Raw genomic sequence first — 72089 nt, forward strand, 5'->3', positions numbered from 1 at the left:
TGCTGTGTAAGAGCTTTAACCCCACTACTTTCTTTGATGGATAAACTTTGGGATCGGGCTATGTGCACTTGATGGTGCATGGCCTGGGCTACACTTGGGCAGTTCCGGGAGACCCCGCTGGACTCTGGATTTGCCAAGGCTCCCAGGGGTGACCTGTTTCTCTGCTTTCTTGTACCTTTAAAATAAAATTCCTGCTTTCTCTTTCCTGGTGTGTACAATTTCATTCTTGGACTCAGTATGACAAGGACCCATTTAAAAAAAACTCACTATAGTGTCTCTCCAAATAAAATGGAAAATTTATATTTTTCTTCTTTTTTGGGGGGGAGGGTCTAGGGATGGATCCTAGGGGCATTCAACCTCTGAGCTATGCCCCCTGCCCTATTTTTTATTCTTTATTTTGAAACAGGGTCTCACTAAGTTGCAGATGGCCTCACTAAGTAGCTGAGGCTGTCTGCAAACCGCAATCCTCCAGTCTCAGTCTCCTGAATGCTGGGATTACAAGCGTGTATCACTACGCCCGGCTTATATTTTTCAACTACACATGAAAAACAGCTGGGTTTCCATCTGGACCTCACCAAATGTAACATTGAAATTCAGCTGGGGAGTCACAAAGGAGGTAAACACCAGCTGAGGTATCAGAAAAAGCTGCTTTAATCAAACCTGGCCCATCGCGGATAATATCTCCGGACCATGGGGGAAGGAACTGATGAACCACACAGTCAGTAGAGTTGCTTGGTGGAGTGGAAGTACCGATGTTTAACGCGGGCGGTGGTGGTGGGGGTGCTAGCAGTGTGGGAATGCCGATTCTCTTGCGACATCCTTAATCTCGCCACCGCTGGAGTTTGCCTCGCGATGCCTGGAGTCTCGAGGCACCTGGATTCTCGCGATAGCTGGGCTTCTGGGGTTCTGCCTCCTGTCCCCGCTGCAGGGTCCCGTGGAGGAAGGGAGGGACCCGACCTATCACACATCTTCTAATAAAATCAGAAGCATAATATTTTATGTGAGCGCTCTCAGTCCACATTCTCAATGAGGTGACCCCCAAAGCCCAATCACACAACTTAGAGGAAGAAGGTTTATTTACTCCCAATTTTCTTTTTCGAGATTTTGGCATTCAGTCCATGCGAAGCTGGGTCTGCAGAGCTCAGGATGTGGTGGTGAGAAGCAGAGGGAGGAAGAGAGCAAGTGTGCTTCTCTCACATCATAGAGGCCAGAAGAAGAGCAAGCAATACAGGGGATTCAAGACAAAACACAGTCCCCAAGTCCACATCCCCAAGACCCACCTTCTCCAGCCACAGCCCACCAGCCTAGGTGACCACCCTAAAGAGTTCATGAATTACTGTTCAGATTTGACATAATTAAGTCATGAGGGTCGTAGTCTTCTCAGTGGATAAATATATTGTAATATCAAATCTGAACAGCAATTCATGAACTCTTTAGGGGATATTTTAATATCTAGCCATAGCATCAGCCTGAGGGAAACTTCTGGAATGTGAAGACAGATAAGGCCCAGATACAGCATTCAAAGGCTCAGGGCAGTCCAAGTGGATGTGTCCTGGTAATCAAATAAGTCTGGAGTGTTTAGGCAGGTATTAAATGCCAGAGAAGGGAGCATGTACTCTGGAGAGCAATAACTCCTAAACATTTCCTCTGAAAACAACTCTAGCTGGGCGTGGTGGCGCACGCTTGTAATCCCCACACTTGGGAGGCAGAGACAGGAGGATGGCGCAGGTTCAAAGCCAGCCGCACTGGCTTAAGAGACCCTGTTTCCAAATAAAAAAATATTTAAAAAAACAGGTGTCTGGGAGTGTAGCTTGGAGGTAGAAGGGTTTGCAGGAACCCCAGTACCACCTAAAAAAAAAAAAAAAAAAAAAAAAACCACTCAAGACAAACAAGCACATGGACGATAATTACAGAGGCACCAAAATCAAGGAGACCCCAGAAATGTACCAGGGAGACTTCACACATCTAATAGATGCAAAGCTGGCCACCAAGACAGGACTAATCAAGATCAGAATGTCAGAGTCATATAGGAACTTGGCAAAACCAGAGAAGATCCTGCCTGCTGGGATATCCCATCGATGTCTCTACTCTCTACTTGATTGCTATACTGCTTAAAATCCATGCAAATGAGAAATTCCCGTAACGGATGCAAAGGTGTATGGAAATGAAATGCTCACTTAACTGGCAGGGGAATCTTTTGTGTGTTTTTGGTACACTGTTCAGAAGTAAGTGTTGGAAAATGGATAGAGGGATAAATATGCATGCCCCTTTGAAGTGTGCTGAAGAATCTCATATATAAATCATGTACAAATAAAAATGAGAGACAGAGAGAGAGAGAGAGAGAGAATGTTAATTAGGGCCACCTGATCACTTTCTTGGATCAGTAAACCCTTGCACGATTCAGGTGGCCCTAGCCAGCTCTCTCTTTCCCTTTCTCTCTCTCTCTCTCTCTCTCAATCTCTCTCTCTCTCTCTCTCTCTCTCTCTCTCTCTCTCTCTCTTAATTGAAAGCCTGTCTTCAAATAAGAGGATCAATGTCAACTTTATTCCAGAGCTAACTAAAGACAGCAGCATGAAAATATTTTGTAACAAAAATTAAGAATGTTCCCAATATTTCAAAGGTCTATATAAAAATAATAAATGGATTCATTCTTTGAGTAGAAACTCAGCTTTACGCCTCACCCCTAACCAGCAGTGTAGATTCGAGCTTGACCATTTCTTTCCCTCCAACCAACATGTTACTTAAAACTCCAGGGTTCCCTGCAAGCATTACATTTGAATTAGTGGAATCAGGTCTCCCTGCCTTCCCTAAGCAGTACACCGGGAATGCAGGATACTGCACCAAACTCTTCAAACATTCAAAAAATTAAAAAAAGGATGGGGTCTCCTGCCTCGATTAGCTGTGCTCAGCCTTTCCATGTGCAGTAACAGCAACCCAGGCACATCTGCGGGCGTGTGCAATTGCGGCACCCTCCGTTGACATCCCTGCTGGGATTGAGCACCTACCTGCGCAGGTTCACCTACCTGCCTGCTCCTCTTCTTCCTCCTCTGCTCAGCCAACCCCGCACCATCTCTGCACCCTAATCTTCCACGTGGAGTCCACCCTTCCTCAATTCCTGGTAAATAATCATAAACCGACTGTTTGGAGCCGGGCGTGGTGGCGCATGCTTGTAATCCCCGTACTTGGGAGGCAGAGGCAGGAGGATCACACAGATTCGCAGTCAGCCTCACTGGCTTAGGAGACCCTGTTTCCAAATAAAATATAAAAAATAGGTCTGGGAGTGTAGCCCGGAGGTAGAAGGGTCCCATCCCCAGTACCACCAAAAATAAATAAATAAATAAATAAATAAATAAATAAATAAATAAATAAACTGTTTGGGCCAAAAATATGTCTATTTATTGCAAATCAAATCCCCACCCTGGGGTCTGCTGAGCCACATAGGGATAGAGATAAGATTGAAGGCAGAGACTGACTCATGACAACAAAATTAGTTTCAGTGGGACAGGGGGATGATTTGGTAACACTAGTCATGGTAACCTCTCCTGATAAGCTTGGAGGGGTCACATGTTTGCAAACTCCTAGTTAAAAACACAAAACAAACCAAAACCTATCAAGATCAGCCTGCAACCTCTGGACTTCAATTTCAAATTTTCTCCACTTGAAATTTGAAATTTTCTCTATTTCTCAACTTTTCTCACTTTCAAATTTTAAGACCACACATACTGGGGCACCTAGCATCACCCCTGTGACATCCCTTTGCTTAGTGTAGGCTCCTTTGTTTAAATGGATGGTTTCCTTAGGGCCAGAAGTGGTGGCGCACGCTTGTAATCCCAGCATTTGGGAGTCCCAGACTGGAGGATAGAGGTTCTCAGACAGCCTCAGCTACTTAGTGAGGCCCTTCGCAACTCAGCGAGACCCTGCTTCAAAAATAAAAAGACTAAAAAATAGGGCTGGGGGTGTAGCACGGAGGCACAGTACCCCTGGGTTGTATCCCCAGTACTATATATATATATATATATATATATATATATATATATATATATATATATGGTTTCCCTCAGTGCCCCTGGGTTCTATCCCCAGTCCTATCTCTCTCTCTCTCTCTCTCTCTCTCTCTCTCTCTCTCTCTCTCTCTCTCTCTATTTATCTATCTATATGGTTTCCCTCAGTGCCCCTGGGTTCTATCCCCAGTAAAATATGTATGTATGTATGTATGTATATATATATATATATATATGGTTTCCCTTCTCCACTGTTCACCCTCAGAGATTGCAAACCACATCCACTCCTTCCTCTCTACATCCCCAGCCACATCCGAGAGCTGTATATTATCCCGCTGGTGTTCCATCAATTCTTGGCCTCATACGGGAGCCTCTAACACCGCGTATAAATTTTCAAGTATACACAGATGAGATGGCAAGCCCCCCAGGTGCCTGTGTCCTGACAAGAAATCTAGGTCCCACAGTATCCTGCAACTGCTCAGCATGAAAACAGCTCCAGCGTCCTCGATCCCTCGGCTCCGAGTCTTTGATGCCATGATGATGGAGGGACACGGCACAGTTCATTTAATTATCCTGCCGTTTTCACTGGATGCTCTTTGACTTAATTTTATCTCACTGAGTATAAAGTGTCGGGAGACTCTCATAAGCATGGAGCTGCCCCTGACAGCTTCTGGGAAGGAGCCCCAAGGGGCAGGGGCTGGTGATTTGCACAACGCTAACAGTGCTCTGCAACGGCTTTGGCACCAGAAGTTTCTAGAGCTTAATTACTGCCTTTATAACTTAAGCCGGAGCTAGACAGTGAGCGGGACCCGCTAGAGGAAAAGGAGGGGGCATGACTGTATAGCTAACAAAAGACATCCTCTTACAAAGAGGATGTGGTGCTATTCTGTCTCTTAAGTTCCATAAAGACATCAACCTAAATAAGTCATTGTTCCCTCTCTGGCCAATTGAATCTGTCCTTCCGGTGCCTATATTTTCCACACGAAAACGTCTAACCTAGTATTCCATCCAGAGAATATGGCAAGAGTTACTTGCCCCTAAACATATCAGGTTTTCTTTCTTCTTTCCTTCCTTCCTTTTTTCTTTCCTTTCTTCCTTCCATTTCCTCCCCCACCCCTCTCTCTCTGTATTGTGAATGGAACACAGGGGCATTCTACCTCTGAGCAACACCCCAGCCCTATTTTTTTTCCTTTATTTTGAAACAGGTTCTCACTGAGTTGCAGAGGGCCTCACTAAGTAGCTGAGGCTGTCCTTGAATCGCGATCCTCCTGTCTCAGCCTCCCAAAAGCTGGGATTACAAGCGTGCGTCACCACGCCTAGTTTCTTTTCCTTCCTTCCTTCCTTCCTTCCTTCCTTCCTTCCTTCCTTCCTTCTTCCTTCCTTCATTCTTTTTCTTTCCTACTCCTTTTAGACCATTTCTGACCGAGGATATAAAAATTCTAGTAGTCTCAGAAATATGTTTGCACAGTTTTAAGTCTGTGAACCCTCTTATCTCTATACTTTGTTTAAAATAGGTTATATTTTTAGGGGAACTCAGAGCTGCTCCTAAACTGAAACACACAAACAGCTGCACAAAGAATGCGTATCTGCTGCCTGTTTTAAAAATAATGAGTTAGCCGGCGTGGTGGTGCTCATCTATAATCCCAGTACTTGGGAGGCTGAGAGGAGAGGATTGCAGGTTTAAGGCCAGCCTTGGCAATTTCGCGAGACCCTCAGTAACTTAGTGAGACCCTGTTTCAAAATATAGGGCAGGACAGGGGAGTTAACTCAGAGGTAGAACGCCCTTGGATTCAATCTTGCCCCCCACCCAACACACACACGGAAATCATAACTGAGAAGAAATCAAGGGAAGGGCAGATCCAGTATATCTTGAGAACCCACTTCCTGGTTCTTACTGGTGTTTTCTTACAGAATCTTTACCTGTTGGAAAGAGTAAAAGGGCTCTCCGGGGCCTCTTTTATAATTTAAAGCATGTCTCTGCTTCCTTTTCTTTGAAAGGAGAACTCACTTTTCATTAAGAGAAATTGAATAATACCCCCAAAGTCTTTCCTTTAATGGGAATAGGAGGCCTCCTTGTTCCCTTCTGTGCTTAGCTGATTGTACTTGAAGCCGGTTAACAGCTTGGAGCCCGAGGGCATTATTCAGAAATCCAGCCCTAGTCCATCGGACAGGAGAAAAACTTAAGTGAGCGGGTGCTGGGTTTCACAGTGATTTTGAAATCCCGAAGTTGACTTTCAGCAGCTGAGCTAAACATACTGCATGATCTCGGGCACCAAGACCTCTGTGAAATGTGGAGCCTAGTGGCAGTGTCGGATCGTCCCTTAGGACCCAGCTGGCCTCATTTCCCAAAACTCCCTGGGCCTCATCAGCCTCTGGCAATACTGGACTAAGTACAGCTCCTTGAGGTCGAGAGCAGCCTCCTGTCCTGATGCCAGTTGATACCACTCTCTGCAGACTCTGCTTCACTGTTGTATCGTTTGCTGCTGCTGTTGTTGTTGTTGTTGCAATGGTAGGGATTGGACACAGGGCCTTGTGCCTGCTAGGCAAGCATTCTACTTTTGAGCCACACTTCGGCCCTTGCAATTGTCTCAAACGTCACCTTCCATAGAAGAGTTCCCTGACTGCCCTTGGTGGCCATAGACTCTTCCTTTTCTTCTTCCTATGTTTCTTTTTTTCTTTTTCTTTTTCTAAGGATGGAACCCAGGGGCATTCTTCCTCTGAACTGCACCTTCAGCCCTATTTTTTATTTTTTATTTTGATACAGGGTCTAATTGAGTTGCAAAGGGCCTCACTAAGCAGCCGGGGCTGTCCATGAACCTTGATCCTCCTGTCTCAGCCTCCAAAATGCTGGGATTACAAGCGTGCACCATCACGCCGTCTTTGAGATTTTTTAGTATTGCTTTTTTCATTCCAAATCTATTCAGCTTCTCTCACAGTGGGTAACAAAGTCTAGACCATGGATGATGGCTTTGGGTTTCTACAGTACAACACAACACATGGTAGGTAGGTGTTCAACAAATACTCAGAATGTCTTAGTCCTTTGGGCGTCGATAGCAAAGTACCATCAATTGAGAGAGTTTTCAGCGATGGACACTTATTTTTCACAGTCCAAGATTTATTTTGACAATCCAAGATCAAGGCCCTGCAGATGTAGTGTGTGGTGAGGGCCCACTTCCTGGCTTACAGATGGTGTCTTCCTGCTGTTTTTTATATGGAGGGAGGGAAAAGAGAGCTCTCTGGGCCTCATTTAGAAGGATGTTGATGCTCTTTATGAAGACTCTGCTATCAACACTTCATCACCCTCAATCCCCTAGCAGTCCACCTCCTGGTACTGTTTCTTTGGCTTACAATATAGGCATTTGGGGAGAGCACAGTTTTTTTTCTTTGTGGTACTAGAGATTAAATCCAAGGGCATTCTACCTCTGAGCTGTACCTCCAACCCTCTTTTATTTTAATTTTGAAATAGAGTCTTACTAGCGGAGGCTGGCCATGCACCCACGATCCTCCTGTCTCAACCTCCCAAGTACTGAGATTATAAGCTTGTACCACCACACCTGGCCAAACACAAATATTTAGATCACAGCCCAAACAACAGAATTTTCAGTTGTAGAAGCTCTTTTATTCTTCACCTAATTTAGGCCACTTTTCTGCACATACAAAGTCAGGCGTCTGGTATTATAAACATAATACCCGCCCAAAAGTTTGCAGGCCATTTTAAAAGCATCTCCTTAGCGAGTGGATGGATGCTGACCTGAATTTTTTTTTTTTTAATCTTACCAGAAGAAAAAATGAAAAGTAATTGAATGTGACTTAAGAACAAAGTCATCTCTGTCCCTCAATGGTGTTAATATGACATGAGATTGATAATAGCAAAATAACAATGCGGTTGAAAAGCCATGGCCGAGGCCGGATCGTCTCTGAGAAGGGCTTTGAAAGGGGAGAAGAAAATCATTTAGCAGGACAGAATCACCCGCGCCACGAGCTTCTCCGGCAGATTAAGCGCAGAGGCGCACTGCCCTTCCCAAGCTCGCTGTGTATTATCCCGCCGCGTCCTTTGATCCTGGCGGCACGGTGTGTCAATTACATGCTCCAGGATTTATGTCAAACTTGCCAGGGGCTAGAAATTGTTCTGTGAAATTGTGAACCAGAAAAGTGAACTCCCAAGTCTAAACGGCAGAAGATGATATTTGCTTTTTACAATGTGTGTGTGTGTGTGTGTGTGTGTGTGTGTGTGTGTGTGTGTGTGTATGTGCAGGAACTGAACAAAATGGGTTTTTTTATAGCCTTGGTATCATTTTTTAAAATAAATTTGATTGTGATAGACTCAAAGGAAATCATGTAGATTACCTATCATTCCTTGGATTGGCTCTAGAACCCCCCAAGGAACCCCAAATCTGTGGATGCTCGTATATAAAATGGAATGATATCGGTATGTAACCTACTCACTGCATCATTTAAATCTTCTGTAGATTATTACTGCAATGTAAATGCTATGTAAATAGTTGTTACCCTTTATTGTTTGGGGAAGAATGACAAGGAAAACAGTCGGTGCATGTTCAGTACAAACATATGATTAAAATAATGTTTTTGATCCGTAGCTAGTTAAATACAAAGAGAAAGAGTACCACCTGTACACGTCTGAAAGCTATCTAGAAACACTGTGGAAAAGGGAAGAGGTCTCTGATTCAGCCAGACTGGGCCCCCATCTTAGTACCATCTCTGGTTGACGTTGAGAATGTTTTCTTACCTCTCTGGGCTTTAGTTCTTTTATCTGTAGAAAGAGGAGTTCAAACTAGATGAACCCAGCCAAGAGTGTTAGGTGCACGCCTGTAATCTCAGTACTTGGGAGGCTGAGACGGGAGGATCACAGGGTCAAGGCCAGTCTCACCACCGATTGAGTAGGTCAGCAACTTACCAAGACTCTGTTTCTAAATAAAAATAAAAATAAAGATTGGATTAGTACAGTTCAGAGGTAGAATGCCCCTGGGTTCAATCCAAACAACACACACACACACACACACACACCACAAACAAACAACGATTTTTTTCCATGGACTGACACTTCTGAAACCATGAGACATAAATAAATCTTTCCTTCCTTATGTGAGCTATTTTATCACTGTGACAAAAAGCTAACATAATAAAAGAATGTGCATCATTACAAAGAGAATTAATGGAGGTAGAGAAAGAGTGGGATTCTGACTATATAATTTAATCTTCTGTCCTAAAACCTAAAACCCCTGTGTCAAAATGGGGCTCATTACTCAAGGGGTCCTCATCTGGGTTAAAATGTTCCGCAGAGTGCAGATCTTGGGCTGTGCAGGAAGAAATTTTAGTTTAGTGGGGAAAGTAAATAATTGGAAGTGGGTATTTACAAACTTTTATGGTTCAGTGAGTAAACAGAAAGAATCAGTCTTTAGGGCTCTTATTAAAATCTCTAAGTTCAAGTATAATATAGCTATACTTCCAGAATTCTTTGAACTTTTCCTACCTAATATTTTCCTCTATGGATCTTTAACAATGATTCATTAGTTTAAGAGACCTTTGCTTTTATATGAACTACAGTTTAGAGGGTATAGAAAAATATCTTTATTCTCCAAAGCTGCTACTTCACTGGAAAAAATCTTTTTTTTTTTTATATATTCTGACCTTTAGAAAATGAGACAGAAGTTTCAGAGTTTTATTAGATATTCTCTGTAAAGCTATTACATTGTTTTTACTTCCTGATTTAGAAAGTGTTTTTACTTTGATAGATGGACCCTCACACCTTAAAAGGGAGATTAGACAGGCATGGAGCCTCACGCCTGTACTCCCAGTACTTGGGAGCCTGAGACAAGAGGGTCACAGATTTGAGGGTAGCCTCAACAACTTAGTGAGACGATTTATTATTATAAATAGCAAAAAAGGGCCGGGTGTGGTGGCGCACCCTTGTCATCCCTGCACTTGGGAGACGGAGACAGGAGGATCACGCAGGTTCGGAGCCAGCCTCGCTGGCTTAAAAGACCCTGTTTCCAAATAAAAACATAAAATAGGTCTGGGAGTGTAGCCTGGAGAAGGGTTCCATCCCTCCATCCCCAGTACCACACACACACACACAAAAAAAAAAAAAAAAAGCAAAAAGGACTGAAGTAGAATGCCTCTGTGTTCAATCTCTAGTACTAAAAAGGAAGATTAGTTATTAATAAACCCTAACAAATATTGATTTCAAGGGGATACACAATAAACCCCTACTACAATGTCATTGCACTAAGAAAGAGAAGCCTAAAAACACTAGACACAGAAAATCAGATGCTTTCCCTAATATGTGAGAGTTAGGGAGAAATGGGTCATAGGAGGAACTCTTGAAGGAGGAAATCCTATAGAGGAGCAAACAAGACAACCTAAAGGAGGAGAAAGGAGGGGGGAAGAGGAAAATCTCTAAAGCACACAATGTACCTAAACATATCGAAGTCAATCACTAAGCCAAGCAAGGGAGGGAGGGACGGGGAGGGAATGGGGTGGGAATTGGGTAGGGGTTAAATCAGCGATGAGTACATGTTTGTACACACAAGTTTTTTACCCCAATAAGTTGTATAAATATAATGCACCAATAAAAAAAAATTTTTAAAAAAGAAGATCTTTATTCCACAGGAGAGCTGGTGGCCAACCAGAGTGAGCTCTCATACATAGAAGGCCCTTTAAACATGGGGGTAAAGATCCTTGGATTCTAAAGGTCTCTCAGAATAATAGAATAGTATCCTCAAATGCCTACCTGCAGGATACATGTGTAAAGAAAGGGCTGGGACAGGTGTTGACATCGATGGCTGGATAGAAAAGAAAAAGAGATTGCATTAGCCAGCTTTCTGTTGCCATAACAAAGTATCTGAGATAATTCAATTTAAAATAAAAAAGGTTTCTGTTGGCTCATGGTTTTTGGAGAGGTCAGTCTATGGTCAGTTGGCTGCCTCTGGGTCTGTAGCACATCATGTTGTACGAACTCATAGCTCGTATGTAAAAGAGAGAGGAAGAGGAGGAACCAGAGTCCAAATATCCCAGCGACCAGAAGACCTCCTGCCTCTTCAAATATCTACCAACTCCCCATAGCAACAGCTGGGAACTGAGCCTTTATTTAACACACGGACTCTGGGGTACATTGCTGGTCCGCACCACCTAAGATGGGCATAGTAACTCTAGGAACGTTTTTGAGCCATGAGCACTTGGCAGTAACTAAGGACAAGTGGCACGTAGAGCGTCCCCATCTAGGAGAAGTCCCCACACGTCAGTTCCTTGGAGTTTTTCAACTCTTGGCTTCTGAAAGTTCCACGTTGAGTTGGCCGTTGCCCATGGGCTCCAGAACTTTAGATGAGGCAGCCAAGAGGAGAAATCTCTCTAGGCAGGGCAAGAGCCGGAGGGTGCATGCAGGTAAGAAGGTGCTCAGGGTACAGAGAAAGCATTTGTAACTCTATTTGCAGCAAATGTAGATGTAAAGCTAAGTGTGGTGGCTCAAGCCTGTAATCTCAGTACTTGGGAGGCTGAGACAGGGGATTGAAGGTTTGAGGACAGCCTCAGCAACTTAGTGAGGCTCTCAGCAACCTAGCAAGACCCTGTTTCAAAAATAAAAAATAAAAGGTTCTGCAACAAAATGCCCCTGGATTTAATTCCCAATATTAAAAACAATACAACAGAAAAAGTAAAAATTTATGTGAAAGAAAACCATCTTTTGACAATATTAATTATACAAATTTACATTATTGTTATGTTATTATTATTATTATTATTATTATTATTATTATTATTATGTACTGGAGGTTGAATCCAGGGGCATTCCACCTCCGAGATACCAACCAAGCTGATTTTATTTTTTATTTTGAAGCAGGGTTTGACTAGGTTGCTGACAATCTTGTCAAGTTGCTAAGGCTGTCCTCAAACCTGTAATCCTCCTATCCCACCCTCCCTAGTATTGGAATCACAGGTGCGCGCCACCATGCCCAGCACAAACTTACATTTGATTGACAGAGAGTCATGTGGAGGGACGGTTTCCAGTTACCTCTTGTGCCCAAGGGAAGAGCCGGGGTCCCAACAAGACCTGAACACTAGGGTCTGATATGGCTTCTTTGTGCTTGGGCAAGTGCTTTTAGCGAATCCCATGCACTTAAATAGTGTGTGCTTTGTGAGAACATAAAAGACTGTGGAGATCTTTTCTCCCATGTACAGGGCTGCTGCTTATTTTTGTTGCAGAATATTAAAAGAGTTGAGAATGGGAAGACATGTCGTGTTTCTTTTCTTTTCTTCTTCTTTTTTTTTCTTTTGCAAAAGTCAAGCACTCCAAATTGTTGACCTTTCTCGTGTTGACAAGTAGCTGTCAGAGTGGGCTATCTCGCGGTAATAAATGCACGCAATCTACCCTTTTGGCTAAATCTAACTTAACGGTGGGGGGAGATAACAGTTTTTTGAAAGAATGCTATGGAGAAAGTGTTTTAAAAATGAATCTTGGGGAATGTTCCTATTCTTCTGTGACTTTTTTGAGGAAATGGTTCAAGTGAATCCCTTACAGGAATTTTCATACTTAAAAAACTTGGAAACAAATTTTTAGCCAGTTTAGAAATTTTAAACAAAAGAGGTTTGAGAGGTTTTGAACCTGTTTACTAAAAAATATAAGAATGCTGTGTCTTCTAGATGAGAAAATAAATTGGTAGATATCTGGGAGGAGAAATACATTTATAGGTTGAATTTCAACAGACATTTGTAAGCTTGATAGAAGGGACTGAGAACCTAAAGTTTTGGGCTGAATCAAAGACTTTATCCAGACCGGTCACTAGATTCATACTAGAATTCATTAGGGTGAATTGGGATGAAGACCTATAAATTGCTAAGTCACAAAGTATTTAATTAAATTGTTCAAAAAAGAATTGGGATATAGACCTATAAATTGCTAAATCACAAAGTATTTAACTGAATTGTTCAAAAATAATGATATATACTTAATCACATTACCCCCCCTAGAATATTAGCAATAATTGCTTCCAAGAAGAGTACGGTTTTATACCTTTATTAACTTGCCAATTATTAACATTTTAGCTCATAGGTTTGAATTTTTATCTGTGAAAATTTTGTGATGTACATGAGGTATTTTCACATGAAAACATGTATTTACATGGGAAAAAATCCATATGCTTATAGGAAGAGTGCCGTAGGCATACACATCATAAGTAACTTGTATATGTACAAGTAAGTAGAATTTGCAAGTAAAATACAGATGTCTTTTTAATTATGATAGGGGATAATCTGATAACTCATTGAAAGTTGAAAATACTTTTAAAAAACCTAACCTACTGAACATTAAAACAATTTTTTTAATATTTTGGTACTGAGGATTGAACTGAGGCAACTCTTATCTTTAAGCTACACCCCCAGCCTTTTATTTAGAAACAGGATCTCACTGATTTGCTGAGGGCCTCGCTAAGGTGCTGAGGCTGGCCTGGAACCCGGGATCCTCCTATCTGGGTCTCCTAAGTGCTGGGACTACAGGTGTGAACCACCACGCCTGCCAAGCTAATGCTCTTTAAGGTGTAAGCCTAACACTAACACTGGATACGCTTACAATTACCCAGAGGAGGAAATTCTGCACCTGTTACTACTTATACCTCTTCCCAGCACTGTTCACCTGTGCCTCTTCCCCCCTTTAATTTGTTTGGTGAAACAGAATGTGTTTTAAACATATATATATATATATATATATATTTTTTTTTTTTTTGGTGGTACTGGGGGTGGAACCCAGAGGCTTTCTACCTCCAGGCTATACTCCCAGACCTTTTTTACATTTTATTTGGAAACAGGGTCTCACTAAGTTGCTGAGAGCCTCACTAAGTAGCTGAGGCTGGCTTCGAACCCGTGCGATCCTCCTGTGTCAGCCTCCCAAGTGCGGGGATTACAAGCGTGCGCCACCACGCCCAGCCATATTCTTGTTTTCTACATTATCAGTGAAACCTACCAACACCCAAGCAGGGGTTTCTGAAAGAATGTGTTTTTTATATTTCATTTTTACTATTCATTTTTTACTATTTCATTTCTACTTTCTCCAATCTCGACCCATTTTCTCCTTAAAAATATTTTCTTCCTAATTCTTGAGAGACTGAGATAGGAGGATCGTAGTTTCGAGACCAGCCTCAGCAACTCAGCAGAACCTGTTTAAAAAAAAAAATTGTAAGGGTAGGGGGTGTAGCTCAGAGGTATAATGCCCCTGGGCTTAATCCCTAGACAGACAGACAGACAGACACACACACACACACACACACACTTTCCTTCTTAAAACCCAGCCCTTTGATTTGTTTTCCTATTTTCTTCAATAGAACAAGCGATATGAAGTTAGAGAACCCCTGCTCTAGGATCATGAGGGGTACTGAATATATTTTATGAGTAATGGAAATAATTCAGCATGGAGTGACTAAGTACCCTATACACACATGACTCTGGTGTCTTATTGAATCAGAGAATTACTTCTCATAACGTCGCCACTAGATTTGATGGGACTGCTTTTATTTTAGAGATAAATAAATTTAAGCCAATGTAACTAATTTGTTTTTTTATTTTGGTACTAGGGATTGAACCCATGCAAATTCTACCTCTGAGCCACACCCCAGCCCTTTTTAATTAATTAATTAATTTATTTTAGTTTGAGACATGGTCTTGCTAAATTTCAAAGGGCCTTGTTAAGTTGCTGAGGCTGGGTTTGAACTTGTGATCCTCCTGTCTCAGCCTCTCAAGTACTGGATTACAGGTATGCACCACCATGATGCCTGACTTCAATGTAAGTAATTTAGGAATGGATCTGAACCCCACCATCACAGGCCTAGCATCCCCATCTGTGTGAAACTTAGAATACATTAATGATCCATCTCTCTGAGTTTCTCCATCTGTGAGTTGTACAAACTCTCTGCCCCCAAACCCTCTGTGTTTACTTAGACAAGTAATGAGAGAGGGAAGTTTTGACTGTGATGATACCATCTGCTGCCCTGACATGGGTCTAAGTCTTACTCATTAGTCAGCAAAGTTTTCCTCCCGTCCCCGCCCTCTGACTGAGGTTTTAGAGGTGACGAACTTCACAGCAGCCGATATTTGTAGCACTGGGGAAATATAATTGGAACCGGCTCTCAAAGCCAGTCATGAAAAAGCAATTCTAGTTCCAAATGTAAAGAAAGAGAAATGGGAAAAACCCATGCAGGAAAGGGTCTGCCAGTTAATTTGAGAACTTCAAATGACTATGGAGTCTGTCTAGGACACTGTCAGCCGAAAGCACAAGACCTTCACATTTCTTCTATCAGTGGCTGATAAAAGTGAGTTAAAACAGAATAGCTTGAGCAGGAAATAAGTCTTAATTTCAAATGTGTACTTGCTGGTATATAATAGCCATTCATTATTAATTTTGCATGTGTATGAATTCTTTTCTTCTTATGAAGATTAACTTGTTTTTTTTTTAAACTGGGGATTGAACTCAGGGACCTCTGAGCTACCCCCCCATTCCCAGCCCTATTTTATTTTTATTTGGAATCAGTCTAAATAAGTTGGTAAGAGTCTCACTAAGTTGCTGAGGCTGGTTTTGAACCCATGATCCTCCTGTCTCAGCCTCTAAGTATTGGGATTACAAGCATTGTGCCACCATACTTGGCTAAAACTGAAACTCGATGGTAGAAAGTATAAGTTGGGTAAATTCATTTTCTCTTTCTTTCTTGGACTGATGGTTGAACCAAAGGGTATTCTACCTTTCTACTACACCCTGAGCCTTTTTATAAATTTTGAAACAGCTTCTCTCTAAGTTGCTGAGGGGATCCCTAAGTTGCTAATGCTGGCTTTGAACCTGTGATCCTCCTGTCTCAGACTCCCAAGTACTGGGATGACAGGCATGTGCTACCATGCTCAGTCAAGTTGCAAAAATTGTTAAGACCTCCACATGGTGAGGGTAACATGTTGACTGAGGCGGTGTTGTGATGCTGGTTAGTGATAATAAAGAGCTCACCTTCTTTTAAAGGGTGCTTTTGAGAGTACTCATGTATTATTTGCTCATGAAAGTGATCTATAAACAGCTGCAAGGAGGTATCAAGTGAAATACAAATGGGTACAGCAAATGTATACTTTTATGTGCCTCTGTCTGGTAACATTTTGAGGCATACGAATGGCAGAGCAATCTGGATTAGTTGCTTTGAAAGGTTAAGGAATGCGATGACCATGTCCAGAAGCAAATACATAAATTTATGGAAGCGTTCAGTTGTTGGCATTTGGAAGCAAAGAGGAGGCTATCTTTCTGTATAATGCTCCATCCCCTGTAAGCTAGAGTCATGGGTCAGAGCAGGGCTATCTTAGGCATAGAAGAGTCTGAAGCCTAATTTTAGATCAAACTTCACAGAATTTTCAATATCAAAATGGTGACACAGATTTTTTTTTTTTTTTTGGTCTGAATTCTTGTGGAGAAAAATAGGATACCTAGGGGGAAAAAAGTAGCAGGTATTTGGCTCAATTACAAAAAGTACCTCCTTGGTGGGGCAGTGTTTTATATAGAGTGTAATCACACTGTAAAAAGAAAGGATTAAAGTTCCATCAGGTAATTGATGACATTGTCTAAATTTCAGCTTCATTCAAAAGTGTCTCTTAAAGCCAGGCATGATAGTGTACACCTGTAAACCTAGTACCTGGGCGGTTGAGACAGGATGATCACAAGTTTGAAGTTAGCTACGGCAGCTTATCGAAACTCTCAGCAACCTAGTGAGACCCTATTTCAAAACAAGAAATAAAAAGGGCTGGAGTGTAGCTCAAAGGTAGAACGATCCTGGGTTCCATCCCTAATACCACACACACACACACACACACACACACACACACACACACACACACCACTTTAAAATCCTTGATTGTATAGGATTTATACAGTAGTATTTAATTTACGGGCCTGTACAGCTAGTGAGGAAGACAAGCTTATCCCAACAATATATTACGGTATATATCACACTGACAATGGTCCAGTGACTCTGTTGGAAAAGTATCAGTGCTGCCTGATTAAACGTCTCCATCAGACCTCATCATTAGAGCACCCCTTTAATAATTAACTTGTCATTGCTTATAAGGCTAGCTGGCCTAGAAAGCAATATATTTCTCCACGTAGGAAAGTAAATATTGACAAATGACTGTCCTGCTCCACTACAAATCTTTAATTTGCTTCTACTGTGCATTGGAAGAGACCAACAGCCTTGGTCAGTAATGCCCTCCTCAACACTATTTCCCACCTGTAAGGTGTGAGTCACCCCCCCCCCCCCGCCCCACAGGGGGCAGGGCTGGAAGCTAGGAGGTGGAGCTCTGAGATTCCGGAGGGGACCAGGCCTCCCGGGTCCGGAAGAAGAGAGTGCAGAGTTCAGAGAGGAGCCCGAGAGGAAGGGACGTACTCTCTCCCCGCCACCAGCCCCCACGGCCACGCGGGGGCTGGAGGCCGATTTCCCACGAATAAAGATATCCGTAAGACCGATTATAGATCTCGGCGTGTCTCTATGCGACTGGGGACACACACGCTCATCAATCTTACACCACCATCTTTTGTTTATTTTATTGCAACCATACTGCCTTCCCAGCATCCTGAATATACCAAGCTCCATCTGCCTCAAGTCATTGCATATGCAATTCTGCCTAAAACATCTATCCTAAGCCTCCCTGGCATAGTTAAACCCTCTGAATCTCTAAAGTATAAGTCTTAAGTTTATACCTTAGCTTCCCAAAGAAGACTTCTTTGATACCCACCAAAACTAGACCAGATTCCTCCTTGTTACATTCACGTGATTTAGTTTTATTTTAAAGTACTTAATTTAGCCGGGCGTGGTGGCGCACACTTGTAATTCCCGCGCTTGGGAGGCAGAGACAGGAAGATCGCGCTGGTTTGGAGCCAACCTCGCTGGCTTAAGATACCCTGTTTCCAAATTAAGAAAAATATGTAAAACAGGTCTGGGAGTGTAGCCTGGAGATAAAGGGGCTTCCAGGAACCCCAGTACCACCAATAAATAAATAAATAAATAAATAGTACTTAATTTACTATTATACCTATACTGGTTTAATAACTTGATTATTTGCACGGGAATATAATATAAGCTATATAAGACTGGGGTCATAACTAGGACATACAGTTGCTTAATAATTTTTTAAATGCATAAATGATAAAAGACTAGAGCAATGCCCATTTTCCTAAAAAAAAAAAAAAAAGGTGAATTCCACAAATTAAATAGATTATATCAGTCTTGGCCATGTGATTTTCCTTGACCAATTAAATGTGGGCATGTGGAGCAGAAGGTTTAAGAATCAACCTCCATTAATATGTCCCCCTCATCCATGACATAGTAAGTCTCAAATAGTAGCTATCCTTCTAGCAGGGTTCTGGAATAAAGAAAAAACAAGAACAGAGCCACAGCTAACCAAAAACTCACATCTACTATGAATGAAAATGTAATCATGAATCTTTGAACTTTGGGGGTTGTTACTGCCAGGTTTTGCAGACCACTGAACTTTGTGAGTACCGCTTAACATAATGTCTTAGCATTCCATTCCTATGATCCTAAGACCTGGGCCACATAGAGGAAGGAAGATGTATTTGCTCAGGGTTTCCTTGGGCACTTGGGGGTTCAGTCCATGTAAGACCAGGGACCGTGGATCTCAAGGGCTGGTATTGGAAAGAGAAGAGATGGGGAGCACAGGTTTAGCTTTCACATCCTGAAGCCCAGAAGCAGAAGAGAGAGAGAGAGAGAGAGAGAGAGAGAGAGAGAGAGAGAGAGGAGAAGAGAGAGAGGCCCCATTTATGATCCACCAGACCACAGCTCCAGACTCACCTTCTCCAGACACACCCTACCAGCCCAGGCCACCACCCAGATAAATCAATTACAATGGACCAATGGACTTATCCACTGCGGACGGAGAACACAACCAAGCCTCACTTCCAAACTGCTACCTTATTTCCATGAGGGATAGGAGGGCATTCTCTTTGCAAACCATTACATAAAAGATGACGGATAAACTCTAATCCCAATTTGATGTAACATAACATAAATTTTTTCAACCAGACAGATTTACATTCAAATCTTTAATTTTGCATTAATAATACCCCGATAAAAGAAAATTCCTTCACCTCTATGAATCGGTTTCCATGTACATAAAATGAAGATTATCACATCAAGCTCACAGGATCATCGTGGGGATTAGTGATACTGTAGGAAGGATCCCAGCTGTGGAGAAGGGCTCAGTGAGGATAGCTCTAACATTATATTGTTCATGTTTCTCTCCTTTTATTATTATTATTGAGATGCCACAGTGTCTTCAGAATTACATTGTGTTACAATGGTTTATTTCTCCAGATGTCTCAAACAAACAAACAAAAAACCTCCCAGGACACTTTCCAAAAAAGTGCTTCCTGCAGAATATTCTAGATTTCCAGTTCCCTTTAGGGTGCTCCCCAGGGCTCTGCTCCTTGCTGCCCTCTAGAGGAACCAGCTCAGAAGAGCCTCCCCCCTAGAGAAATGAGAGGGGAGCGAGATTTCTGTAAGAAGCAGCTACTGCAATATGAAGAGCAGAATCTTTTATGAATGCAACAGTGATGAAACCTGCATTTATTGTTATGGGTCAGGTGTTATACTCATACCTCTTTGAGTCTTCCCAACAACGTTATGAATTGGGTTCTACCATATACATATCTCACAGTTCAGGAAAGGATATGTAGAATCCCATAAGTCACTTTCCGGGGAGCTGCAACTGTCGTGGAGGGGGGCTGGACTCAAACCCAGGGCTTTCTCATTCTAGAAGTCCTCTGCCTTAATTGGCTTCACAGATGTACTCAGATATTTGCAAAATCTGCTAAATGAGCAACAAAAAGTTACTTATTTCTACCCTATTCTTTTCCTCTGTGAGCTAATGGAAGCAAAGAAAAATTGTCTGTCTCTGTCTGTCTGTCTCTTTGTCTCTCTCTCTCTCTCCTCTCTCTGTGTGATGCTGGGGATTGAACGCAAAGCACTACACCTCTAAGCTACATTCCCAGCTCTAATCCATTTTTATTTGAAAACAAGGTCTCACCAAGTTGCTGCTGAGATCCTTGCTAAGTTTCTGAGGCTGGCTGTGAATCTGCAATCCTCTTATCTCAGCCTCTTAAATACTGGGATTACAGGTGTCCCAGGCCTGGCTGATAAACCATCTTTTGATTCTGTTTGTTTGTTTGTTTTTTGTGGTACTGGGGTTCCTGGAAACCCTTCTACCTCCGGGCTACACTCTCAGACCTATTTTATACATTTTTATTTGGAAACAGTGTCTCTTAAGCCAGCACGGCTGGCTTTGAACCTGTGCGATCCTCCTGTCTCTGCCTCCCAAGCTCAGGGATTACAGGCGTGCGCCACCACTCCCGGCCACCTTTTGATTCTTGATCCTAACAGAAAAGAGTCACAATGGAATCAGACTCTTCCTTGACTCAAGTTAACGAGCGTGTTTGTAAGACGTCCCCTTCTCTCTTGGCCAGTGTAGTAGCTGCTTCCGTAATCATTTTGCAAAGAAATTAGTTGTAATGTAGCAGTGCTTTCAGGATCTCAGAATGAGCGGGAGCAGCATGTCCCTTGGCCATTCTGTTACAATAGTGATTTCGGCATTTATGAAAGAGACTAATGACTGAAATCGCTATCAACATTTGCGGAGAAATGACTGCAAGGTGGAAATTGGATTTTCCTCTCTTCTTGCTAATGAGCTCTTTCCTCAAGGTGCTGACGCTCGGGGTGTAAAGGGAGACTGGTATTTCTCGTCCTGTGTTTTACACCCACAATGATACCTGATCTGAAATTTGAGCAGCATCTCAGTGACAAGAGAAGATGGCATGAAATCCTAAAAATATCGTCAGAGGAAGTGGCTCATCTGAGGATACCTTATCAACTTAAGATGTGGAATCTTTAATTAGGCAGCTTATGAAGTGTCTGTAAGTGGAAATACACATGTCAAGTTGTTCTACCTCTGCAGCTGTTGTGGCCAAGGAAAGGGATTTGTTTTGTTTATTTCGTGGCCTCAATGGCGTTCTCAGGAAAGGCAGGCAAATAGTCAGTGTCAGAAGGTTCTAGAAGAGTTGCTTCTAAGGATACCACTGCTGCTGTCTTTTCCTCTGGCCCCATAGATAAGTAGTGGGTGCCATGTTTACTCATGGGAACCAGACAGACACAGGACGTTCTTGCCCAATAACACATGAATTTGCACAGCTGGAAAAGACTCGTGCTATACACGCATAAACATTAAGTGCAGCCCACCCTCACCGAGAATTTGTTCCCACACTTTGGAAAGCATTTATGCAAGTCTGGGTGGAGGCTACTGAGGTGAGTCATAAATAATCAGCATTATTATTATTATTATTATTATTATTAGTAGTAGTAGTAGTAGGGATTGAACTCTGGGACACTATTTCTCCAAGAGACACCTCTAACCCTATTTTTTCTTTATTTCTTTATTTTTTTATTTTGCAGCAGGGTCTTGCTAAGTTGTTGAGGGCCTTGCTAAGCGGCGGAGGCCGTCCTCAAACCTGTGATTCTTCTGTCTCAGCCTTCCAAGCACTGGGGTTACAGGCATGTGTCACCAAGCTGGGCTCACCAGAGCATTCTAATGGTTGATTGCTTGCAGCTAAGAAAGTGTATAATGGGAGCTTGGGGAGTCTCCTTGGCCAGTCCTCTCTCACTCTCCACTCTGAGACGGCTTTGTAATCTACTCCATCCATTCAGCCTGACCATTTACTTGAAGGTAATAAGGTGCACACCGGTGGTGACTTTGATAAGGTTCTCAACGAGAAAAATTTCAAACTCAAGTCAGATAAACATAGGCTGACTTCTAGAAATGATAGTGCCTGACAATTCAGGTGTTGGAAGTAAGGTGGAAACTAGTGATTTTCACTGTAGAGTTCTGAATGTGGGTGGTGGGGAAGCATGATACGAGCATTTCAAAGCTATTTTGGAGAGACTGCCACAGCCAGTGTCCAGCTTAATCAATATTTATTCCTACCAAAACTTCTTGACTTCCATCCTAATAGCTAGGTTCCTTTATTAACTTAGGTGTGCTGAATCAGTCCTGCAGGTAATATAGCTCTTAGAAGTCATTCTGATACAGTGACAATCTCCATATCATGTATGAGGGAGAGGGAGGGGGAAGGGAGCCGGAACTCACCAACTTCTGTATGTCTGTACATCACTCTCACTCTGAACTACATTACGATGTGAGTCTGTAGTGCACTAATAAAAGCATTTTTTAAAAACCCAACTTTAAAATGATAAAAATCAAGGCATTCTGGTACCACCTTGTCATTTATGAAGTAGTCTACATCTAATTCCTCAATTTACTCAATTTTTCTAATTTCCAATTTACTCAAATATGCTAGTTTTTGTCTACATAAAGTTGACCCTGAAGACACAGAAGAGTTCTAGTTATTTTGAAAAATGAATTTGTTTTCTTTCTTTTTTTTTTTTTTTTTGCAGTACTGGGGATGGAACCCAGGGGCATTCTACCTCTGAGCTACACCCCCAACCCTTTTTTTTATTCTTTATTATGAAACAGGGTCTCACTGAGTTGCAAAGGGCCTCACTAAATACCTGAGGCTGGCTGTGAACCGTGTTCTTCCTGTCTCAGCCTCCCAAATTCTGGGATTACAAGTGTGCCCCACCACACCCGGCTGAATTTATGATTTTTTTTTTACTACGGATCTAATTACCAGTGAACCCTGATTGGGGATATAGTGGCCTAAGTACTTTACATACCCGGCAGGTAGGTATCATCGTTATCTTCAGCATTTCATGTAAGAAAATTGTGCTTCAATAGGGCTGAGTTACCACTAGGGTGTTGGAGAGCTAGAGCAGACAAACCCACTCGCCCTCGCTGCAAAACCCGTGTTTTCTTCTGTGCACAAGTACTGCCTCTTGGATTTGAGAATGGTTCGATGTTAGAAAACAAAACAAAGAAAAATAAACAATGACTCCTGTCCTAACATACATCAGCCACATTTTAGTCTTTTTCTCTCCGTAACTTTTCCCCCCGTATGCGGATTTTCATCTGCCTGTGGTGTGATTGCATTGACTTAGCAGTTCATGGGAGAAGAACCACTCCATGTGAGAATCCTTCATCGGAGCCCTATCAAACTTGATTCACAAAACAAAACAAAACAAAACAAAAAAACAGCACGAGATAGTCCAAGTAGGCAGCAAGGGAAAAATGAGAACGTCAATTATTTTGGAGAGATACCAAAGAGTAGTATGACTGGGTCACATGGTAGGTCCAGTCCTAGTCTTTTGAGGAACCTCTATACTGATCTTCATGATAAAGATGTTTACATACCCTACTCACCAATGGATTCTCCTCTAAGACCTCTTGAATGGCGAGTCCTTGCTATTATTTGCTAAGTAGTGGCACTGATTCAGATTTTATTCCACATGAATTCAAGTTATAGAGGCTGTGCATACTCCCTGGGAATCATTTTTTCCCATCTTCTCTGAGCCATCACCCAAGCAACGCAATCCACAGGAAGGTTCCTATGGCCAGCCTGAGGATGTACGTGTATTATACTAAAGTGGGAAATAAGCCCGGTCCATTTCTTCCTCCATCCTGGTTACTTATTGCAAGTAGATTTCCCAATGTGAAAATCTGTTCCAATATTTATTCAGAACATGACACTTTATTATTGTGTTCAGAAAGCTGCCAAGTGGGCTTTCCTTTCCTTTCTCCTGTGTGTGGGCTCAGGGCTCAACCTTTCCATGGGTCAAAGAAAAAAAGTTCCTCCAAATGTACATTAAAAAGAAAGACCTAGCCGGGCGTGGTGGCGCACGCTTGTCATCCCCGCGCTTGGGAGGCGGAGACGGATCGCGCTGGTTCGGAGCCTGCCGCGCTGGCTTAAGAGACCCTGTTTCCAAATAAAATATAAAATAGGTCTAGGAGTGTAGCCCAGAGGTAGAAGGGCTTCCAGGAACCACCAAAAAAAAAAAAAAAAAAAAAAAAGAAAGAAAGAAAGAAAGAAAGAAAGAAAGAAAGAAAGAAAGAAAAAGAAAGAAGGAAAGACCTAGACCCTATTTAGAATAAACAATAAAAACTTTGCAAATTTGTACGTTGTGAATTTTTTCTCTTGACAGTGTGTTTCCAGCACATGTACAATATGTGAAGATTGATCGTTTATTATCAAAGTTGGTGGCCTTCCCTGTTCTAATAAAAATGCAGTAAAGGTCCACCACCTCTCCAGACTATCTGGTGGCCAAGAATAGTGGCGTCGCATGGCAGGGGCCACTCATATATGAATATGAATTTCAGAGACTTTGATTTTAACCACTGCACTGAATTGCATTTTACAACGTAGATAATCTGAACTCTCTTGGTTGTTTGAAATCTCCAAATTCAGGAGGTTCTTTTCTTCCCAACTCCAGGAAATCAAATTTCTCTTTTTCTTGATGAATTATGAAAACTTTTTTTTTTTTTTTGAGGGTCTGGGGATGGAATCCAGGGGCATTCAACCTCTGAGCTACAACCCCTGCCCTATTTTTTATTCTTTATTTTTACACAGGGTCTTACTAAGTTGCAGAGGGCCTCACTAAGTAGTAGCTGAGGCTGTCCGAGAACCGCGATCCTCCGGTCTCAGCCTCCAGAATGCTGGGATTACAATTGTGAGCCACTACGCCCGGCTATGACAACAGTGTTTTTTCCCTTCTTCCCACTGGAGATGAAAGACCCTCTTAGAGCCACATTTTCCTCATTCCACCCGATGCTACCACCTTGCTGATGGTAAAAGAAGATGGTCAACACCTGCTCCCAAGGTCACATGAGCAAACACAGGCATGTAATGACTCCTTAAGAGTATTATTCAATACATGGTGTAATCTTTCACCACACATCAGTTTTTACATTTAAAAGGCCATTTATTTTCTAATGGAAAAATTTTAGGGGAATTAGAGCTTTTGCTGATGTTTCAAAGCTTGAAATGGGATTGTTTTTCATATTCATTATCTGCCGTCTCGGGAACCTTATTTGTTCCTTTTAGTTTATGCAATTTTATTATGACAACACGACTACAAACTAGAAACATAGCCTACGGGAATCTGCTGACATGAATTCCTATGGAAACAGGGCTCAGACACGGAAACTAACATCAGGGAAACTGTGGTTATAAAAGCCATTCGTTTTTACTTTTATATCGAAGCTTATATTTTTCTTGTCTTCCTTTCTTTTAACTCTTGTTGTTGTTGTTGTTGTTGTTGTTGTTGTTGTTGTTGTTGTTGTACTGGGGTTCCTGGAAACCCTTCTACCTCCGGGCTACACTCCCAGACCCCTATTTTTTATATTTTTATTTGGAAACAGGGTCTCTTACGCCAGCGCGGCTGGCTTCGAACCTGCGCAATCCTCCTGTCTCCGCCTCCCAAGCGCGGGGATTACAAGGGTGCGCCACCATACCCCGCTTTCTTTTAACTCTTGAGTATAAAAACAAGTTCCTTATCCAGAGGCTAAACAGTGTGGAGTTCCCATCCTCCCAGAGAAACGCAGAGAGCTCTGCAGAAGGAAGGAAATGTTCCCTGTCCCATTAACCAGGAGACTCAACAGGCAGATACTCTGATAGAGAAAGTACCCTGTCAGTTCCCATTGTGGTGTAAATTACCAATCCGGTCATGACCAGCCTGAGAAACATAGTGAGATCCTCATTCTCAAACAAAACAAAACAACAACCAAAAAAAAAAAAAGTTACTCATCTTTACTACTGTTCTAGTCCTGCTAGTCCTGGGTTTTGATGCTGGAAGACAAAGAAAAAATAGAAAAGCACAGAATTGAGAGAAATCTCCAAGAAGTTTAGAAAGGCTGGAAGGGGAGACTGGAGGTACGACTTGTTTTCCTTGCAGTTTCTCCCTGGGCTCATCTAACGTTCTACCTCTCACCACAAACCAAGAGAAAGACACCTCAGAGAGGTACAAAGTCCGAGCTGGTCGTGGCGATGCATGCCCGTGATCCCGGTACTTGGGAGGCTGAGACAGGAGGACTGCAAGTTCTCAGCCAGCCCCAGCAACTTAGCGAGGCCTTCTGCAACTTAGTGAGACTCTGTTTGGAAGTAAAACAATAATAAAATAGGGTTGGCAGTGTAGCTCAAAGGTGAATGCCACTGGATTAAATCCCCAGTACCACCCAAAATAAAATAAAATAATAAAAACAAATCTGAGATTTAGCTTTAAGAGGAATCCATCTGATGTTGGGTGCTTTAGAATTCTTTGGTAGAACTGCAAGTAAAGGCTAACTTTTTAAATACTCTGTTTCCCTGGGCAACCAAACACTGATAATCGTAGGAATTTACATCATTAAGAAGACAAACCTGCTTTGATGTTCCACAAAGTATCAGTTGCCAGGAACAGGTCAGATAAAGTGTTAGGAATGAAATGTTGTGAAAAATCAAATTTGGATTTTGAGAAGTGGAAACTTTCATTTGAAAGGAAATAGTTTATTGTGATTTCATAATTACAAATGTCTGGGACAAAGAGAAGGAGAAAGGTCAACAGTTCTGAGAGGAAATGAACACCTTTAGAGTGTTATTTGCTCCACTTGAAAAAAACTCAAACATGACATTTTCTTTGAGTTACAGTGAGATTTCTAGGTGATTCCTCTGGATGTCGGAGCACCAGAGTAGTGGCCCTTATGTCACTTTATCAGTGTGTGTGCCCAGGAGTTCATGAGCTGTGGTCTCAATGACTGTCTTCCCCAGAAATTCATGTGTTGAAATCTAACCCTAAGTGATGGTGTCAGGAGGTAGGACCTCTGGGAGATGATTGACAGGAGCGAACCTGAGTGGGGTTAGTGTCTGTGTCCATCAGCAAACACTGTCTCACTGCTGCAATCTAAAACAACTGATCATTCTGCTCACATTTCTAGAGATTTCAGAAGTTTAGTCCATGTCAGGCCAGGCTTGTGGAGCTCAAGGGATTATGGCAGGAGAGAGAGAGAGAGAGAGAGAGAGAGAGAGAGAGAGAGAGAGAGAGAGAGAGAGAGTGAGTCCTGGTCTCACATCATAAAAGATAGAAGCATGAAAGAAAAAGGAGAGACATTATATAACCCTAAGGTCACATCCCCCAGGGCTCTTCCTCAGCTACCAAGCCCTGCCTCCAACATGACTCTCTGTGAGGTCTTGGGGGGCATTCTAGATCGAAATCATTGCAGTGTTCTTATAAAGGGGACCCCAGGAAGATTTCTCACTCCCTCCACCATATGAAGAAGCAACAGAACACCATCCACGAAGGAGAAATTAGGTCTTGTCCTACACAGAATCTCCGGTTACCTTGGTCTTTGACTTCCAGCTTGGAGAACTATGATGAATTAAGGTCTCTTGTTTCTAAGCCACCTGGTCCACCATACTTGGCTAAAGCCACCAAGTCCACTAAGACATCTCCTAAAGCCAATGATAGAGCTCAGAGGCATTGGAAAGTGGGGGTTAATCTTGCTAGAGCTCGCAGAGGGGTGTGCTGCACCTCAGAAATTCTTAAAATTCAGTGTGAATCAAGGTGCTTTCCCCAAAACAGGGGAGACCCTGAAACCAAGGAGCTCCTGTACCCAAAGAGGGAATACATGGAGAAGAAAAATGAGAAAAGCAAGAATTAGAAAAGTGAGATGAGGGCCAGGAAACAACCCTGTTTCAGAACTTACCTCCCAGGCATAGTTCATAGTCCTCTCCTCTTCCTCCTCCTCCTCCTCCTCCTCCTCCTCCTCTTCCTCCTCCTCCTCCTCCTCCTCCTCCTCCTCCTCCTCCTCCTCCTCTTCTTCTTCTTCTTCTTCTTCTTCTTCTTCTTCTTCTTCTTCTTCTTCTTCTTCTTCTTCTTCTTCTTTTCTCTCTCCCTCTTCTCTCTCTCTTCTCTCTCTCTCTCTCTCTCTCTCTCTCTCTCTCTCTCTCTCAGTACTGAGGATTGAACCCAGGAGCATTCTACCAGCTATACCCCTATACCCTAGCCCACTTTTTAATCTTTATTTTGAAACAGGGTCTCACTAATTTGTGGAAGGCCCCACTAAGTAGCTTAGGCTGGCCTTGAACCTACAATCCTCCTGCCTCAGCCTCCCAAGTACTAGTACTAGGATTATAAACATGCACCACCGTACCTGGCTCCCAGGCACGATTCGTGATGGAGCTCTGAGCCTGGCAGTCTAGGCCTCTGTTAAACTTGTGCTGATCTTGTTTTTTTTTTTTAACATTTAATGTCAAAGAAATTCATTTACCTTATGATGAGAGCAACACATATTTAGTAATAAAAGTTAGAAACGAAGAATGAACAAGAAGAGGAAGGTAAGAGAGAAGCCTAAGCCTCAGAGATAACCAAGGTGAGACTTGTGTTTATCTTTCTAACCTTTAAAACTGATATATAAATAGCCAGACACGGTGGTGCACACCTGTAATCCCAGTACTTGGGAGGCTGAGGCAGGAGAAACGTAGGTTCAAGGACAGCGTCAGCAAACTAGTGAGACCTTGTTCCAAAAAACAAAAAATGAACAGGTCTGGAGGTATAGCTTGGAGATAGAGCACCCCTGGGCTTAATCCCCAGCAACCCCCCACACTTTACACGTACAAGGAAAGCTTATCCTGATATTTTTCATTTATGATAGATGATAACCTCTTTCTTGTGTTAATACAGAGAGGTGGTATTGTCCCCCTTTTTTTGGTGGTACTGGGGTTCCTGGAAGCCCTTCTACCTCCGGGCTACACTCCCAGACCTATTTTATACTTTTTTTTTAAATTTGGAAACAAGGTCTTTTAAACCACTGAGGCTGGCTTTGAATCCGCGCGATCCTCCTGTCTCCGCCTCCCAAGTGCAGGGATTAGAAGCGTGCGCCACCATGCCCAGCTCTGGTATTGTCCTTTATAATGAGTGTTGTATTAGGGTTTTCTACAGTAACAGAGCTCACAGGATGTGTATATGGTAACAGAGAATTTATCAAATCCTCTTATACTTCAAAGCAGTGTAGTCCTAAGTAGTGGCCTACACAGTGAGAGCTGGAGGAACCAGCAGCTGGTCAAGGGGTCCAAGAGCCTGAGTCTCAGAATAGGACTGATAGATAATGCAGTCCCAGACCAAGATGGAAAAGCCAGGAAGCTCTTTGGAGAAACCATAGTTAACGTCCAGTTCAAAGAGCTGAAGGCTGAAGCCCCAGGTGAGAGCAGACGCAGATGCACTTTGCTCGGAAAGAACCACACATCATTCACGCAGCGGCCTCTTTATCCAGGTCCTGTGCCTATCAGAACCACGCTGCCCACATTCAGGGAGGACTTCCCCTTCCATCTACAGTTAAAGAAGCCGATCTCCTCACCAACACACCGAGAGTCACAGAATCTTAGGTGTTTCCTGACCAAGTCAAGCTGACCATCCCGATTAACAACTGAATTAGTCCAGCCCAGATGAAAAAAAAAATCAATTACTCAATCATCTATTAAAGATCATTTGCAGTGTGTGTGTGTGTGTGTGTGTGTGTAGGGAAAAAGATAATTTATTTTGAGAATTGGCAAATATCGTTATGGCAACTGGAATACAAAATCCCCAGAGTAGACCAGTAGACCAGAGACCCAGTGAGGAGCAGGTAGTGCCTGTCTGAAGGCAGGAACCTGTGGAATTTCTTCCTGCTCAAAGTGGAGAGAGTGTTCTGTTCTCTTCTGGCCTTCAGCGGCTTGGGCAAGGCTTCCTCACAGTAAGGAAAAAAATCTGCTGTACTTCAGGTCCATGGATTGAAAGGTGAATCACATCCCAAACACCCTCATAGAATTAGCCAGGGTACTATTTGATCATACATCTGGGTCCTAGGGCCCAGCCAAGTGGAGAGATGAAAGTAGCCATCAGAGGAAGGTGAGAGTTAGAACCTTGCTTTTATTCACTCGGTTGAACTATCTGGGCTCCTCTGTTTCTTTCTAAGGTGCACATTTGGTCCTCTGCCAGGTGCGGTTCCAGCTTCATGGAAGACACGGAGACTTGATAACACAGACGCCGTGAGAGTTGAGAAGCTTCTAGTGAAGCACAGGAAACCACTTTATTTTCTCCTTAGACCTGGTGTTTCAAATGGCTGGGAATACAAATGACATTGAGTGGCTTTGGGAAAAGCCAGGCCACCTTTTCTAATGTGAACATTAACAGAAAGGACCCGTGGAAAGAGAAGCTCTGCAGACTTAGCATGGTGTTGCTTTCAGGAAATGTGCTTCGTGATTTATTCTGTGGCTCTCATGAAGGATCAGCACTGACTCTCATTCTCACTCAGAACGCTCTTTTATGTACTGAAAATCAATACCTAGATGTATAGTTCTCCTCATCTCTCCTGAGCTTTAGAGTATGGGAAAATTTGCCCACTATCGTCTTGTCTTGTTTGGACTAACTATAGAAGACCCACAGCCCCTGTCCTCTCATCTGGAAATCCAAGGAGAACGCAGGTAGATTGAACCGAGCTACAGTTTTGCAACCTGCTGTAGGCCTGGACGAGAGGAGATATGACATTTTTGCTAACAAATGGCTAAATTATGTTTTAGACTCTACTTGTAAACCCATTTGATCAAAACTACAGAGGCACACAGATAAAAATATCTATATCTAATTTTATTTGTGGTAATTTTATATACTTATACATTTATATAATTTCTTTTTTATGGTACTGGAGATTTGAACCCAGAGAAATTCTACCTCTGAGGTACATCCTCAGTCCTATTTTTTATTCTTTATTTTGAAACAGAGTCTCACTAAGTTGCAGAGGGCCCCACTAAGTAGCTGAGGCTGACCACAAACCCATAATCCTCCTGTTTCAGCCTCCCAAGTACTGGGATTCCAAGCATTTGGAACCATGCCTGGCCATTTAAGTGATTTCTATGTAGATTTATGTAATATACTTATAAAAACACAGGTATATTTGTATACGACAGATTTATATATAGTTTTGTAATTTAATTAATGTGTGTGTGTGTGTGTGTGTGTGTGTGTGTGTGTGTTTTTCTGGTGATTGAAATCAAAGGCATTCTACCTCTGAGCTACACTCCCAGCCCTTTAATTTTTTTTTTTTTTTAAATCAGGGTCTTGCTAGGTTGCTGAGAGACTCACTAAATTGCTAAGGCTGGCTTCCAACCTGTGATTCTGCTGACTCAGCCTTCCAAGTACTGGGCTCATAGGCATGCGCCACCACACCTGACTTGATTTATTTTTCCAATATATTTTTTCCTCCCCCCTCACTTCTCTTGCATCACACACAGCGATGAGGTTTTATGGGCAGTAAGAAACACAGTCAGCACTTTTTCCTGGGTCTAAGGAATGTTACTAAAAGCTGGCACTTCCTGACAACCTCCTGTGTGCTGCGCTGAAAGCTTCACACATATTTCATCATTGCTAACCCCCAACTACTAATTTTGACCTTTTTTCCTCTACTCAATTATGAAGTAAAAACTCCTCCTCACTGACACTTTTCTCTTTCATTTTTTCCTGCCCTTTTTATATTTAAAGTAGCCATGGCTTTCAACAGAAAAGCAAGGCCTGTGTTACCATAGAATTTTTTTCCCCCCTAAGGATCTGAGGAATATCACTCACCCAAACATGTTCTAGAAACTTTGAGGTCTAATTTAAATCAATGCGATCCACCCAGCTTCATCTAATTAAAATTTGTTTTCAAAGTAATGTGTTCCAGCTCTGTCTGCTGGCTTGCTAATTCCTTCCTGGCACTGAAAAAAGAAAAAAAGAAAAAAAAAAAAAGTCTTCCTTAGCCTGAAAATGAACATTTTATTATTACTTCTAGTGGCTCCTTCCAGGGTAGATTGTTTTTTATAACCTCGAAATTTTTTGTTGGTCCTGAATTGTCAAGATCAGATGATGAGTTAAAGACCTGGAAAGAAGAGAGAGCTTAGCAATTCGCACCCCAACCCAGGGAAAATCCATTTATAAAGGACAACGTGAAAACCTTGAGCTGATATCAGGCAAATTAGATAAACAAATCTCTATGAAGCTGCCTTTCAGATTTTACCTATTCCGATGAACTCAGACAGGACTGAACTATTTGTAATTATCTGGGGCCCCCGGATGGGCTGACTCCAGCCAGAATCCACAAGTGCTTCACAGACATGACCTCATTCTCTCTGTCCTGGGCGGTGTTGGGCATTATTTCCATTTATCAAGAGGATGAACAAGGTATATGAAGGACACGTGACCCGTTCTAGGACACTGGCATCTCGTCTCCGGGAACAACACTAAGCCAATAATAATCTGGCTGATTCTTACAGTCATTCAGGAGGAGCAATGCCTCTTTTATGCTTTTTTGGGGGGAAAATTCACTTTTTTTGACTTCTCTTTGTTAATAAGTATAAGCTGTGAGTAAGTGGAGGGTCTATGAATGGCATCTCCCTGGATATCAAGAGAATTTCAGAGCTTTTGAAGGCCCCAGCTATGATTGATTGCATTATATATTTGTGAATAAATAAACAAAAGCCCAATACCACTGCCCCCAGAGCTTCTAGTAGCTACCACTTGTTATTTTCTATGCTGATATTGATTGGGGACATTGCTAAGAAAATATATTAATATACGCTTATAAAAAATAAAGTAACAGTGATGGGGGAATCCAAAAATCTCTTCTGCTGATACATGCTGCTTATTTTGCTCCAAAGACACCTCCCCCCTAATTCCAGGTGTTGCAATCTTGTTGTTCCTTCAAGGCGCATTCCAAAGCCCATTACACTAAAAATAAAATCCTATTCTCCCTGATCTACCAGCCACATGGGACGCTGAGGCAGGAGGGTCATTTGAGCCCAGGGATTTGGGGCCAGCCTGACATAATAAGGCCCCGTCCTAAAAATAAAATCAGATTAAATCAAATAAAATCTACTGATTCATGATACTTTTTTGTACTAGGAATTGGACACAGGGGGCACTCTACCTTTGGCCCACATCCCCAACCCTTTTTATTTATTTATTTTTATTTTGAAACAGGGTCTACCTAAGCTGCTGAGGACCTCGCTGAAGCTCACCTTGAATCTTTGGTTCTCCTTTTTTAGCCTCCTGAGTGCTGGGATTACAGGTGTGTGATACCATGCCCAGCTATGGCATTTTATTTATTGATTGATTGATTGATGGATTGACTGGCTGATTGATTGTGGTTCTGGAGATTGAACCCAGGGGCGGTCTACCTCTGCACCCCCAGCCCTATTTTATTTTTATTTTGAAACAGAGTTTTGATAGGTTGCTAAGTCTCACTACTTGCTGAGGCTGTCCTCGAACCTGTGATCCTCCTCTCTTAGCCTCCTAAGTACTAGAATTACAGATGTGTACTACCATGTGTGCCTACAATGACATTTTACTTATTAATATTTGTGGTTAGGGACATTCTACTTTTATGTCCCCAGCTCTATTTTTACTTTGAAACAGGATTGCTAGGTTAATGAGAGTCTCGCTACTTGCTGAGGCTGGTCTTGAACCCATGATTCTGCCGTCTTAGCCTCTCAAATACTGGGGTTACAGATGTGTTCCACCACGCTTGGCTATAATAACATTGTATGAGCACATTGTGCTGTGTGTGCGCACTGATTGTGTGTGCCTGGTTTTCACTTCCAGGTCGTGAACAGCCAGGGATAGCTCTAATGTATTTTGGTTGTTATTTATATTATTTATTTATTTATTTGTTTGTTTGTTTGTTTATTTTTGTGGTGCTGAGGATGGAACCAAGGGGCCTTCTACCTCTGGGATAAACTCCCAGAGCTATTTTATATATTTTATTTGGAAACAGGGTCGCACTAGTTGCTGAGAGCCTCACTAAGTAGCTGAGGCTGGCTTTGAACCTGCGCGATCCTCCTGTCTCAGCCTCCCAAGTATGGGGATTACAAGCGTGCGCCACCACACCAGGTGTTGTTTATTTTTTTATTCTAGACACAACGGGTCAGGGATAAAGCAGGTACTCAGTTCACACCCATTGCTTTAGTGAAGTTAGATCTCAGAGTTGGAAGGGACCACAGAATTCATGCCACCCAGTTTCCTACTTGCCATGATTTGGATAAGTGCCCTTCGAAGGTCTACATATCAATAATCCCAGTACTTGGGAGGCTGAGACAGGAGGATTGCAGGTTCAGCTTAGTGAGAACTCAGCAACTTAGCAAGGCTCCATTTCAAAATAAAATAAATATTTAAAAGGGCAGGGGCTGTAGCTTGGAGGTAGAACATCCCTGGATTTAATCTCCAGAACTCCTCTTCCCCAACAAAAAAAAGTCCATGTGTTAGAGATTTAGTCCTGGGAGGAGGAGCCATTAGGAAGAGATGGAGCCTTGAGACAGTGGGTCTGAGTGGGAGAGCCTGAGGTCATTGGGGACATGTCCCTGAAGGCCACTGTGGGATTCTAGTCTCTCTTCTCTTGCACTAGTATGTTATCTGGACAAAATATGCTCTTTTGTGAGAAAAGCAAAGTAGTGAGGCCACAGGATTATGGACTGGAGTCTTCTAAACCATGAGCTGAAATGAACCTTTTTTCTACATATATGAATTATCTCAGGTGTTTCATTATAATGTCAGAACACTAACTGTTACCCCATTCAATGTGGAAATGTCCTCTGTGATGTCGTGGAGGAGGCAGAATGGCGAGATTCTCTCCTTCCCTTTGTGGGGTTGTCTGGGGTTGGAGGCTGCAGGCTGCAGGCTGGGACTATGCTGTGGCTTCTAGATGTAGATGTGCACAGAACTGATGTGGGCCAGGGGCTTTGGAAATCACTTTCGTCTCTACTTAGTTCCTCTCCCATGGCTTAAAGCAGAGGAGTCCCAGGCTGCATCATCACCTGGATAAAAAGACTAGTTGACTGGGGACACCAGCATCAGGCCTTGAAGTGATTAAAAAAAAAATTATGACCAGGATATGGGGGCACGCCTGTAATCCCAGTACTTGGGAGACTGAGACAGGAGGATCTCAGGTTCAAGGCCAGCCTCAGCAACTAAGTGGGACCCTGTTTCACAGTGAAAATAAAAATATGGCTGAAGGTATAGTTTGAAGATAGAACTCCTTGAGTTCAATTCCCAGCTTTGAAAGAAAGAAAGAAGGAAGGAAGGAAGGAAGGAAGATAAAGGCTGATAAAAGAAAAAAGAAGAAAGGAAGGAAGGAAGGAAGGAAGGAAAGAAAGGGGCCCATTGTTATTGTTAAAGCAGTAGCACTATCTTAGATTCATTGAACATTTCTTTTGATGGAGTGTTTTCTGCTCTAGCCCTAATTGTGATGAAACCCTCACTCACACAACTGCTAGCGGCTTTCACCTAGTAACTCCACTCCGTGGACGGTGGTGTTTTCAACCTTCACAAATCGATTTTCTCCTCATCAAAGCACCTGTTCCAATATTGGACCACAGACAGCGTATGGGCTTTAGGATGCTATTTCTCATTTCTTCCTTTATTACTGCACTTCACAGTAACACACGAGTTAGTTTTAGTCTCAGAGTACTGAGTCAGTGAACAGACTCTCCTCTAAAGAATTTATCTGAGGCTCTTCCAGAATGTTAGCAGTCATTCCAAGACTGTTACATCAAGAATTGCCCTGACATTGGACTGGAGCCACCAGCTACATGAGTCAGGACTTTCTTTTTCTTTTTCTTTTATTCCCAGAGAGTTATAGTAAACACCTACTAGCTTTATTGCATTCCAGGGAAATAACTCAGTGATGCTTTTTCGAAGGACAGCTGAAATATCTAAAAGTACAGTGGGTCACATACATATAGTAACACAACTTCCATTCATTTATAGAATGCCTAGGTGCTCTTAATGGAGATAAAAGTAAGCTGAAATGCACCCTATTCAGGAGTATCTGACTTGGTTTTAAAAAGGCTACTTTTAAGCCAAAATACTATTTAATGATGTTTACTTCTAAGCAGAAATGGTAACTTTCTCTAAACTCGGAGACTAAATTATTTGCGAAAGGCTGGCCTGAGTTGAATTGTCCCACAGATGTTTTGCCAAGTCCAGATGGTAGTACTTGTTTGCAAAGCTCCAGTGCAAAGAAGTTCCCTTTTCTTCTCCTGCAGTGATTCTCCAGTCTTGTTAAGAATCTGCCCCATACTAAGGGGAGTGGGCGGAGCCAGGCATACTTTAGCTGTTTTATTATCAAAAGGCATGATCTTCAGGTTATGTAATCTTCCTTTTTTCTCTCTTCTTCTCTCTTCTTTTTCTCTTCTCTTTTCTTCCCTTCCCTTCCCCTCCCCTCCCCTCCCCTCCCCTCCCCTCCCTTCTTCTCTTCTCTTCTCTTCTCTTCTCTTCTCTTCTCTTCTCCTCTCTTTGTGATAGGTTGGGTCCCTCCCTTCCCCATAGTGGGGACAGAAGGCGGAACCCTGGAAGCCAGAAGCGGAGATTTTGCGAAAATCCAGGTTCCTCAAGACTCCAAACATCACGAGACAAACTCCAGAGGTCGCGAGACTACAGATGTTGCGAGAAAATCAACATGTCTATAAAACATTGATACTTCCGCTCTGCCACGTGACTCAGCCAGCCAACTGGGACTACTCTCCAGTCCTGTGGCCTGTTTACTTACTATGGCTGGATTGGAGGTAAGTACTCTTCCTGGAACCCGCAGCTACTCATCTTTGTAGATGATGGGAAGGACTATTGTCTTGGCAGACTGATGAAATGAAGTCGGTCTTCTGAAGTTCTAATGTCCCCATGGTGTGCCTCAAGCACTTAGTAACGTGGTTTGCTTTTGGAACCCAGTGTCCTCAACTTTCTTTTCTTTGCCTCAGCTGTTGTTTCTTCCTGGAGAGTGGCCTTCACTAACACAGGAACATCTAGAGATGTGGAGTTACTGGCACTTGCTAAGAAATCCTGGAATTGGCAGCCAACTACTCTGCCATGGTGACCTCGGCCATAGGGAAATGTTGAAGGCTCAGTATAAGATGCCTAACAATCACGTTGGCTTTACATTTTTAAAAGGCACTAATCAACCGGATGTGGTGGTACACACCTGTCGTCCTAGTACTTGGGAGACTGAGGCAGGAGGATCGCAGCTTCAAGGCCAGCTCCAGAAACTTAGTGAGACCCTGTTTCAAAATTTTAAAAAATAAAATAAAATAGGGATGGGACTATATCTCAGAGGTAGAATGCCCTTGGGTTTAATTCCCAGTACCACAAATAAACACTAAATAAATAAATAATCTAAAAATTAGAAAAAACAAAGGCACTGATGCAAAATCTAAAGAAGCAGTCACCTCATCTTCTCATCTCTGTTCAGTGCCCACTCAAGGTGTCAGCTCTCTTATTTTTCTTTCACTATTATTCTTGACTGGTGACATTTATTTCTGATTGGTGACATTTATTGAACACTCACCGTGTGCTCTCCATAATGTTTTTTTTTATCATATCAGAATTATCCCTGGGAAAAAAATAGAAATGGAAGCATTGTCAGTGGCATTTTTATTTCCCAGCAATACATGGTACCTCGTGGTAGAAACGATAAAACAAATAAACGTGAAGTCCTGGACTCCTGGGTAATTCTTATTCCACCAAGATAAGAAGCTAAAATCTTGCATTGTATGAATAGCTGTATCCCTAGAGCTGGGTTCTTAATGCATTTCTTTACTTAAGATGGCTCGGAACAATACTTGATGATAAAGAGACAGAAACATTTTTTAGTTTTCATGCTTTTTGCAATGTATGTATGTATGTATGTATGTATGTATGTATGTATTTATTGTGGTACTGGGGATTGAACCCAGGGGCATTTTACCTTCGAACTATACCTCCCAGCCCTACTTTTTATTTTTTATTTTGAAACAGGGTCTCACTGAGTTGTAAAGGGCCTCACTAAGTAGATGAGGCTGTTCACGAATCAAGATCCTCCTGTCTCAGCCTCCCAAGTACTGGGATTACAAACATGCACCACCATGCCTGGCTTGCTTTATTTATTTATTTATTTATTTATTTATTTATTTATATAATTGTACTGGGGTTTGAACCCAGGGGCATACTATCATTGAGCTACACCCCTAGCCCTTTCTGTTTTTTATTTTGAAACTGGGTCTTGCTAAGTTGCTGAGGTTGCTCTTGAACCTGCAATCTTCCTGTCTCAAACTCCCAAGCACTGGGATTACAGGTGTGTACCACCACGCCTGGCTTGCAATGCTTTTTTACTGATATACGATTCAGGTAACCTAAAATTCACATTAGAGTGGACACTTTTCACACTTTTAAGTACACACTAATGTGGTCTTTTATGCACAATGTTGTGCAACGATGACTGTAGACATAGAATTATAATTGCTATGCCTCTGACCCCTCTAAAACTAGTAGGCTGGCCAAAGATATTTAAAGTTCAAAGGCCATATGAGGGATAACTCTAGCACCTTCCGAGTGGGGAGTGATTTCCAGGAGGGGTTTTAAAAACATGTTCAAGCCAGGCGTGGTGGCTCACGCTTGTAATCCCTGCACTTGGCAGGCAGAGATAGGAGGATCGCACGGGTTTGAAGCCAGCCTCTCTGGCTTAAGAGTCCCTATTTCCAAATAAAAATATAAAAAATAGGTGTCTGGGAGTGTAGCTTGGAGGTAGAGGGTTTCCAGAAACCCCAGTACCACCAAACCAAACCAAACAAAAGAAAAACATATTCAAGCCGGGCGTGGTAGCACATGCTTGTAATCCCTGCGCTTGGGAGGGTGAGACAGAAGGATCGCACGGGTTCGAAGTCAGCCTTAGCTACTTAATGAGGCTCTCAGCAACATAGTGAGACCCTGTTTCCAAATAAAGTATGAAATAGATCTGGAATTATATCCCAGAGGTAGAAAGCCCCTGAGTTCCATGCCTAGTACCACCAAAAACAAACAAAATAATTGTTCAAATGACGTTCTCTTAAAGACAGCAACAAGTTATAATGTTGATTAAATTTAACCTCAAAGTAGAATTATCCCAGTAGTTTTGTAATGCTGAAATAGGTTCCCCAGTTATTAGCTGATATTATGATGCCTTCTGAGGTGTGCAGCCTAATACCTAGTTCTAGCACAAACATGTAGTGTTTGCAAGGGGCTCAGGTCCTGGAGCTCATAGGCTTGACTCTTTTGATCCAGGGCAAGGCTCCTGACTTCTGTGAGTGTCTTTCACCATTTGCAAAATAAGGATGATGGGAATTGCCTAGAAAGATTGCCAGAAAGTTTAAAAATAGCAGTAATAAAAGTCCTTGAATGCAGAAGACACTCATTGAGTGCCAACAGTGCCTTGATGATAGTAGATATTCAATAAAATTGTTCCTGACTGTCTTGTATCCTAAAACTCATGTGATAAAGAGATCAAGGAGAATCAGGGTTCATACCAGAGCCAACATCTACAAGGCACAAACATAGCAGTCATCATTATGATTACTATTACCAGCAATAAACATTTCTCTCGTATATATGGTTCTGCCCAATAAACAAAGTTAGACTAATATTGCCTTGTTACGACCGTAGTTGCTCATGTCTTTGACACTGCTGATTGTAATGCATGAAGCATTTCCGTAATAAGAAGCACTTTACGGGCATCTAGCTTATGAAGTAGAACATTGACTTGTATTGTTTATAAGAGCAATGAGGTTAAAGGGAGACACGTTATATTGAATTATGGCTAACCGATTGCCTACTCTCGACTGTATGGAGATGGGGCATGAGCCCAAGTAACATCCCCATGAAGGCATGAAAAGGACACTTTTGTTTTCAGGCAGGATGTTGAAAGTGTTTCCAGCATTTTTAAAGTCCCATATAAGAAGTGATGTTAGAGTCTTTCTAAAACAATGTAGTTCTTGTCAGAAAGTAAACAGACAGCCCTAGGCAGACTGAAAAACTGGTCTTAGAATCTGATCACCTGGGTTCTTGACAAAAATTAGTATTTCTTACCTGAATTACAAAAAAAAAAAATCTGGGTTGAAAAATTTTAAAAGCATGCATGTAAAAGTGTGTGTGTGTGTGTGTGCATGTGTGGTTTGTGATTTATAAATATCACATTGGCATTGTGATTCATGGCACACGCCTATAATTCCGGCAACTCAGGAAACTAAGGCAGGAGGATCTCAAGTTCAAGGCCAACCTGAGCATCTAACGCAAGACTTTCAAACTAAAAAATATAAAGGGATGTGGGAAGATCTCGGTGTTTCCCTCTCATGGGCAAGGCCCTGGGTCCAATCTCCCAGGACCCTTCAAATTTGTTGTTATTCTTGCAGTTCCCGATTCATGAATTCTTTTAGCTCGTGCTGAAATTGAATACAATTGAAGAGCTTTTTTATGTGTGTGTGTTCTCAGACAGTACAAACAAGGAAAGTTGATTTTTTTAATTTCCCCAATTCCTTCGGAGCATGAGAGATATTTCGAACTATAGAATTACAGATGGGTGTTTTTCTGTAAAGTTGTGTGTGTGTGTGTGTGTGTGTGTGTGTAGTGTGTGTGTGTGTGTGTGTGTGTGTGTGTGTGTAGGGTCGGAGGAGAAGAAAAAATGACTATCTGTGGAATTCACTTGATGACAGTTAACAGATAATGGGGATTTGCCAGGTCTCTCGATTCAGCCAATGAATGGGCGTAACCTGCACACACTAAAATATGAGCTTCAACCAACAAACTTTCCCAGAGTCTGGATCCAGAAGACAAGATACGAGAACTAGACTTCCTGAGTCACCTACCCTCACATCCTTTGTTTGCTAAAATGATCTCTGGAGTCCATTCCACTTTAAATGTTCACGGCCCCCAAGGCTTTCATACTTTCAGAAACTGGTGCCTCAGGGACTCTGATCTCGGATCCTGACTCTTGTCAAAGCTACGCACGTGTGTTAGTGCATCTTCAGATGTGCGTAAAGACGAACACCGTGAAAGCGGCGTGAATGATTAGGATATTCATTTCCCAGCACGACTTAGAGCTCAGGCGAGTAGTTCTCAGGTTGCTTTTGCGGTTCATCTCCTTTTGTGAGCTACCATTCTTGGACAGCGCCTTACATCTTCTGGGACCCTCCACTTGTTCTCCCATACTTGCAGGTCGGCTCCCCCAGGCCTCACACACACACACACACACACATGGATGATTCTGTCCAAGAAGACATACAGCATTTTACCTGTTACTTTTCTTTTTTTAATTTAAAGCTCTAAAACCTGCAGGGCCTTTGGTGTCCTCACAGGAAACACTGATATGCCAGCGATTTCCTTGCATCCCAGATCTGGGAAGTTATAGGTGGGAAATGTCCAGGTGCCATTGCTTTTTATAGGTATAGGAAAAAGAATGTGGAGATAGCAATTGGTTAGCAGGACTGCAGGGTGCAGCCGTGCATGGCTGTCATCCCAGTACTTGGGAGGCTGAGACAAGATGATCTTAAGTTTGATCTGGTCTCAGCAACCTAGCAAAACCCTCACCAACTTAGTGAGAACTTGCTTCAAAATTAAAAAATAAAATAGGATACAGGGTGCAGCTCAGGGGAAAAAATGCTCCTGGATTTAACCCCCAATGCTCCCTTCCACGCATAATATAGACTATAAATTTGCTATCCATTGTTTTTGGATTCTATTTTTCACTTTGGGAATAAAATTATTTCTTCAGAAAAAAGCAGTAATTTGAACAAAAGAGCATTTTTTTTTTGTTTCTCATCATCCTCTTATGCTGATCCCATGTCCAAAAAAATAACATGAGCAGAGATACTTTGCACCAGATGAAAATCTGTCCTGGCTGCCAGTATCCCATCACCATCACCACCACCACCACCACCATCACCACTAACCATTACCACTATCAGCATGACCACCACCACCATCATCACCATCACCATTACCATCACTACCACCATCACCACTATCACCATCACCATCACCACCATCACCACCACCACCACCACCACCACCACCATGACCACCACCACCATGACCACCACTATCATCATCATCACCATCACCATCACCATCACCATCACCATCACCATCACTACCACCACTACAACCACCACCACCATCACTATCACCATCACCACCACCACCATCACCATCACCATCACTACCACCACCACCACCACCATCACCACCATCACCATAACCACCATCACCACCACCACTAACCACCACCAGCACCACCACCAGCACCAGCACCACCACCAGCACCAGCACCACCAGCACCACCACCATTACCATCACCACCACAATTTATATATACCTCAATTCTCCACCCCCTTTTCTGAACTTTCAAAAACGTTAGTGAGAAGCTCACCTGAGGATATGATTGTATCTCACAGACCCGAAAGGGAAGAGAAGCAGATTCCTATGAAGAGAATGCAAACTAAACAATTCATAAACCAGAGCCCATTTCTCCTTTCATGGCTACTCTAATTGTTTCAATTAACGTCTGCTTCATTCTTGTGGTGTCCGCAGTATCTCCGTGAATGATAATGTGAATGTGCTCCAGTTTCCATAAGCACATTAAAACGATTCACCTTTGCAGCTCAGGAACTATTTTTATATATGCTGAGAGCTATAATCAAAGCATGGGGATTACTTAAGCTAACAAGTGTGAATCCATCCTAATAGAAATGTAAACAGAACTTTAATTCATCACTTGATAATGGCTCTTCTCTGGTCCATTCCTCAGCCTCCTTCTACACTGTATTGTTAATGGCCCTTCCTCTGAGAGTTCTTACAAAATGGGAGTTATTATCGATGCCATTACAGAAACGTAATGGAACCAAGGACTTGCCGGAGATGTCGCCTTCCCGTGGTCCTGTTAGTGTCCTAGCTGGTTTAATGTCAGTTCTTTCTCTCTCTCTCTTTCTCAGCCAAAATCCTTCCCTGGGCACTCTCAATTTTCCATGGTGTTCAAGATGAATCCCATGTTCATAATGCTATGGCTTGAACTGGCAAACCAGTATCCTCTCTTACGTAAGTACCTGTTATTGTTAGATATAAAATGTCCCCTAAAGAGCTCCTTCCTTCCTTCCTTCCTTCCTACCTTCTCTTCTTTTTTTCTTTTTAATACTGGAACATTATAACAGGACATTATATCTCAGAGTTATACCTTCTGCACTTTTGTACTATTTATTTATTTATTTATTTATTTATTTTTAGAAACAGGGTCTTGTGAATTTGCTTAACTAGAGACTCTCGCTAAGCTGCTAAGGCTAGCCTTGAGCCTCCGCCCTCCTGTCTCAGCTTCTGCCTGTAATCACTATGGCTTTTTGAGCCACAGCTTAGCATTTCTGTGTTGTTTTCACATGTTGGAAACTCTCCCATGGATATCCCATGGCAATATAAGTGATACCATAGCTGCCCGAGGCTATCTTTCTGGGAGTGAGTTTATCCTCGTACATCCCTACGGTTCTTTAGCCTCAGCTGGACAGGGAGTCCTATTTCTTTCAGGGCCCACTTAAATGTTCTTCTGGCCCATTCCAATCTTTCCCTCACCTGTTCATTTCTATATAGCTACCTAACAAAGTTTTGGTAGAGATAAATGCAATATAGAGTTTTAAGCTTCCCAGTTGGTGAGCATAGAAAATATGTTGGATTGTCAAAGCCAGAGTTTCACACTATCAGAGATTTAGGACTCATGAGTTTGTTTTCCCTGATTGCAATCACATGAAGTTCACCAAGGTCAGAAACTATTAAATGAAAAATTCTGGAAATAATTAATTCCTAAATTAATTAATTAATTAATTTCTTCTATCCTTCCTTTCTTCCTTCCTTCCTTTATTCATTCATTGTGGTATTGGGGATTGAACTCAGGGGAATTCTACCTTCGAGATCACCTCCAACACACACACACACACACACACACACACACACACACACACACACTTTTCTTTTTTTGGTGGTACTGGGGTTCCTGGAAGCCCTTCTACCTCTGGGATACTCCCACGGGCTACACTCCCAGACCTATTTTTTAACTTTTTTATGTGAAAACAGGGTCTCTTAAGCCACCGCGGCTGGCTCCGAACCAGGGCGATTCTCCTGTCTCCGCCTCCCAAGCATGAGGATTACAAGCGTGCGCCACCACTCCCGGCGACACACAATTTTTATGTATGTTTTTGTTTGTTTGTTTGTTTTGAAACAGGGTCTCATTAGGTTGCTGAGGCTGCCTTCGACCCTGTGATCCTCCTGCCTTAGCCTCCCAACTACTGGGGTTACAGGTGTGTGCCACCACACTGGTGGTTCCCATGTGTTAAACGGCATGCCATTCTGCCCAAGGTGATTGACTCTGCCCCTGTCCCTCCCCATGCTTCCCAGAGTGGGAACCATTCCTTCTTCTAGAATATTCATACCATATATGACCTTTGCCTAGTAGTCATTTCATAACTATATTGGTTATCACATCAACTGTCTCAGCATCATTTTGTCTAATAATAACCCTAAAATTCAGAAATAGCACTGCTGGAAAATTGTATATGCCAAAGAGAAGCAGGAAGGTGCTTTTTCAAGTAAAAAAGGTGAAAGTTCTTGACTTAATAAGAAAAGAAAATCTCATACTGATGATGCTAGGATCTACATTAAAAATAAACATTTTTCCAGGTACAGAGGTGTGTATGCCTATAATCCCAGTACTTGAAAGGCTGAGACTGGAGGACACAGATTCATGGCCAGTCTTGGCAACTTATCGAGGCCCTCCACAACTTAGTGAGACTCTGTCTCAAAATTTAAAAAAAGATAAAATAGGGCTGGAGATGTAGCTCTGAGGTAGAATGCCCTTGGGTTCAATCTTCAGTACCAAAACAAACAAACAAATATTTTACCAGTGAGATTGTGTAGAAGGAAAAAAGAGTTTTGTACTGGTTTTACTATCTCACCTCAAACTGCAAAATTTACTACTAGCCACAATGCCTAAGTACTTTGCTGAGATGGAAAAGTCATCAAATTATAGGTTTTAGTACTATTTGGGGGGTGCAGAGCTCAGCTGGGGGGTGTTGGACCATATCTCTGGAGGATGAGGGGCTGCTGCCTACTTTCTGACATGACAGCTTCTGACTGGTAGCAGCTTTGACTCATCCAATTCTGTCACTGGTCACTGCTGAGAAAGAAGGCTGGATTCTGAGCACAGCCCTGTGGTGGTGACTTAAAACACTGAGAGGAAGTATTGTGGGTCCCCAGGACTGCAGATGCTGAAGAGATTGGATAAGAGCAGCAACTTCAAGAGAAAACAAGCACAGGGGAAGTTATAAAAGGTAAGTAACCCCTGGGTTCTAGAATGCTGTCCAGCCTTGCATGGAATTGGTCTTCCTCTTTATCTACAAATCCACTAGTTCTATTTGTTGAGGCGGGGTTTCTTCCCTGACCCTCACAGAAAAATAAACATTTAAACAACTGTAGATGGAATGAACTCTAGGAATGGATACCAGCATCCTCTGGGCAGATTGCCTGTCTTTAGAAAGGTAAGGAATCTCAAGGGTCTACATAGCTAAGCCCCTCATGTCTGCCACCTTGGTCTGATCAGAGAGCCACCATCTCGGATGTTAGCCCTGTGCCTCGACACACGAGGCACTCAGTGCATGCCTGCTGGACTGCCTTAGAGAATGTGTTAGTTTACCCAGTAGAAGGCAATCAAGAGTAACTTGCTCTCAGGTAATGGTGGAAGTAAATGCCAGGGAGTCTTAAGGGTTTGGGGGACATTGTAATCATAGTGTCCTTTCTTCTATTCCCTCTTTTCAGCCACTGTATGTTTTTTTGTGGGCTAAATAAGCTCATTGGGAACAGAGGTGGTAAATGAACCCAGTGCTATGGTCAGATATAGCTTGTCCCCTGAAGAGATTGTGCAATCATGCTCAGGGTTGAAATAGTTAAGTCATATGCTTCTCATCTCATCATGGTATAAATCCATTGTGATCAATTTACCTGGCTAGTGGGCAGAGCGTTAACCTAGGTAGGCGAAGCGTGGCTGTGGAACACTGGTCCCTGTTGGTGTGACCTTAGGATTGTGTTTGTGTTTTTGAATCCCTCTTGCTTTCTGGTTCCCTCCACTTCCTACTTTTGTGACATGAGGGGCAGATCCTGTGTGTTCTCCCTCTCACTGCCCTGAGACCTCTAGAGCCCAGCCTCACGTGGACTGAACCCAGAACCTCCATGAAACTGTGAACAAAGAAACCTTCCTTCCTCTGAGTTGTGCAGTCAGGTCTTTTAGATCATAGCTGTAAGAATGTTGACCGAGACACCCAGGTTTCACCGTACAATCGTCCCTGCCCTTCTGAGCTTTACTTGGATAAACAGAGGTCAAATTGTAAGTGGCTGAGCTCATAGACTCCTAAATTTCTGGTTCTAGCTATTGAGGGAGAGAACAGAGGCAGACACATTCCCCATTTGTGGCTTCCCACACTAAATTCAACTGGCTACAGAAGAGAGGACAGGGGAGGTCAGCCTTTAACTAAATCACTGGAATTTTGCCTTGAGATTGTTTACTTTCTTTAATTTCACATATTCAAGTTCTCCTGGTGGAGGTCTATGAGGAGTGATTTTAAACTGGAGGAAGAAAAAGAAGAAAAAATAACTTCATAGAACGAGCAGAAAAACACTGGGTCTATTTATGGGCCGAGTGACTCTCCCCTCCCCCACACTGACACAATCTTGCAGTCACTGACTCTTCCTGGGGAAAGATTTTTCTGTCTTTTTAAAGGAATGACAAACACTATTTACTAAAAAAAAAAAAAAAGAAAAAGAAAAAGAAAAAGAAAAAAAAAAGAAAAAAGTATCCTTACCACAAAACAACAACACTGTAGATCAAGCTAACTGAAGGCTCCACGTCTTATAAACACAACACACTGCATTGCTTGGCGGCGGCGCTGAGTTATTATGTCTCATTGCAGAGAGCAGCGGCTCTGAATGTATTAATGATTCATGCTTGCCTTGGCAGAACATAATGTATACTAATCGTACCCAAGCAGGGTACGAGAGCACTTTAAAAGCATTTGTCCAGTTAAGAGTTTGACTTAATCTGATATTTCATTGGGTCACCGACCTTTTCATTGTAGGTAATGTACAGGAGAAAATGTATGTCTGCCACCAGGGTGCATCAACAGAGGGCTTCCTGGTTACCAGGCAACATACTACTTAGGTTTTACCTTTGCATAACGCTGACTACACTTTTCCTGGTTACCAGGCAACATACTACTTAGGTTTTACCTTTGCATAACGCTGACTACACTTCTGCTGCTCGACTAATGAACTTTATGTGTAGCCCTGTGTGCTGAGCATGTGTATGTTTGCATGTGTGTATTTGTGTGTACATGTGCATGCATGTATGGTATATGTGTGTGTGCATATGTGTATGTATATGTATGCATATGTGTATGGTGTATGTGTGTGTGCATGCGTGTGTGTATATATGCATGCAGGTATGGTATATGTGTGTGTGTATGTGTGCATGCATGTGTATGCCTGTGTGTGAGTGTTTCAGGGAGGGGAGATGCCACAGGCACAAAATAGTTCAGTTATGCTGCTTTTTATGGGCATTAAGCAATAAGCTCCCATAATAAACAACCATGCCAGAGTGAATACTCAATAAACAGTATGGTTTATAAGCAATTAGGGACCCAAATCTCAAAATATACAGTTCAGCAGAATGAGAGCATCTAATCTAACAATGCTTCGTAAGATGTGTGGCTTGTTAAAAGTGTCATAATTCTCCTTTAAAAAGCAATTAACAGTTTGGTGTGTCTTGGTCTGCCAAACGCCGAGCTGCGTTGTCAAAAAAAAAAGAACGAAATAAAAAAGCCGTTGCTCAGCTTTGCCTAATGGGCAGCCGCCTGCCCAGATAGCCGGGCCAAAAATAAAGGGAGAAATTGATGTTCTCTCCGTGTATCAACCGGAGAGTCTGCCGAAGGCACCAAGATGAGTCAGACAAATGCGATTCATCAGGTTTTCAAAAAAAGCCATCTGGCCACTCTATTTTGCCGACGTCTTTGTATTTCTTAGTAACTTTGTAGGTTAAAAAAATAAAGTCTCTGCTTTCCAGCTCCTTCTTTTAATTGTGGTAGGTGATTGGAGAAACAGCGGATGTTTGCTCTGTCTTACCTCTTATGACAATAAACACAAGCGTCTTGTCACTACTATTCATGAGGCAGGAGCATCTCTGGCTCTTGCTGGGATTGTGCTTGAGGTATTTCACCATAAGATTCCAATACTCTGTTGTGGATTTCTCTTACCCTCTGGGTCTGCGATTAATGAGCCTATTTTTAAATACACCTTTAAATAATGCAGGCTTCCCACACTATACATCAGGTGATGGGAAGCTGGACAGAGGTCCAGGCATTTTCTCTTTTAGAAACTTAATATCCACAATAGACTTATACCCAGCTACATGTTTCTTTGTAAAGAACCTTGAAATGAGTGTTCACGAGATCAATACTATTGCTCTTCTAAAATCATTTGATTCTCTTATCTGAAAAATGAATTTTTTTAATTAAGAATGGAGAGAAGTGTGCAGAGAAGAAGGAAAATGTAATTACATCCTTAGGTATTTGGAAGTGTCAAATTAAACACTGAATTTGAAACGTGACTTGTCTTTCACCCATTCTTGCCAGTTTCAGGCAGTTGGAGAATGCTGTGCGAGGAAGCTATCTATGGAAATTCTACGACCTTTGTGACGTTTCTCTTCTCTCTCCAGCTGAATGTGTGGGTAGAGCATAATGTATTCTGACTTGTCAGAGTGAGAGGCTCCGATTTCATCTGTACAACAACCAAATTGAAATAGATCTCTAGTGTTCTCGCTCTAGCAATTTGTGATTCAGCAAATCCTTGAATTCTGAAAAAAATTCAGAATGTATATGTATATTTAGGGAAGAGGAATCAATATAGAGACTATAAGAGAGAGAAATAGAAATAGATCTAAGAACTTTTTAATTAAGAGAAATGAGATCTAGGGGTTTCTTTGACAAACAAGTGTAAATATATAGACCCCTCCCCCCAAAACAAAACTTCAAGTGAGCCCAATAATTGAGAATCTTCTAAGCAAAACTTTCTAACATTGTCGGGTGTGGTGGTGCACACTTACAATCCCCACGCTTGGGGGTCGGAGACAGGAGGATCGCGCAGGTTCGAAGCCAGCCACGCTGGCTTAAGAGACCCTGTTTCCAAAGAAAAATATAAAAAATAGGCCTAGGAGTGTAGCCTGGAGGTAGAAGGGTTTCCAGGATCCCCAGTACCACACACACACACAAAAAAAAACTTTGGAATATTACATTAATTCTCATTGCCAGAATTGAAGTACACTCTGATATGGTCCTGAGAAAATTCTATCCTATTTCCTAGTCAGGGAGTTTAGAAAACTGCTAGTCCATTGTTAATCTCACCTCCATTTCTACTCTAGAGCCGTATAAATAGTCCTTGATTGATAGATATCGGCATATTTTGTGAATATTTAAAAAGCGCGTTGCCTGGTCCATGTCCCAGACATTATTTTCTGGGTTGGGATGAACAAAAAGTGTCTGATCTCTCTTCCCCCACTCCTCCATTTCTCTGTACTCAGTTTCCAGTTTTGGACATGGAAGATGACGATCAACTCATCCTTCCCTGCACTTTCTAAGAAAGGGTACCTGGAGCATCTTTAGGACTTGCTAAAAAAAAAATGTCCCTTTCTCCTTAGCAGAGGTAAAGGAATAGCTAGAGTTTGAAGAGTTTCTGGGACTCTTTAGAATTAAACCCATAGAATGGAGTGTAGCATATGTGTTCTTCTTAAAATAGCTCCTTGAGAATGTGCCTGTATCTGCAGAATTAATTCCATGGGTAAGAACATACTCCTTTAGCACAAACAATGGCAGGAGGATTTCCATTAAGCCACAGCCATTAGCTCTAATTATGCAGATGGGGTCCTTTCCAGTGTACCAGACTGCAGATGCCGGATGACTGCTGATAACTGGGGGTGGGAGAGAGAGAGAGAGAGAGAGAGAGAGAGAGAGAGAGAGAGAGAGAGAGAGGAGAGAGGAGAGAGGAGAGAGGAGAGAGGAGAGAGGAGAGAGGAGAGAGGAGAGAGGAGAGAGGAGAGAGGAGAGAGGAGAGAGGAGAGAGGAGAGAGGAGAGAGGAGAGAGGAGAGAGGAGAGGAGAGAGGAGAGAGGAGAGAGGAGAGAGAGAGAGGAGAGAAAGAGAGAGAGAGAGAGAGAGGAGAGAGAGAGGAGAGAGAGGAGAGAGAGAGAGAGAGAGAGAGAGAGAGAGAGAGAGAGAGAGAGAGAGAGAGAGAGAGAGAGATTAGAGTGGAGTGGTTTTCCTTCATTGAGTTATTGACGATGTAAGGAATTAGGCTGAAACAACATAGAGCCAAGGACTTACAAAAGGAGAGTCTGAGCGATGCAGAATACAAAGCACTTCCTACTTAGTGATTTCTCTAGGACTTTTGCGAGCTGGGACTCTTTACAGAAAATTCTCAGTGGAGGTACAGCCTCCGCCGCCCTCTGTCCTTTGGTAAGTTTTCTTTCCTTATGGCTAGCTCAGTCAGAGCGGCACTGCGTTCTCATTTGGGTGAAGAGCAAGATTTATGGGATTGAGCAGCACAGTAGATAGCGAGTGTGGCAAGGGGGAGGTCAATATTTACCTCCAGGGACCATCAATCCTGACATTCACTGAAACATAAAGTCAATATTTTGAGGGTGGTGTCAGATGTACCCTAAGTGTGCTCGACAGAAGTAGAGCTGGAAGGATTTCTCTAACGAGTGTATCTTAAGCTTCACCATTTATGCTAATATTTTAGAGAGCAGAGGGGTGGAGAGGTTGGAAAGCATTGCTACTTTTTATCTTGTTGAAAAGACAAAGATATCACATCCCACAAGCATTTGTCTTTTAATCTATTTGGGAATTTTTTGTTGTTTAATTATGCGTTGGTACTGTCTCCATCTATGTGGAGATATAAACGGGGGAAGATGTGGTAACAGCCCTTTAGTCTTTTCAGTTACTGCACTCGGAGGGAGTGAGGGAATGGCACAGAACAGGTGCAGGTGGGTCACAGACCTTTCTGGCGCTTAGGCTGCTGAGGAATCTCATTTTGGTCTCACAAGCAGTGATGTGCGTTTGTGCATCGGTTTCTCCACCCTCTTCCTTTAAATGTAACTTTCCTTCCCCTGATTAATCATTAAGCCACTGAATGAAAAGAAAGACCAGAGAGAAAGGTGGTTAAAAGAAAGCTTCCGTGCTAGTCCACTCTCGTATATAAGAGGAATTTTGCTGTTCTTTTTGCAAGGGTGACACAGGGCTCCTGGGTGGACTTTAGAGGCATCCAGAGGCAAGGACTATGTGAGGATCAGGGGCAGGGCACAGCGCAGACAATAGCTACGTACCCAGTAGTCACGGGCCCTGGTCCTGGGCATGGGAGGTGGCTGACTTTTCATATGACCCACAGAACGTGTTTCTAGACTCTGGGAAAAAAAAAAATCTCTTCTCTCCCCGAACACCCCCCTCCCAACAGATGACTTTCTTTTTGCTAACTGATGTCCTATAGCCTCCTGTTTTGCAATTACTGAGAAGACTTTAAAAATCAACTTCTGTAGAGCATGGTGGCGCACACTTGTAATTCCAGTCCTTGGGAGGCTGACACAGGAGGATCGCAGCCTCAGCAACTTAGTGAGGCTCTCAGGAACTTGGTGAGACTCTGTTTTCAAATTTAAAAAAATAGAGCTGGAGGTGTAGCTCACAGATAGAATGCCGGTGGGTATGATCTCTAAGGCAAGTAAATAAATGAATAAAGCAAACTCCTGTTCCACAAAGCAACTGTCTCACATACCCTATCGTAAAAGATAACAACTTGACAAAAGACAAGGAAAGTTAAGGGTTAGTGTAGACTGAGTGATAGCAGAGACATATTGGTTACGTGAAATGTTGCTCTTGGGATGATTCTACACTCCTAGGGAAAAGAATAGACAATATTAGGACAATTGGTAAAAGTTGACCTTGAATTTTATACTTGATAACAGTATAGTAACTGCCACCTTTCCTAAGTTTGATTATTGGGTCCTGATTACGTGAGAACATATCCTTGTTCTTAGAAAAGACATATATAGCTGGGTGTGGTGGCGCACGCTTGTAATCCCCGCGCTTGGGAGGCTGAGACAGGAGGATCGCACGGGTTCGAAGCCAGCCTCAGCTACTTAGTGAGGCTCTCAGCAACTTAGTGAGACCCTGTTTCCAAATAAAGTATAAAATAGGTCTGGGAGTATAGCCCAGAGGTAGAAAGCCTCTGGGTTCCACCCTCAGTACCACCAAAAAAAAAAAAAAAAGAAAACACATATATATAAACTAAAATATTCAGAGGTGGACAACACATAGGAAGTTGATAGTGACACCAACAACCGTATCTATATCCAACTTTAGAGAGGAAAAGAAAGAATGGTGAACACAAATGAGACGAGATAGTGAGATAAAAGTTTCCAACACAAAGAGAAAAGCATATGGCGACCCACCGCATTCTTCTTGCAACTCTTTGCATACATTTATTTATTTATTTATTTATTTATTTATTTATTTATTTATTTATTTGGTGGGACTGGGGATGGAACCCTTCTATCTCTGGGCTACACTCCCAGACCTATTCTTTTTATATTTCTTATTTGGAAACAGGGTCTCTTAAGCCAGCTGAGGCTGGCTTTGAACCTGCGCAATCCTCCTGTCTCCACCTCCCAAGCGTGGGGATTACAAGCGTGCGCCACCACGCCTGGCTACATTTATTTTTAATAGACAGTTTTTGTTAAACAAATAAACAAGCAAACACCATGTAAGACAGACTCCTCGTCAGTGGAAATGATTAAGATCTAAGTTCCCTTTTGAGGACAAGTGTTGATGGGGGAGAGGTAAAAGGGGGCCCTGGATTGGACTGTGCAGGGAGTCTATGGGGAAGGACACTCACGGGAGAGGGGAGGGAGCAGGGACATCTCTGTTAGGAATGCCAAGAAGGGCTCCACTTAGAGTAATTGCAAACACAATTTGTGTAATTACGATGCATCAGGCATTGATTAAGTACTTCCCATGAATCTTTATCCCCACCTCACAGGCTGGGGGATGGAGGCAGAGAGGACAAGTGACTTGCCCAGGCTGGGGGATGAGGCCGGGAGCTGGGATTCCTGCTTGGATTCCCGGCTGTGCCCTATGGGAGTTGCTGTTTTGCACCACTTTTCTTCCTCGACCCCCCTTTGCGGCCCACACTCACGCTTACATTTGGTCACATTGCAGAGGGGCTCTGGACCACGGCTCCCTTAGCTTTTCAGATTTGTGTGTGCCGTCTGAGACCTCTTCTATAACCTCGGAGAATTCTGGAGTTACCCTGTGGTAGCAAAAGCTGTGGGGCATCCCAGGAGGATCTCTAGAAGAAGAAGGAGAAATCATAGCTGAGCAAATAAGGCGACCTAACTGAGGTGATGGGCAGGGGGAGGAGTGAAATTCCCTAATGTACATGATGCACGCTCACCAAGGTACCAAAGTCAACCACTAAGCCAAACACGAGGAGGAGGGAGGGGGAGGGAATGGGGTGGGAACTGGGGAAGGGCTAACTGGGTGATGTGTGCATGTGTGCCTCCACCATCTTGCACTCCATTAGGATGTACGACTACAATGCACTGATAAAAAAAATAAATTAAAAAAGAAGCTGCAGAGCATATTCTGGGGCTGAGCCAGGTCCCAGTATCCTAGCACGAAGCTCCGCCACACCGGGGATTCCTTTACATACTGAATTTGGAGGCTCTTGGTGGGATGTGCCCCTGGCTCTGTAGGAGGGTGTGCCTGTCCTATGGGACGAGGAGTGTAAGGAGGGCAGTTAGTGAAACAGGGATGATTCAGGGTATGAAAGGGCCTTCAAGTGCAGCTGGTGGGCCCCATTCCTAGTTCTAAAAGTCCTGATTCTGAAATTTATTTTCTATCCTTCTTCCTCACCAGTGGTATTTAGCTTCTGAGCGAGATTACCCTTTTAGGTCCCTTGCAAGGGCAAAGGTGGGCCACCTCCACCAATCCTCCTGTAATAATTTATAAAAGTAAAGTGATTTGGGCAGATCCAGCACCTTCTTTCAACTTAGTGTACATCAAAAGGAGAACCATAAGGTCAGACTATCAGAGTGAAAATATCCTTCGTGTCAGGGCAGTGGCATCGCTTATTTCCCTCCCTTATTTGTAAGGCTGCTAGAGATAGTCCTACAGAAAAGTTCTGTGTTAAGAATCCTGTGTATAGGCAGTGTGATGGTGCACACCTATGATACCATCACACTTGGGGGGCTGAGATAGGAGGTTCACAGTTTCAAGAATAGCCTCAGCAACTAGGTGAGGTCTCTCAGCAACTTAGAGATATGCTATTAAAATTTTTTAAATTAAATTAAAAAGGGTTGGAGTGTAGCTCAGAGGTGAGTGTCCCTAGGTTCAATCCCCAGTACAGAGAGAGAGAGAGAGAGAGAGAGAGAGAGAGAGAGAGAGAGAGAGAATGATTCTGTCATACAACTAGAGAACCATGTCTGTTATGTCCCGATCACTATTTAAGGACGGGGGCAAATTTCAAGGTACCTGTTAGGGCTTTCTGAGCAGGATCTCTTTCCCTAGTTCTCTACCCTAGTGCATTTGGGGTGACAGTATATTGACATGCTGCTTGGCATATGTCCTGGTGAAACATCTCTGCAATCACCATGCTTTCTCTGTGAATAAAATACAGGTATAAAAAAGTTACAACCCTAGTGTTCACAGATGGATGAATAGATAAAGAAAATGTGATATATACTTATTAACACAATCTGGAATACAATTCAACATTAAAAGGAAGGATATCAAGGTGGGCGTGGTGGTGCATGCTTGTAATCCCCAAGCTTGGGAGGTGGAGACAGAGCTTGGGAGACGAAGACAGGAGGATAATGCAGGTTCGAAGCCAGCCGTGCTGGCTTAAGAGACCCTGTTTCCAAATAAAAATATAAAATATAGGTGTCTGGGAGTGTAGCCCAGAGGTAGAAGGGTTTCCAGGAGCCCCAGTACCACCAAAAAAGGGGGGGGGACCCTTTGGGGACATTATGCTAAGTGAAATAAATCAGTAACAAAAAGACAAATGTGATTCTGCTTCTTTGAGGGACCTGGAACAGTCAAATTCATAGAGACAGAAAGTCAAACACTGGTGGCCAAAATCTGGGTGGAAAGAGAATGGAAATTCATTATTTGAGTTACTTTCTTGGAGGGGAGTACTAGGGATTGAATCCAGGAGCATTCTACCTCTGAGTTACACCCCCAGGCCTATTTTATTTTTCACTTTGAAACAGGGTCTTCTTAAGTTACTAAAGGGCTCACTAAGTTGCTGAGGCTGATCTTGAACCTGCGATACTCCTGTCTCAGCCTCCCAAGTCCTGGGATTACAGGCATCCGTCAGTGGATCCATTTTCTCTGAGCCTCTAAGAATCTGAACCTCCTGAGGTGGCCTTGGGTACTTGGTCTGCAGACACAACTCCATTTCAGCCCCCATCCCAGAGTGTCAGCATTCTACCCAGGATCATTTACCTACAAACCAGGAAACTAAGACCCAGAAAATGAGACTCAGTCACTGGCTACTCGGCTGGGGACTACAGGACCTCATCTAATACCCAAATTGTTCATCACAGCCATGTCCTGCGACGTTAACTGCGTCTAGACAGGTTAACATTGATTAATCGCACTCCTGGCGCCTGCCCATCCGCTCCACGGCCGCAAGCCTGTCAATCCTGGCACAGGCCAATGCTCATTTCTCAATCTTATTAACAAAGATATGATAACAGGCTACATTGCATGCTTTGAAAAAATAAAGATATGCCAAACTTCTGACCTCCTCCTGGTGGGACTGATCCCCGGCAATCTTGTATTAGTATCCCAAATCACCTGTTGGCAACTCTATTCTAGAATTCAATTGCAGCATCCAAACTTGCCTGTTTACTATCACTAAAATTTACCCTTGGGTCTTTTTCTTTCTTCCTACTCCTCCTTCTCCTCTTTCTTCACTTCTTCCTTCTCCTCCTCTTCCTCTTTCTTAATTTGTGGTACTGTGGATTGGACCCAGGGTGCCCTACTTTGGAGGAGCGACATTCCCAGCCCTTTTTATATTTTTACTTTGAAACAAAGGCTCACTAGGTTGCCCAAGCTAGCATCAAACTTGCGGTCCTCCTGTCGCAGCCTCCCAAGTACTAGGACGGTAGATATGTGCCTCTATGCATGTACCACCATGTCAGGTTGTTTTTATTTTATTTTATTTTATTTTCATTGAGGTTAGCTTTACCTGTGAGATATTATGTATAAAGAGTAGGTTATCAATTGGCACTATGAGATGACCCCTTTTGTGTGAGAAATAAATAGGTTTGAACATGTGCAATTTATATTGATGTTTGCGTTAAGAACTCAAAAAACAAAATAAGCTCCCACAGTATAATTTACCCTCGAAATCACAAAATTGTGATAATTATTATTGTCTGACTAGATAACAAGTGATTTTTGTTTGTTTGTTTTGTTTTGATGCTGGGGATGGAATCCAGGGGTATTCTACCTCCAAGCTACACTCCCAGCCCTTTTATTTTTTATTTTAAAAAAGGGCCTCATTAAGCTGCCTCAATCCTGAGATTTTTCTTTCTCAGCCTCTCAAGTAAGGAGATTACAGGCATGTGTCATGAAGCCCGACGAGCTTTGCCTCTTTTTTAAAGGCTGAGGTACTGTTTGTCTCTAATATGTCTTTAGTTCTTTTCTCAGTCTTTTACTAATCATGGCCATACTCCTGAGATCAGATCTATAGGCTTATTTCCTAACTCTGGCTTTCTACAATAGGTGCTTGGAAAATCTGTATTCTATGAGAGAGACACACACAGAGAGAGAGAGAGAGAGAGAGAGAGAGAGAGAGAGAGAGAGAGAGAGAGAGAGAGAGAAGCATATGTAGTTCCTTCTCTGAAGGAGCTTATTTTGTTTTAAAAACAATTCTTGCCCATTTTCCTATATGAACACCAAGAAGTTAAGAGTTGAGTGGTTCTTCTTTCTTTTTGTCACTACTTGACTTTACTTTTCTCAAGGAGTAGACCTATATTTTTATTCTCAATCTTTATTTTTTATTTATTGAAAGAAATACTTTGGTAACAGAAATTGAACCCAGGAGTATTCTACATCCACGCTACATCCAGCCCCTCCCTATTTTTAAACTTTGAAACAGGGTCTCACTAGGTTGCTGAAGCTGCCCTTGAATTTGTGATTCTGTCTCCTAATTACCAGGATTACAGGCATGAACCATTATGCCCATCTAACCTTTCTTTATTTTATTGAAATATGCCTTTTTTTTTCTTTGTTTTGGGGAACTTTCATGACATTTAGCTCCTTCAGGACTAGATTTTCTTGGATATTCCCCTTAGAAGTTAATGCTGCTCTGTGTATTCTGAGCGTAGGGGTCAGACGTGGGATGCTACCACTTCTATATTCCAAACAATACAAGTGTGAGCAAGGCAGGCCAAGAGCTACTGCACTCCCAGGTTAGTAAAGTTAGGATGTGATGATGTTCTGAAGGGCAGTGTGTCTGGTCTCTCCTCAGTGTATTTATGCTGCTTTTTGAGTCTAAGTATGGAGATATCTGCATTCTTCAGCTGCTGAGATGATCAAACCCGACAGGAGCATGTGAGTTGCCACTGGGTCTTGGACACTACACTTTGATCAATATTGGCTCAGGCCTATAATCCCGGCACTTGGGATCTGAGACAGGAGGATTACAGATTCAAAACTAGCCTCAGCAACCTAGCAAGGCCCTCAACAACTTAGTGAGGCCCTCAACAACTTAGTGAAATCCTGTTTCAAATAAAAGGGACTGTGGGTGTTAGCGCAGAGGCATAATTTCTCTGGGTTCAATCCCTGGTTCCACAAAATAAAGATAATGAAAGAAAGAATGAAAAGAAGGAAGGAAGGAAGGAAGGAAGAGAAAAAGAGGAAGAAATGAAAGAAAGAAGAAACAAAGAAAGAAGGAAAAGGAAGTTGTAGGTATCTGATGGTCTGATATTAATGCAGTAATTAGTCATCATGTATGAAATGCTGAGGAATTAAAAATATTAGACTCTTAATCTAAGGGCATTTTAAAGAGAAACTAAAGCCCGATTATATAGTTAGAATGAAACCTTAGAGGTAATAAATCCTTATCAACTAGTAGTCATCCGGCCCTTTGTAAATCTCCTAAAGCTGTTACACTCATATAAGCAGAGAAATCAATATTGCTGTCAACCTTAGTTGACACCAGAATCTATGGAGCAAAAGACAACTAAGAAACAAATATTAGTTCTAGCAAATAAATGTGGAAACAGAGAAATCACAGGAAAGCTTATTTGACATGGCAGGTAGATTCGTAGAAACTTTAGCCTGGTGCCCCTGGAAGAAGCGTAGCGCTTTTAGATGCTTATCCAGGGGAGGCACCCCCATGTAATTGGCATTATTGGATTACTTTTCATTTCAATAGTAAATTATCATACTTGATTTATTGAATGAAACTATAATGTCATCATGAATCAATTGCAAAGTCACTTAGGTTATAATTAAAGTATTAACACTTTCATAGATAAAGCATGACATGTTTCAGGCGATAACGTTCCAACACAATTTTAACTAAATTTTATTTTTATCCAGGTAATATAGACATACAGTGAAGAAATCAAGTACCAGAGGTTTCTCAAAGGCCCATACTGAGAAGCAGCTTGGCTTAGACTGAGCTACCCCCAAAAGTTACCCCCCTGAAGCCAGGATCAAAGTACTGACGGTTTATTTAGAAGATGATTCCAGAGAGCTCTGGTGGGAAGGCGGGAATGCAGGAAAGGAGGGGACGGAGCCCATTCAGGGAGTGCTCATGAGCAGGAGAACCTCGTAGGACCAGTAGATAGGTCTGGGGAATGGCATAGGACATCCTCAGAGTTGGCCCATTCCAGTGACCAGCAAGTGGGTCTGTTCATCTGACAATTCCCATCCATCCCTTGGCAGAAGGCTACTGGGAGTAAGCATCACTCCCAAGGGCAGGCTGAGCTCATCCAGAAGTATTCTGGGTGCTGTGTGGAGTGTAGGCAGGGAAGTAGTGATAGAAGACTATGAACACCCAGTTAGGATCTTGTAACAGGCCAGGTGTGAGAAGAAGGGCCTGGACTGAGGAATACCAGTGGAGAAGGAAAGGAGTGCTTTAATTCTATTTCTTATAAGTGCCAGTGGGATTTGCTGATGGGTTAGATGTGGGGGAAAGAGGACTCTTACAGGACTCTTAAGTCTTAGGTTTTAGCAACCAGAAGTTATTTACTAAAGCGTGCTTCTTCAGTATTCTTTTTTTTTATGGTGGTGGTACCTGGAGGTTCAATTTAGGGGTTTCCTACTTCTGAGCTACGCCGTCAGCACTTCTTACTTTTTTGTTTTGAAACACAGTCTTGCTAGGTTTCTGGGAGTCTTGTTACTTGCAAATTCTGCTATTGAGCCTGCTATGCTCCCGACTCAGCCTCCCAAGTACTGGGATTATAGGCACGAGCCACCACCCAGAGCATGGAGTGTACTTCTAACAGGTCTCCGTGGTGCTGAAAGCCCTCCAGCAATTTATTCTCTCTTGCAGTAGTAGCCACAGTCCTGATGACGGCCTCACATTCACAGTCCTTCAAGCCTTCCTAGCCTGCCCTGGTCTCTCCTACTGTCCCTTGGTTCTGGCCACACTGTCCAGATTCCAGGCCCTTGGATCATCTGTGTGCTCCTACCTCGTGGGGGTTGCATTTTCAATTATACTGCCTGAGATATTTGAAATGTCCGGCTCCTTCTCTTCATCTAATCTCTGCTCAGAGATTTCCAGTCCTCTTTCCCTGTCTAAAATACTCTTCTTTTCTCACTCCCTTACTGTTGTGGTTAGCTATAGAATGTCCCTTGAAGGGCTCATGTATTAATGTTCAAAGAGGGTATAATTAAGTCATGAGGGTTTATCTCTTGCAACATTCTCATTGCTACAGCCTAAGACAACTGACTGGCCACACTACTTAGAGAAAGGAAGATTTATTCACCCAGGTTTTTTTGGAGATGTCTGTGGAACTCAGAGCATGATAGCCAGAAGAGAAGAAAAGAGAGAGAAGAGAAGAGAAGAGAAGAGAAGAGAAGAGAAGAGAAGAGCTAGTGAGAGCACTCTAGGCTCTGCTTTCAAGTCAACCATTACAGGATGTAACCTCATCAGTGGATAAACCTACTGTAATGAATTTGATGGGTGGTAGCCTAGGCAGGTGGGATGCAGCTGGAGGAAGTGGGTCCCTGGGGCGTGGTCTTTAGGACTGTGCTTGTGTCTTTGAATCACCATGTTGCTGGCTGCCTCTTGCCTTCTGCTGCGGTGATGTGAGAGCAGAGACCTTGCTCTTTCCCTCTCTGCTTCCCACCACCATGCCCTGAGCTCTGCAGACCTAGTCTGTCATGGACCGAACCTCTAAAATCTCCGGAACTGTGAGCAAATATATATTCCTCGCTCTAAATTGTGTGGTCAGTCTCATTGAGTCACAGCCATAAAAATTCTGGCTGCGACATCCTAATTGGTTCTCCTTAATAGTATGCATTACCTGATTTATTTCATTTCCATGTCTGTCTATTTATCTATCTATCATTCATCTATCCATCATCATCTATCTATCAATCAATTGATCATCTATTTAAAATTACTTGCATATCATCTATCTCTCTCTCTCTTCCTAAAATTTAAGCTCATGAAAAAAACCCGTTTATCTGTACTGCTTGCTACCAGATCTCCAGTATCTAGACTAGTGATGCACACAGAGTAGATATATAATAAATGTTTGATGAGTGAATTAATTAATTGATCTTTTTAGTGTATTGCTTTTTTTTAACCATGTTACATATCAGGGGAAAAAACGCTGCTGCAGATTACCAGATGTATGTTCTATATGATTTTTATGGCTTTTTATTCTTTCTGGGGCTTTGTGCAAATATGAATATCTACTACTTTTGATGTCCTCTGGTGCAAGTCTCAGGTCAGACTCCACACTTGTCACCACACAGACTCCAGTACTAACCCTCTGAATAGAGGAGCCACTTTATCTTCAAGGTAAATAATTAAAACATACAACTACCATCTGATCCAGTAATGCCACTTTTGGGTCTATAACCAGAGGAACTGAAAACAGGATCTCAAACAAATACTTGCACATGCGTACTTGTGAGGGCATTATTCACAACAGACAAAAGGTGGAAGCTAACTACTAATTAAAGGGTGAGCGGGAAAAATGCATCAAATTCATACAATGGAATATTATTCCCTGAGGAAGAAGGAAATCCGGCAACAGACCACCACCTGGGTGAGCCTCAAGGATGTTACAGAAAGTGAGTCGAACACCAAAGGACAAGTATTGCATGATTCCGCTTTGATGAGGTCCCCAGTGTAGTCAGAAAGTAGAATGGTGGGTGCTTGGGGCTAGAGGGAGAGAAAGGAGAGTTGCTGTTCAGTGGGTGCAGAGTTGCAGCTGTGCAAGATGGCAAATCTCTGGAGACCTGCTCTTCCACTAGGTACTGATGCTCAGTACTACTGTACTGTACATCTTGTAATGGAGAAGATGATAAATTCTATCTTGTGTGTTTCTACTACAATGAAGAAAAATGTGTTCTGCCCCTTTTTCTCCCAAATAGTACCCATCCTTCCAATCCCATCTCCATGGCTGGCTCTCTTCCTGGATTACCCTGCCTAGGACGTTCTTTCTCTTCCCTGAACTCGTATTAGAGTTGCCTTCCAGGTATCCTGTGCAGCGCTTGCTTGGTTGTATCACTGTCTTGAGTGTAGATGGTTCTCCCCAGGCAGCTGTTAAACTCTTACTAGAGCAAGCAGGGTGTGCCCTGCTGTTGGTCATCTGCACAATGAGCACACGAGTTGGAATTGGATGATGTTCTTATTACACGGCAGTCTTTTGTTTATTTTCATGTACTTTTATTGGTGCACTGCAGTCTTAGATCATAATGTAATTCAGAGTGATAGGGATATATATGCATATCGCACTTGGTGAGCTTCCTCCCGGCTCCCTCTCCACTCCCTTTCCTTCCCCGTACATGATATTCAGATTGACACTGGTAATTTCACTTATGTGCATTAATGTCCGTGGAAGTGTCTCCTTCATCATTTATCCCTCCGCGCCACCACCAGCATCCTCTAGACCTCCTCCATTGCTCCATGGGGGTTTCTCCTCCATTTTCTAAAGCCTTTCTTGTGTTCTGATTACTCCCTAGCTTCTGCATATGACATAAAACACAAGGCCCTTTCACTTCCTGTGACTGGCTAATCTCACTTAATATAATGCCCTCCAGGTCCATCCATTTTCCTTAAAATGGCTTAATTCTGTTCTTTACTTCCGAGTAGAATTCCACTGTGTGTATTTCCCATAATTTTGTAATCCAGTCATCTGGGGGTGGAATCTAGGCTGGTCCTATAATTTGGCTGTTGTGAATTGTGCTGCTATAAGCACGAATATGCGTGTAGAACTATAATATTCTCATATTAGTTCTTTTGGAAAAATACCCAGAGTGGTCTAGTTGGATTCAATGCTGTATCCATTCCCAGTTTTCTGAAGAATCCTCATGCTGATCTCTGTAGCAGCTGCACTAATTTACAATCCCACCAACAGTGTATAATTTACCCCACATCCGGAATCATCTCTGATGAACTGAGCAGGAGCTATGGCAAGTAGACGCTAAGATCTTTGGAGGGAGCAAATGTGTAATTACCCTTGATGCTAGGCTACTGTTCTAGACTGCGATGGCTACATCGTTTCCCCATTGGTCCTTAATTTTTGTAGCAAGTTACTTTAGAAAGAACTCTGTCCCGTTTCTCTTTTATACATCTTCAAGTTTCCTTTGTACTAGTATTGGTTTTTTATCCTTACAAATATTTTGGACACTTTTGCATGCACATCCATTTAGAAAGCCATCATTACTTGAACTTTAGGAAACTTAAGACATTAACCAAATTAAAATTAAATGATGTTTCTCCTCACTTTCGTCGGTCTTGAACACTCTCCTTCTGCAGAGATACAGTGTCTCTTCAGGAAAAAGACGCTGACATTTTTCTGACCCAGACACCTTTAATAATTTACAATCAACAAATATTCTAGTGAACTTGAAAATCAGAAAACTTTGTCATATATCTATGCCTAACTCCTCAATGGAATGAATCATTCATTATTTGGTGCCATTTCTGAAAGCATAAAAAGGTGCAAGGTCGCAGCATGAGTATATGTATATTTAATATTTTTACTGCACATGTATTAAAAATCAGCATTTCCTCTTCATAAACATAGGATAATGTAAGAGACGATTGGAATCTACAAAGTAAAACATAATCTTGCCCTTGGGGATGAAAAGTACAACAGATGCTGTAGACTAGATAGGATTTCGTGAGGGGGTTAGTGAGGGGGTCTTGTCTTCTGTGCTGAGGTTATGAGGACCGGTGCTTCCTTGCAAGTTTAGACCAGAGATTTGGAAATGACTGGAGGGGAGCACAGGTCCAACACTGCAACTTACAGACAGGCGCAACCCTCCTCAGTAAGACCCCCAAGGTGCAGATGGCAATTCTATGTTTAATTTTTTTTGAAGAGCCGTCATATGGGTTTCCATGACGGCTGTGCTCCTTAGCTTTTTAAAAATTTATTAACATCAAATACAGCTGGTAAGAACCCAAAATACATGTGTCTTTTTTTCACATATTTGGTTATTTCTCTAACATACAGATTTCTTTCTTCTCCCTTCGTGTGTGTGTGTGTGTGTGTGTGTGTGTGTGTGTGTGTGCGTGTTACTGGGGATTGAACCCCCAGGGACATTCTGCCTCTGAGGTATACCCCCAAATCTATTTTTTTTTAATTTTTGAAACAGCGTCTCACTAAGTTACAGAGGTCCTCCCTAAGTGGCTGAGGCTGTTCTTGAACCTGCGAACCTCTTGTCTCAGCCTCCTAAGTACTGGAATTCCAGGAATGTGCCACCACGGCCAGCTTCTATCTTCTTAATTTTGTCTTATATCTGGTTATTCTATTGTGCATCCTAGATTTAAAATGGACTGATGTGACACTCAGGTACCCAGTCCACCCAGGATTTTCTTCTTTTCACTGTATAGTTTATACTTCTGTTTCTTACAAGTTATTGCTTCTTTTTTATAGTTTACAAAATTCTACTATTTTTATAGAGGCCCTGATTTCTTCTTGTCCCTCTTTCAATTGTTACAGAAGTTCTTCTCCTACATCTACTCTTAGATACCTGGTCACGAACTCAGATTCCTCTTAATTCCTGATTTTCCCCGTTTTATAGCTGGAGAAAACCGAGTCACAAGTCCATCGTGGTCACCAGGCTGTCAGTTCCCTTCCACATTGATACGGATATTTGATATCTTGATATAATTTTGATACACTGATGTGAATTATACCTTGGCATAATACTTAGCTGCTATTATAGTAAATAATGTCTTTCCCTCATAGGGTTATTAGAAAGATTGCACTAGAAAAGTGTTTGGTATAATCAAGGCAGGAGAGATGTTAGTTCCTTATATTTAAATGCCATATGTCTATGCAGAATGCCAATTTTTAGGGTCAAACGGAACAAACCGATCCTTGGTTGACTGTGCACAGGTCTCTGGAGCGCCACCTGGCGAGCTCCATATGAACTGGGAAAGAGGGTCATGGGAAGAGAGGCCTCTGGGCGTCCTCTGCTTTCTAAACCTGGCTCTGTTGCTAACTAGCTCTGTGAACGAAAGAGTCAGGAATCTTCATCTCTGTGCCCCCGTTCTCAATCTGTAGCTTCTGAGTGGAGCTGCTCTGCAGAGCTCCTGGGCAGATGAATGGGAGAGTTTACGTAAAGCACGTCACAAAGGGACCAACACAGGGACATGCTCTATTTTCGATGGCCTCTTCTAACAAGCAGGGCGATGGGATTCTGCTTGGAATCTTTGATTGATAGTGAGATTCTGTTGTTTCACATAAAGGCAACTAATCATGTTTCCAAGGAAATTTGAGAATGAAAGAAAGTGGGTCTAACCATTAAAACAACAATAATTACAAGAGAATGAAAGAAAGTGGGTCTACCATTACAACAACAATAATTACAAGTTATGCCACTCAATTAATTGAAAATAGTTATAAAATACCTGGTTATAAAATACCTGGAATATGTGGCAGGTCTCTATAGAGGTCAAAGGGCATTCATCAGCTTCCCTTTTTTTGTTTTGTTTATTTTGTGGTGCTGGGGCTTGAACTCAGGGCCATTCTGCCTCTGAGCTATACCCTTAGCACCTATTTTATTTTTTATTTTAAAATAGGGTCTCATTAGCCAGGCGTGGTGGCGCATGCTTGTAATCCCTGTGCTTGGGAGGCAGAGACAGGAGGATCGCGCAGGTTCGAAGCCAGCCACGCTGGCTTAGGAGACCCTGTTTCCAAATAAAAATGTAAAAATAGGTCTGGGAGTGTAGCCCAGAGGTAGAAGGGCTTCCAGGAACCCCAGTACCACTAAAAAAAAAAATATATATATATAGGGTCTCATTAAGTAGCAGAGGACCTCCCCAAGTTGCTGAGGCTGGCCTAGAACCTGCGACTTCCCATCTTGGCCTCTCAAGTACTAGCATCCCCACGCCCAGCCAGACTTTTCCCATTTAGTTGGAGAGATGAGCTGTGCAGAGGTGAAGATGGAACAAAGCCCAGCGGGATAGAAGTCCAGACTGCTGCCCTCCTCCCGGAGGGGTCGCTACACACGCAGAATGGTGCAGGCCCTTTCTTTCGCCCTTTTTCTCTCTGTTTTTCCAACAAGTAGTAAGTTTAGAGTCAATTGACAACCTTCTAAAGACTCATAAAAATTATACCATGATCAGTTGAGGAAAAGAGATGTTCGAGGAGAGTGGACTGCCTGCCTTCCTTCTTTCCTTCCTTCCCTCCTTCCTTCCTTCCTTCTCTCCCTCCCTCCCTCCCTCCTTCCCTCCTTCCTTCCTTCCTTCTCTCCCTCCCTCCCTCCCTCCTTCCTTCCTTCTTTTTCTTTCTTTCTCTTTATCTTCCTCCTTCCTTCATTTCCTCCCTCCCTTCCTTCCTTTCACTTGCTTGTTTTCTCTCTCTTCTTTCATTTTTCCTTCCTTCTTTCTTACCTTCTTTCTTTATTTCTTTACTATTATTATTTTTTGATACTGGGGATTGTGCCCAGGCCATTCTACCTCCGAGCTACACCCCCGGCCCTTTTTTAATTTTTAGTTTGAAACGGCGTCTCACCAAGACGCTGAAGCTGATCTTGAACCTGCGTTTCTCCTGTTTCAGTCTCCCAAGTACTAGGATTACAACACCCACCAGGTGTAAGGTTTTCTTTTTAAGCTTTTTACTATAAAAATAATTAGTTTGCTAAGGCTGACATAATAAAGCAACAAAACCTGGGTGGATTCACACAGCAGTTTATTTCTTTGCCGCTCTGGAGTCTAGCAGCGAGAAATGGAGCCAGCCCTCTGCAGGAGGAAGCCCCTCTGAAGGTTCTGGAAAGGCAACTTCCCTGGTCTCTCCCAGCTTCGGTGGCCCCAGGCCTCCCTTGGCTTGAAGAACTGTAAGTCCAGTCTCTCTCTGTTCACAGTCCTTTCTCCTGGGTACCTGTGTCTTTCTTTGTGTCCTCTCCTTTTTTTTTTCCCTAGGGACACTGTCATTGGACGTAGGGCCCACTGGAATCCAGTGAGACTTCATCTCCATCATCAACTATCTGCAAAGATCCTATTTCCAAATGAGGAATTGCATCTAATTACATCTGCAAAGAACCCTTAGTTTCTGAGGTTCTGGGTAAGCATGAATTTGGAGGGCAATATTAATCATTATAGTTACAGATGGGAACTTATGGATTACAGTAAAGGCTTTGAACTTTGATTATGTGATAGTCTTGATGGGCGTGGTGGCTCATGCCTGTAGTCCCAGTACTTGGGAGGCTGAGACAGGAGGACCGCAGGTTTGCGGCCAGCCTTAGCTACTTAGTGAGGTCCTTGGCAATGTAGTAAGACCCTGTTTCAAATTAAAGAATAAAAATTAGAAGCCAGGCATGGTGGTGCATGCTTGTAATCCCAGCATTCAGGGGGCTTAGACTGGAGTATAGTGGTTTGCAGACAGCCTCAGCTACTTAGTGAGGCCCTCCACAACTTAGTGAGTCCCTGTTTCAAAATAAACAATAAAAAATAGGGCAGGGAGTGTAGCTTGGAAGTCAAATGTCCTTGGGTTCCATCCCCAGACTTGCAAGAAGAAGAAGAAGAAGAAGAAGAAGAAGAAGAAGAAGAAGAAGGAGGAGGAGGAGGAGGAGGAGGAGGAGGAGGAGGAGGAGGAGGAGGAAGGAGAAGGAGAAGGAGAAGGAGAAGAGTAGGGCTAGAGGTGTAGCATAAAGGTAGAATACTCCTGGGCTTGATTCCCAGTGCCATAAAAGAAAACAAAAATGATTGTCTCAAATTACCACCCTTGGCTGTCTTGTCAATGAGAGAGTATAATTTAGTTAGTCTTGGTGAAGGCCAGTATAGTACTTTTTAAAGTTTTTTATTTTTTACTTATTTATTTTTTATATGTGGTACGGAGGGTAGAACCCAGGGGCTTTTCTACCTCCGGGCTGTACTCCCAGACCTATTTTATACTTTATTTGGAAACAGGGTCTCACTAAGTTGCTGAGAACCTCACTAAATAGCTGAGGCTGGCTTCGAACCTGTGTGATCCTCCTGTCTCAGCCTCCTAAGCGCTGGTATTACAAGCGTGGGCCACCACGCCCGGCTTTAAAGTTTTTTAGATAATTCTAATGTGCGACAGAATTGAGAAATGCTATGCCAGGCGTGGTGGCGCACGCTTGTAATCCCCGCACTTGGGAGGCGGAGACAGGAGGATCACGCAGGTTCGAAGCCAGCTGTGCTGGTGTAAGAGACCCTGTTTCCAAATAAAAAATATGAAGTAGGTCTAGGAGTGTAGCCCGGAGGTAGAAGGGCTGCCAGGAACCCCAGTACCGAAAAAAAAAAAAAAAAGAATTGAGAAATGCTGAGTTATAATATTTTCTGAGGTGCCTCTCAGTAGAGTGGGGGATTTAAGATGTTTTCTGTATGCTAGCTAGTACTGAGAGTGCAGAACCTCTGGACTGTGTTCTAAACTTAGACTTTTCCTAGGTGGAGCATCTCTGCCTCCCTCATCCATCTCTCCGTCTATGTTTCATAGGGAACAATTAATTCAGAGGCCAATTATAACACCCCAAATTATAAGTGGAAAAGAAAACACGTAACTAATGATTAAAGAATGGTTCATTTTTCTTCAGGCTCATTTTCACTATGAAAGGGTTGTCAAACCTTACTGCATTAATAAAATAATCCTCAAAATTTCATTAGTATCTTCTTGACAAGTTGTTAATACTTGCCATGGTATTTATGAAACAGCGGAGACCTATTTGGGGGTGACAACTGTCTCTGTCCTGAATATGTTCTTAAAAAAAAGCTTTGAAATAAACTGAGAAAAAATTCTCAAGACATCTGAAAAAATGTACAGAATATCCACATTGGCAAAATGTTCTTTCAAGTATATAACGTGTGGCTAATATATCTCATTGTTCAGACAAATGTCAATATTATCGAGGGTGAAGATCACCCAGGGAATTTCTGGATTTTTAATTGGGTCTTTCAGTAAACTGGGTTTAATCTGCATTGACATATAAAAGTCTAGGTTAAAAGTTAAACACAACCGGGCGTGGTGGTGCACGCTCGTAATCCCAGCGTTTGGGAGGCTGAAACCAGAGGATCATGCTTTGCAAACAGCCTCAGTTACTTAGTGAGGCATCCGTAACTTAACGAGACCCTGTTTCAAAATAAAGAATAAAAAATAGGGCAGAGGGTGTAGCTTAGAGATCGAATGCCCCTGAGTTCCATCCCCATACCTGCAAAAAAAAAAGTTAAACACACAGACTGGCTGAGTTTTGCTTGCTTGTAATCCCAGTACGTGCGAGGCAGAGACATGAAGATTGTCAGCCTCAGCAATTTAGCAAGACCTGTTTCAAAATAAAAATAAAATAGGGATGAGTTCAAGATCCAACACAAAAATAAAAAAACAAAAACTAAAAGAAGCTAAGCATACAGATCAAAATTGTGTTACCTCCTTCAGTGCCTTGTGGAGGATCTCTTTGGAATGGCTAACCTTGACCAAAGAAAGCCCAGCTTTCAGGTGAGTTCTGAAACTCAATGCGAAGCGCCTGCAATCCCTAAGGTTGATACAAGAGGATCGCATGTTCAAGGCCAGCCTCAGCAACTTAACAAGACCATGTTTCAAAGTAAATAATTTAAAAAGGACTGAAGCTGTAGCTCAGTGGTAGAGTGCCCCCTGGGTTTTATTCTTAGTATCACAAAATAACATAATAATAAAATAAACAAAATACAGTGCAAGTTTTGGAGTACCAGTTTCTCTGCTCATGCTTTGTGCCTGGGGAATCTCAGTCTAATCAAGGATGATAAGGATTTTTAAACATGTTGCAAGGTTCTTCAACATGGCAACAGCTGATCCTGGTCAGAAATGAAGGAAAAACTGTGCAAGGGAAAATGGGCTGAGTCAGGAAACTCCCAAGCTTGGATTCTATCATTAAACATTTATCTAGCAACGGGTCTGCAAATTGGTTTTAGGGTTTCATAAACCACAGATGTATCTTAATTTTTGTTTTGTTTTTTCCCAGACAATCTGTTACACTTACAGGACTTTCTCCATTCTCTTTATACCCTGGAAGCTGATTTGCCACTTGTGTTCCTCTTCTGTTTATATAGTAATGACTTCAACTTCCACAGATGGTATCATGGCTGTAAAAAAAAAAAAAAAAAAAAAAAAAAAAAAAAAAAAAGTTCCCCGTCTTGGAGAAAAACAACATTAAATATCTTCTTTTGTAATATGTTCCACCTGGATTCTTGGGGGCAAAACTGGCCCGTTAAGTTCAGTCCACTTCCAGCACGCTGCTGCTGGCTTCAGCCCCTGGAAGTAGTTGGGTATGAGCTACTTAACAGCTTGGCTTCTGGGAGTTTCAGGAGATGATCTAAACAGAAGGTTGTAACTTTTGTGTTGTACTTAACTTTGTTCTTTTTTTATCTCCTGGGAAGGAGCGACACCCGGAGCCATTGTGCAGGTTAATATTCTCCAAGATGGTATCACTGATTTGGTAATCTTAAAGCAGGAGGAAGAACACTGACTCCCGGATTGGCTGGTACTCGGATGTCAAACTACTCAGTATCCTTCCGGTAGACCCTAGGAGCTCCTCCCCAAAGGAGAAACACGTCAATCAACCCAGTGTTCTGGTGCATGGACTGAGCAAGGTCATATGAATCACAGATTTGTTCAAGGTTATATAATCACTAAAAGGGAGCAGAAGGAACAGAAAGATTTTATTCCCCAAACAGCCAGACATGGTGGCAAAGGCCCATAATCCCAGTACTTGGGAGGCTGAGGCAGGAGGACTGCAGGTTTGCTTGCCAGCCTTGGCAACTTAGCAAGGCCCTCTGCAACTTAGTGAGAGCCTTTATTTCTGTGTATGGGGGGTAGTGATACTGGAGTTTGAACCCAGGGGCGTTCTACTACTGAGCTACACCCTCAGCCCACTTTTGAGACCGGTTCTCACTAAGTTACCAGGCGCCACTGGCCTTGGACCTGTACAACTCCTGCTTCAGCCTCCCAAGTACTCAGGTTACAGGCATGTAACACCAACCCAGCTTAAGAAACACGCTGGGCTGCTTGAATGGCATTGCTGTTAGGATGACAATTGGCAGGAACCAGTGGGGGGTCTTCCAAACGACCATCATCATCATGACTTGAAAATCTTTGCTCTAACAAAGAAGAGAGCACACTTATCAACACAGGTACACACTCGTGTACATATATGTACATCCACATGGGAACACACAAAGACATTTGCACACACCATCCTGCACAAACAGAACACCCCCGTTTTGGGGGAGGGTGTTAACAAATGACTGTTGGAAGCAGAAGGGAGAGTAAGGGCTTGGCATGGCCCTGAACATGGGCTGCTGAAGCCAATGTTGGTCCTTCTGAGAGGGTGTGGACTCTGAAACAGCACCCTGGCACCTCGGAGTCTCTTCCCCTCTCCAGGGTTGGTTCCTGCTGCTCCCATCTCGGTCCAGCTCTGTGTTTAGTTAACAGCTGCTGAAGCCCCTCTCATATCTGCTGGTTGTCCCTAACTCCTGGATTCTCTGAGGGCTTAAAATCTTCTCCATCGAGCCTTTAAGAAGGGCCACGAGATTTTACTAAGAAGACCCCCGAAGATCAGATCATGTACATGCCTTCTGTTTCCCCAGGTCACACTTGAACATTCTCCTGGATACAATTTTCTCTGGGAGGAGCTCAGTATCTGGGTTCAAAAGATAAGAACAGCTTAGGGCAGTGAAGCAGCTCACTGTGTATTTAGCAGGGAGGGAGAAAAAGGGTCTTCAAGTGAAGGCCCTGCCGCTCTTCATCCAGAGCCTTTTGTCCACAGGGAATTGGCTGTCATTCCTCCTCCTCCTCCTCCTCCTCCTCCTCCTCCTCCTCCTCCTCCTCCTCCTCCTCCTCCTCGCAGGCAGAAACGTAACTTGTGTTCACTCGGGCCTCTGTTGTCCTTGTCTATAGATTCTGCCTGGGTTGCAGCTTTCTTCAGCTCTACAGGGCAAAAGAAGATGTGGGCAGCATCAATCCCTGGTATTAATGCATAAATGTGATTGTATATGTAGCACAAAAAGTCAGTGGTGGAATGGGCCAGGCAGGCAACATTCCACTGGGAGTTCTTTGAAGTTAGTCTCCTTCCTTCCTTCCCTTCCTTCCTTCCTTCCTTCCTTCCTTCCTTCCTTCCTTCCTTCCTATCTTCCTTCCTTCCTTCCTTCCTTCCTTCCTTCCTTCCTTTCTTTCTCCTTCTCCTCCTTCTCCTTCTCCTTCTTCCTCTTCCTCTTCTCCTTCTTCTTCTTCTTCTTCTTCTTCTTCTTCTTCTTCTTCTTCTTCTTCTTCTTCTTCTTCTTCTTCTTCTTCTTCTCTTCCTCCTCCTCCTCCCCTCCCTTCCTTCCTTCCTTCCTTCCTTCCTTCCTTCCTTCCTTCCTTCCCTCCTTTTCCGTCCTTTCTTCCTTCCATACCAGGTATGGAACCCAGTGGCATTCCACCTCTGTGTTACACACTTAACCCTTTTAATTTCTTTTTGAAACAATCTAGCTAAGTTGCTGAGGCTGGCCTCAAACCTGCAATTCTCCTGTCTCAACTTCCCAAGTAC

The sequence above is a fragment of the Muscardinus avellanarius genome, assembly GCF_963383645.1.
Source record: "Muscardinus avellanarius genome assembly, chromosome: 20".
In the NCBI taxonomy this organism is placed as follows: domain Eukaryota; kingdom Metazoa; phylum Chordata; class Mammalia; order Rodentia; family Gliridae; genus Muscardinus; species Muscardinus avellanarius.